The 60,948-nt window shown below is 39.5% G+C and overlaps 1 protein-coding gene and 3 pseudogenes across 1 annotated transcript; 1 reads left to right on the top strand and 3 right to left on the bottom strand.

The window, feature by feature from the left end:
* The first annotated feature begins 1,444 nt into the window (after nt 1-1,444).
* On the top strand, nt 1,445-22,406 carry LOC121803774 (annotated as a pseudogene).
* Nucleotides 22,407-23,472: 1,066 nt separating this feature from the next.
* Nucleotides 23,473-26,920, bottom strand: LOC121802979 (annotated as a pseudogene).
* A 2,789-nt stretch (nt 26,921-29,709) lies between these two features.
* Nucleotides 29,710-31,524, bottom strand: LOC121803258 (cytochrome b561 domain-containing protein At4g18260-like). The gene is made up of 4 exons (XM_042202941.1): nt 31,285-31,524; nt 31,043-31,210; nt 30,391-30,539; nt 29,710-30,206 (listed from the first exon to the last, which is right to left on the bottom strand). The coding sequence occupies exons 1-4, from the start codon at nt 31,393-31,395 to the stop codon at nt 29,804-29,806; spliced, it is 831 nt and encodes a 276-aa protein (XP_042058875.1). The 5' UTR covers nt 31,396-31,524; the 3' UTR covers nt 29,710-29,803.
* A 4,291-nt stretch (nt 31,525-35,815) lies between these two features.
* On the bottom strand, nt 35,816-37,549 carry LOC121802274 (annotated as a pseudogene).
* Between the last annotated feature and the right edge of the window lie 23,399 nt (nt 37,550-60,948).

Raw genomic sequence — 60,948 nt, 5'->3', positions numbered from 1 at the left:
ATTTCTACAAATGAGACTATTTTTTGCTGACATCCCAAAATAGCAACATAAGACAATTTTTCAAGGAAATAGGGAGTATGATTTATTTTAGAAAATTTAAAGAAAAAGGAACAAGCTATAGGAGAATATCACAAAAGATAAAGAATTATAAAAAATATTTTACAACTAAATATAATAATTTAATCATATAGTGTATTAATTAATACTACTATAATGATTAATTCATAATCTAAATCATTTTTCAATAGTGTTAAAAAAAGATAAAAATAAATACACCACTAAGGATAAATTAGTCATGAAATTATATCCTAAAAACAGAGCTAAATTAAAGGATATTATGTGCATATAATATATATAAATTTTTATCTTTTTTAATATTTTATTACTCTCTCCGTCTGGTCATATATGTGACGTTTTGTTAGGGCAGAGGATTTTAGAAATTAATATTAAAGAGTTGAGTGGAGATAGTGTAAAGTATGAAAGCAAAAAAAAGGAGCGTAATGAAGAGAGAATTAAGTAGGTAAGAAAATAAGTAAAAGAAATAAAATAATCCTTATGTTCCACAAAGTTTGTCCCAGTTTGACCTGACATAGGTTTTAAGAAATTGTTTGAATTTTTTTAAATGGAGGTATGTAGTGGAATAAGGGTCCCACATTGAGGAGATTGAGAGATATATTTAATGTCCATTTTTGGTAAGATTCCAAGTGGAACAAACTTCGTTCCTTTAATGTCCATTTTTGGTAAGATTCCAAGTGGAACAAACTTTGTGGAACGGACGAAAATGATAAAATGTGACAAATTTTGTGGGAAGAAATGAATATTACTAGTAAATTTATGCTAAAAGAAAAACGACTAATTTACTATGGAACAGTACATAGAGGATTAGAGGAAAATGGTTCGCTTATAACTGGACGGGGAGTATTTTTTTAGACTAAAGTCTCATTTAGGTCCTTAACATATTGCGATTTTTTGATTTTGGTCCAAAACATTATCTTTTGAATTATTCGGTCCCTCATAAATAAAAACGGGTCACATTTGGTCCATTTTGGACTGTTCCGTCAAAAATTTGACGGAAATTCAAAAATTTGACGGAAACATGCCGGCCTCCGACTCCCGGTGTTCTGCCGCTGCTACTCACCGTCAAGTCGTCGTCTCGCCTCCTTTCCCTCTCCCTCGACCCCTCCATCGAGCACCTCCCCTCGCCCTCGACCTCGCCGTCGTCCAGGCACCCTCCGCTACGGCTGCCTCGCCCCGCCGCAGTTCCACCTCCTCCTCTCAAATCGTGGCTGCAGCAACATCGGAAGGTGTCTACGGGGGATTGATTACTGAGTTGAGCGAGGCGAGGAAGGTGGACGCCGTGGTGGAGGTGGTGAGGGAGATGATGTAAGGAGGGGGTGAGGATGAGGGATGAGACGGTGACGACGGTGGGTGAGGCTGGGGGATGATGGAAGGTGGACACCATGGCGGAGGTGGTGAGGGAGGTTTGGGTTTAGGGTTTCCGTCAAATTTTTGACGGAACCGTCCAAAATGTACCAAATGTGACTCGTTTTTATTTGTGAAGGACCGAATAATTCAAAAGATAATGTTTTAGACCAAAATAAAAAAATCGCAATATGGTAATGACAAAAATGGACCTTTAGTTTTTTTTTACGCAAGTTGATTCAACTTTCCTAAACTATCTATTGATTATGGGCCATAATGAAATTGGTACATAAAATTAAGATTATCAGTTAAAAAGAAATACTAGTAATATTCTTTAGAATACTTTTGGCATATGCTTTACTCACCGAAAATGAGAGTATGCCACGTTGCAAATAAAAATGAATATGCAAATACTATTATTTGAATATAATTTTTCGTTCTCAGAGCATCTCCAGTGGTTCTGGACATGCAATAGCCCTCCCATAGCCTTGCCACTGCCACATCATCAGCACTAAAATCCTCCTGCTACATCATCAGCACTAAAATCCCCCTGCCACATCATCTGGACATGCAATAGCCCTCCCATAGCCTATCCACATCACTAATAACAATTATATAATTTAATTTACAATCGTAGCAACATACGAAATTTAATTTACGAGACAAATACAGGAAAATTGAATAATACTATTAAAATTTTAAAAAGTACAATAATTTTAAAAAAATACATTAATTTTAAAAAAAAGTACAAAAATAAAAAAGTACAATAACAAAATTTACATAAAAAATCACTCCTCGCCGTCGTCCTCGCCTCCGTCGTCGCCCAGCCCTTCGTCTTCGCCGCCGTCGCCACCAACACCGCGGCTACTCCCGCCGGTATCCCTCTGCAACCCCTCTAATTCTTCATGCATGCTCCGGAGCAATACGCGAAGATAAGCCTTCTCCTCGGGGTCCACCGCCGTCCGGAAGTCGGCTAACGTCTTCACCATTTGAGCGCGCGTTTGTTGACGCGCGAAGAATTTGAGCTCCTCGGTGGATCTGCCGAGGGGGGATGCCGACTGGACCTCCTGGGAACTCGGGGTGCCCCCCTCGCATCCCATTGCGCCCGCCTTTGGCCAACTGGGCGAGGTCGGCGACCGAACGAACGAGGGGTCGGGACCTCCTGGGCCGTCTCGGGGAGGTCGTGGGAACCACCGCTGCTGCCGCTATAATCACCAGTATAGTTCAGGTTCAGCTTCTTCGGCCAGCCAGCGTCGACACCTGCCCGGAATTTCTCCGACTCGTTGAGCACAAAGTAGCAGTTCCAGTAGGTGAACTCATAGTACTTCCCGGGATCCGGATAGAGAGAGTACTCGTTAAAACAAGTGGTGCGAATGAAAATGATGTCCAAAGCGCGTATATATAGTGTTTCGAAAAATTAAAAAAAAAATTAAAAATCTGACGCCGGCGTGGGCACGTTGATTTTGACGCTGATTTCGCCGACGCCGGCTGCAATGGTTTGGCGTCAGCACCGGCGTCCGCGAAAAATCGGAGTGCCGGTGCCGACGCTGATGATGTGGCGAATTTTTGATGGGAGTAAATGCAAGTAATAAATGATCACAACACTGAAAATTACGTGGTTCGATTTACTGAGGTAAATCTACGTCCACGGGAAGAAAAGAGGGCAAATTTGTATTGCTTGGTCTCGCTTACAGATTACAATACTGATTTGCTATAAGATTCAGGATCTAGAGAGCTTAACCCCTGTCTATCTGATCTAGGTTCTATTTATACATTGAACTAAGATCGTGGTTTGCAGCACCACTCACTAGATCGTGGATGGTTGATAACTGCTTAACACCACTAAATAGATCGTGGGTGTAATGGAGGTCGTGGAGATCCTGCATGGGTCCACTATCTCCTTGTTCGGTCGAACACTGAGACCGAACTGCTGAACTTTGCCGATTAGCTTTTGCCGATCTGAGAGTAGAGCTTGATTGGTTGGCTTTTACCGAGCTGTAGGCTGCGACCGAACTCTTTGGTTGTGCCGAACCGAACTCTTTGGTCATGCCGAACTGATACTCTTTCTTGGGTTTTGGGCTGATGGGCCGTCACTGTTATTGGGCTCGCAACTAGGGTTTAGTTGTTTAGTTCGTACCTCATCACCACCCCCCCGAAAAGCGAAGTGAATCACTTCGGCATTTTGGATAAATGTAAGGGGGAGGCTGACGTCAGGGGACGTGCCATGTGCGTGTCTGCATTAAATGTGACAGTAAATCCGGCCGTTGAATCCAGAAAAAGTGGGATTTGAAACGGCGCGACGGATTTGAAATGCCTTTGCGAATCCGATAAATATTTCCTTTCTTCATCATTGGAAACACTTTTGCGATTATTTCTTCTGTATTCTCTCCCTTTTTCGAAAAATTTTCTTCCGCTTCTTCAAGACTTTCTTCAGACTTTCGACCATCAGAGAGTAAGAATCATGTCTTCTTCTTCTGAATCTGTTTCTGAATCAGGTAGCGGTAGGAAGGGGGGTAAGGGGTCTTCTGGCCGGAAGAAGTCCGGGGAGAAGACGGTAGAATATTTTCCGAGCATTTTGAGTAAGGATACTGTGATATCCTTACACGGAAAATATTTTCTACCTGGGGGTTTAGTGGTAATTCCCTACGACCTTCATAGGGCTGATTCGCCGCCGGAGGGTTACGCCACCGTTTACGAAGCCTGCTTGGAATGCGGGCTTCGTTTCCCTCTTCCCCCTGCCTTTGTAGAGCTTCTTGATTTTTTTCAACTCCCTTTAGGTCAAGTGACTCCGAATTCTTGGAGGCACTTATCGGCCTTTGCTGCCGAACTACGTAGATTAGGAAAGGATCTGTCTCTGAGGGCAATCCTTAATTTCTTTCAGTTTAAGAGGAAGGGATCCTGGTTTTACTTGATCCCTTTACAGCCCTTTAGAGCCTTTTGTAAAACCAAATGGCCGAAGTGGCAAAATCGTTTCTTTTTTTACAATAGGACAGCGGCTCCGGACTTTTCCTGGAGAGGGCCGAAGTCCGTAATTCCTCATCCTCGGGTAGAACCGTTGGACGAGCTCGAGGGCGAGCTCAATAAGATTCCCATGATTAGGAAACAGTATTCGGAATCTGATCTCGTCAAGGGCGACTTCGTGTTCGATTCCTCGTCTTCGGACGGAGAGACTGAGGGTGAGGATTTCTTTTTTATGCTTTACTGCTTTAACGACGAAGACTAACCTTGTTTTCTTGCTTTTTGGCAGTGAACATGCTAAACAAGCTCGGTCGCAAATCCTCCGAATCTAATGAGCCGGAGAGACAGAAAGCCACCGGCTCGGCGTCTGATGCCGAGAAGAATCCGAAAAGGCAGAAGACCTCTTCTTCGGATCCAAAAAGCCGGAGTCGACTTCGGCAAAGGGGAAGGGGAAGATTCAGAAACCCCCAAGAGCGCCGGAGAAAGACATTGTCTTGGCGGCCCCTTCGGAACATGTCTGTGAGCCTTTTGCATGGCCAACGGACTTTGTAGAGGTGAATTCTCTTCTTGATTTTCTGGCCTTGCTTTTTTCCTATATTTTTTGTGGCCCCTCTGTTGACTTTTTCCTTTTTTCATTTTCAGAGGAACAATATGCTCTCCAAGCTCGTCGCCGTTGAACTCTCCAAAGCGTCCAACGATTATGCTGAGATGCAGAGGAAGTTGAATGCTGCTCGTCACCAGGCCGAACAGGCTCGGGCAGACTTTGAGAAGGCAAGGGCCGCTAGGATCTCGACTCAGGATGAAGCTCAGCGTGCCAAAAACCAGCTCATCATCCAGAGAGAGCAATCTAAACAGAGGGAGGCTGCCGCCGTGGTTGCTCAGGGGGAGGCTCTCCGTGTTTTCGCGGATAAACTCTTTTTAAGCAATCAATTTTCGGCCTTTATCGGTGATCTGCTGAAATTGATGACCGATAACGCTGAGCAGGGACCCGAAGTCGTCCTGCCGCTGTATGGCCGAGAGATTGCAGCTCGTCTCCAGAGTCTGCCGCTCCTTGAGGAGCTTGCTTCTTCCTCGGTCCTGCTCTCTGCTGAAAGAGTCCGTAACTGCCGCGCTGACCGGGACGAGAACATGGAGGCCATCTTTGCCTCCTTGGGACCTGTTTCACCCGCTTCAATCTTTAACGAAGAGGGTGGGCAGAAAAACGAGGCCGGCAAGGAGACCGAGCAGACGGATCAGCAGGCCGGCGACGGGCATGCCGAGCAGGAGGTGCAGCAGATCGGCGATGTGGGCACCGAGCAGGCTGGAGGGAGTAGGGAGGCCGAGGCTGAAGCCGAAGTAGACAAGGAGAAGGAGGCTGAAACCCACAGAGGAGCCGGAGACGAAACTGGCGGAGTATGATTTCGTCTCCCTTCTCTTAGTTTAGTTTCTTTCTCTCCTTGTAAAATGGCCTTGAAGCCCTCCTTATGTAAAAAATTTTTCTTGTGAATGAAAAGATTCTTCTTTCTACACTCGTGTCTTCTTTATAGCTTTTCGTAATCTCTTTTACTCCTGTTGTGGTTTACTGCCTGCTCGGTAAACTGAAATGTCGAACTGACATAGCTGCTTTGTATTCTTAACTCTAAGGAGCTGGAGGTACTTCACTGGAAGCGGCTATACTCTTCGGCTTTAAACGAAGCTGAGAAAAAAGCCATAGATGACCAGGTGAAGTATGACGAACTCTTGGCTCGGTTAGTGGAGCTGGAGTCCAACAATAAGGACTTAAAGTCCATAAAGAAAGATCTGGAGGCCGAGCTGAACACTGTCATCGCTGAGAGGACTGCATATGAGGATTTCATCTGCGGGCGCGGGGGAATGACCATATCTGAAGTTCAGAATCAAGTTGATGAACTGTGGGAGGAGCTTCATGTACTCCGGAAGAACAATGCGCTGGAGAGCTCGGCTTGCCAACAAGTTGTGAAGTCATTGCGGCGCTTGGCTTCTCGGTACGACATCATTCTTTCCCGGCGTCCCTCAATCGAGAGATTCCTTAGGCGTTTCCCGCCAACAGATGCTCACACTCCAACTCAAACCTCTAATCCACTTGCTCAAGATTCTACTCCAAACCAACAACGGACTCAGGATGAACCGGAAACGTCAAGACGAGAACGTACTCCAAGTCAGCAACGGACTCCGGAGCAACCGGAAATGTCAAGACGAGAACGCCCTGAAGTTCGTAGAGGAGTTGTGATTATGAGTGAGCAAGATCAGCGGATGCTTCGTGAAGAGACTCTTCGCCGCCGAGGTGCTAGAACTTCCCGGACTCAGGGAAGGGGCGGTAGGTCGATCAGAGCATCTCGTCGACCTACTTATTCTTCAACTGTTCGGAACACCCGAACTCAGCATCATGAGGATTTTTTGGATAGGTGGCTCAACTTTAGCAACCGTGGACAGTAGAATAGTCCTTTGTAATGGTGTAACGCCTTCTCGTAGGGCAGCGAAATTGTATGCCGAACAAGACTTAATAAATGAAATTTTTTCATTTCGCTTCTATCACTGCGTATTTACAGTTCAACGATTTTTTATTTCATTTATTGTACTCGTCCGCGGTCTTATGAAGAAAACTCTTCTTTGGCCGGACTCGTCCTTAGTCTTATGAAGAAAACTCTTCTTTGACCGGACTCGTCTTCGGTCTTATGAAGAAAACTCTTCTTTGACCGGACTCGTCTTCAGTCTTATGAAGAAAACTCTTCTTTGACCGGACTCGTCTTCGGTCTTATGAAGAAAACTCTTCTTTGACCGGACTCGTCTTCGGTCTTATGAAGTAAATTCTTCTTTGACCGGACTCGTCCTTGGTCTTATGAAGTAAACTCTTCTTTGACCGGACTTAGTTTGTGTCCTTATTTGGCGAGTTTTATCGCTTGGATTGGACTTTCCCTTTGTGTCCTAATTTGGCGAGTTTTATCGCTTGGATTGGACTTTCCTTTTGTGTCCTAATTTGGCGAGTTTTATCGCTCGGATCGGACTTTCCTTTTGTGTCCTAATTTGGCGAGTTTTATCGCTCGGATCGGACTTTCCTTTTGTGTCCTAATTTGGCGAGTTTTATCGCTCGGATTGGACTTTCCCTGGTTGACCGAAGTGGTTTTTGGCTTATTGCAGTCCGTTTCAGACGAACTGCTTGTTTCTTAAGCTGAATTGTGGTCTTGTATCTTCCTTAGAAGCTTGGACTCACAATTGTCTTTAATACATGATCTAAAAAGGGGATCAGCCTTTAAAGATCAATATACCTCAGTAATATTTATAAGAGACAAAACGCACATAGAGACTAAACGCACATAAAGACAAATAAAAAAGACGAAAAAGATTTTAAACTTTTATAAAACGACCAGCATAAAGGACAAATAGAAACATGAAAGCACATATCCCTAGGACCGAACTAGATACAAGACTGACCGGACCTTGTCTCTTACAAATGGAACTTCTTGAGGTTGGAAATATGCCATGTTCGGGGTACTTGTTCTCCTGACATGTGAGTCAATTTATAAGACCATTTTCCCAGGACTTCTGACACCCGATACGGACCTTCCCATGTGGGTTCAAGTTTGCCCAGCTTTTCTGCTCGGCTTACTTCATTGTTTCTCAATACGAGATCTCCCACTTGAAACTGCAGCTTTTTCACCCTTTGGTTATAATACCGGGTTACTTGCTCCTTGTACTTGGCTGCTTTTATGCAGGCCAGTTCTCTTCTTTCTTCGGCAAGATCTAGTTCGGCTCTCAGTCCGTCATCATTCAGTTCTGTTGAGAAATTGAGTGTTCGGGGGCTGGGTATGCCGATCTCAACCGGAATTACGGCTTCAGTGCCGTACACTAGACTGTACGGAGTTTCACCGTTGGAGGTTTTTGGTGTAGTTCGGTAAGACCATAGGACTTGAGGAAGATTTTCTACCCATTGTCCTTTGGCTTGTTCTAACCGAGCTTTTAATCCTTTCACCAAAATACGGTTTGTTACTTCCGTTTGTCCGTTTGCTTGTGGGTGAGAGACCGAAGTGAACCGCTGTTGAATATTCAACTCTTGGCACCAATTCTTGAATGTCTTGTCGGTGAACTGAGTCCCATTATCCGAAATGAGGATATGGGGTATGCCAAATCGGCAAACTATGTTCTTCCAAACAAAATCCAATGCCTTCGAGCTCGTTATCGTAGCTAATGGTTCAGCCTCCACCCACTTTGTGAAGTAGTCCACGGCAACGATCAAGAATTTCATTTGCCGAGGAGCTTGTGGTAGTGGTCCTACTATGTCTATGCCCCATTGCATAAAAGGCCAAGGGCTTTGCATAGCACATAGATCGGTCTGCGGCATCCTTGGGATATTTGCATGGATTTGGCACTTCGTACATTTCTTAACGAGCTGTACTGCTTCTTGTACCAAGGTTGGCCAATAATATCCCCATCTCAGAACTTTTTTAGCTAAAGCTCTAGCTCCGATGTGGCTGCCGCACGATCCTTCATGAACTTCTCTAAGGATGTAGTCCGTCTCTTCTGGTCCTACACATCGCAATAACGGTTGAAGGTAGGACTTTCTATATAGGACTCCTTCATGAAGTTCATACCGAAGTGCTCGGCATGTGATTTTCCGAGCTTCTCTCTTATCCTCGGGCAGTTGTCCTTGATCTAGATACTTTGATATTGGCGTCATCCAGTTCGGCGAGCTGGTTACTGAAAGTACCTCAGCATCATCAATGCTTCTGTGCGGTAATTCCTCCACTTTTGAGCTCGGATATGAGGCTAACTTGCTTAAAGTATCTGCTCGGCCATTTTCCGCTCTGGGAACGCGGATTATCCGAAAATAAGAGAAACTTCGGCTAATGCTTTGCGCTTTGTCCAAGTATTTTTTCATCCTTTCATCTCGGGCTTCACTTGTACCCAACATGTGATTCACTATGACTTGTGAATCACAATGGATTTTGAGAGATTTGATAAATAGACTTTGCGCTAACCGAAGTCCGGCAAGAAGGGCTTCTTATTCGGCTTCGTTATTAGTGGTTGGGAATAAGAACCGAAGTGAATAAGTTACCTCGTGTCCGTCGGGAGCGATAAGTAGAATACCAGCTCCACTTCCCGTCTTATTCGAAGCTCCATCTACGAATCCAATCCAACAGTCCGGCGGCTCTACTTCGGGTTCCTGGGGCTGTGTTGGTTCATCATTGGTAGGGCTTTTCTGTTCGGCAATAATAGGGATTGCTTGATCGAACTTTGCCTCTACCAGAAAATCTGCCAAGGCTTGTCCCTTGATGGCTTTCCGAGGTAGATATTCTATTGAATGTTCTCCCAACTCTATGGCCCACTTGGCAATTCTGCCTGATGCTTCAGGCTTAGTCAAAACTTGCCGAAGTGGAAGATCGGTTAAGACGCATACCTTGTGAGCATAGAAATATGGCCGCAGTCTCCTTGCTGCATTTACTAATGCCAGAGCAATTTTTTCCAGAGGTTGATACCTTGTTTCGGGACCTCTTAATGCTCGGCTTGTAAAGTAGATAGGACGCTGCTTTAGGCCTTCTTCTCGTACAAGTACCGCGCTAATGGTTTGATCTGATGCCGCTAAATATAAGAATATCACTTCGGCATCTGTTGGAGCAGAGAGAATAGGGAGTTCGGCTAAATAACTTTTGAGTTCGTCAAAAGCCTTTTTCTGTTCGGCTCCCCACTCAAACTTTGGTGCCTTCTTCAAAACATTGAAGAACGGCAGTTGCTTTTCGGCTGCTTGGGAAAGGAATCTGTTCAGTGCGGCTAGACATCCAGTTAGCCTTTGCACATCATGTATGGACTTCGGCATTGCCATGTTCTGAACAACTTGAACCTTTAGGGGATTTGCCTTGAGTCCGTCCTTTGAAACCCAACAACCCAGAAACTTTCCCGAATCTACCAAAAAGGTACATTTTTGGGGATTGAGTTTGAGGTTGGCTTTTTTGAGCACGTCGAGAGTTGATTTGAGATTGTCTTCGTAATCCGAAGTGCTTCTACTTTTAACAACTATGTCGTCAACATAGACTTCAACCTCTTTTCCGATCAGGTGCCGAAATAGCTTGTCTACCATCCTTTGATATGTGGCTCCGGCATTCTTTAAACCGAATGGCATCTTTTTATAAGCAAAAATGCCGAAGTCAGTAATGAAAGCCGTTTTTGAAGCATCATTCTCATCCATTAAAACTTGGTGGTATCCTTTATACAAATCGAGAAAACAGAAAATTTCGAAGCCTATCAAAGCTTCTACTTTTTTATCTATGTTCGGAAGGGGGTAGCAATCTTTAGGACAGTGCTTATTTAGATCGGTAAAATCTATGCACATCCGCCATCCTCCTTCTTTTTTCTTGATCATCACAGGATTGGCCACCCAAGAAGGATATTTTACTTCGAATAATACATCCGCTTTCAGTAATTGGCGGACTTCGTCATGGATGACTTGATTTCTTTCTGCCGCAAAGAGTCTTTGCTTCTGTTTTATAGGCCGGACTGAGGGATCAATATTTAACCGATGTGTAATTACCTCGGAAGACACTCCGGTCATGTCCAACGGAGACCACGCAAAGACATCTTTGTACTCTTTGAGGAGCTGGATGGTCTTTTTCCGGAGCAGAGGTGTTCCCGCGAAACCGATCTTGACCGTTCTGGATGGATCATCTTCGTATAACTGAACTGTCATCGAGTTCGGCTCTGGTGTGACTTCGGTCATTTCTCCTGCCTCTGACTCCGGCTGCTGTGATTGCTATGCTTGATGGTGCCGATCTGATTGCTCGGCACTTTTAAGCGCAATCTGCAAACATTCTTTTGCTCTCTTTTGATCACCTCGGATGACTGCAATCCCTCCTTTAGTGGGGATCTTGATTGTGAGGTGATAAGTAGAGCAAATGGCCCGAACTGTGTTGAGCCAGTCTCTTCCCAGGATGATGTTATACGGGGACCGAGCTTTTACCACAAAAAACTCGATCATCGTACTGGAGCTAGTAGGCGCTCTTCCCACCGTAATCGGAAGGCTGATAGTACCTTCAGGGCGGGTGTCTTCCTGGGCGAAACTTTTCAGAGGAAGTGGGGCCGGACTGAGCCGAGCTGGATCCACTTCCAGTTTATCAAAACATTCTTTAAAAAGAATGCTAACCGACGCTCCTGTATCCACAAACACTCTGTGGATCAGTTTGTTTGCCACTCCGGCCTGAATGACAATCGCGTCTTGATGAGGAGAAATGGCCGGGACGGGATCTGCATCTGAAAACGTGATTACTTCCTCCTTCTTCAGCCTTTTATGCATAGGCTCCTCTCGATTGACGCCTCTGCGTTCTGCTTTTAGAGACGACTTAGTCTTCCCGGCTGGGAGAGCGTCAATAGTCTGGATTACTCCGTCATATTGCGGCTCGTCATCGTCTTCGGGATCCTGTTGCCTTTTAGGATCCTGAGGAGCGCAGTTCGCACCTCTCTGTTTCTTATTCTTCTTCGGCAGCTTGCTTTGGTATTTTTTTAACGTCCCTGCTTTCACAAGAACATCAATACCTGCTGCCAAATTTCGGCACTCCTCGGTATCGTGACCGTGGTCTTGATGGTAGGAGCAGTACGTATCCTGACTTCGGCGCGTGGCTGATTTCGTCATCCGCTTTGGTTTTTCGAACATATCAGAATGCAGTTCGAAAATTTCCGCTCTCGACTTGTTCAATGGTACGAACTGAGCGGGCGGTTTCTCAAGATCGAGACGTGGTCCCAATCTGCCTTGTACCGGTGCCCTTTGAATTCTTTCAAAAGGAGTTCGATGAGGAAGCCCCTGATCGCTATGATCGGGCTTCTTTTTGTCTCCTCTGGATGAGCTGTCTAAAGACCGTTTCCGACGGTCCGCCTCATCGGCACGAGAAAACTGGTCCGCAATGTCCCACATCTCTTGAGCTGTTTGCGGACTGCACTCAACGAGCTTTCTGTAGAGAGCTCCGGGCAGAATTCCATTTTGGAATGCCGAAATGACAAGTAGATCATTGAGATCATCTACTTGTAGGCATTCCTTGTGGAATCTCGTCATGAAGTCGCTAATTTTTTCATCGCGACCTTGACGTATAGAAAGCAGCTGAGCCGAAGTGATTCGGGCTTCCGCTTTCTGGAAGAATCTCCTGTGAAAAGCATCCATTAGATCTCTGTAAGATCTAATGCTCCCTTGAGGGAGGCTGTCAAACCACCTTCTTGCGTTCCCGATAAGCAGCTCGGGAAACAGCTTACACATGTGAACCTCATTGAGACCTTGGTTCGCCATATTATACTGATAGCGTCCCAGGAAATCATGAGGATCCACTAACCCGTCATAAGTCATTGACGGAGTTCGGTAATTCTGTGGCAATGGAGTTCTGGTGATATCATCCGAGAATGGAGTCTTCAGCGCTCCATACATAGCGAATCCGACATCTCTCCGGTATGGTGGAGATGGAGTTCTCCTGTGATTTCGGTAACAAGGAGGAGAAGGAACATGTCGGTGGTGAGGATTCTTTCTCCTGGAAGGTGCGACACTACTGCGGTAGTAACTTTCATGTCTGGAGGGGGAGGGAGAATCCGCCGTTTTCTTCTCCGGCTTCTGGCTCTTTTGCAGGAATGTTAAGAACTCATCCTGCTTCTCAGCCAAGAACGACTTGACAGCCTCATTCAAAGCGAGCTGCTGGGGAGGCTCGGTGCGATGACTTTTTGAGTGGTTTGTTCTTTCACCGTGAGAACTGGAGGCAGATTTCTCCCGAGGCTGTTTTCCAGACCTGCGGGCTGGGCTAGCTTCCTCACCTTCATCACGGACGGAAGTACGGGTATTATGTGATCTGGTATGCATTTTTTTTTTTTGGTGGAAAAGGATCAAAAACTCGCTTTTATCACAGTTTTGGTTCTCTGTTTCCCACAGACGGCGCCAGTGATGATGTGGCGAATTTTTGATGGGAGTAAATGCAAGTAATAAATGATCACAACACTGAAAATTACGTGGTTCGATTTACTGAGGTAAATCTACGTCCACGGGAAGAAAAGAGGGCAAATTTGTATTGCTTGGTCTCGCTTACAGATTACAATACTGATTTGCTATAAGATTCAGGATCTAGAGAGCTTAACCCCTGTCTATCTGATCTAGGTTCTATTTATACATTGAACTAAGATCGTGGTTTGCAGCACCACTCACTAGATCGTGGATGGTTGATAACTGCTTAACACCACTAAATAGATCGTGGGTGTAATGGAGGTCGTGGAGATCCTGCATGGGTCCACTATCTCCTTGTTCGGTCGAACACTGAGACCGAACTGCTGAACTTTGCCGATTAGCTTTTGCCGATCTGAGAGTAGAGCTTGATTGGTTGGCTTTTACCGAGCTGTAGGCTGCGACCGAACTCTTTGGTTGTGCCGAACCGAACTCTTTGGTCATGCCGAACTGATACTCTTTCTTGGGTTTGGGCTGATGGGCCGTCACTGTTATTGGGCTCGCAACTAGGGTTTAGTTGTTTAGTTCGTACCCCATCAGACGCCGACATTGGAGATGCTCTCACATCTGAATTTCACCAAATTTAAGACCAATTGGACAATTGCAAATCATTGCGCTTTTAAATCATGGTTTGAAAAGTTACAGGATTGATAAGAAAATATGTAAAATTAGGATTTAAGAAAAATATGGTAAAACCCTAATTCGATGAAACTAATGAATCGGTTGGTGAGTGCTGTAAAATTCATTAAATTTGGGGGGCGAGAAAACAATCAACGTACGGAGATAGTGGGCCAATAGGTTGGTCTGGGTATTCTATGGGCCCATAGTTAATGGGCTTTAATCTCACAACAATAGTTGTCAGTTGAACAAAAATCTAATTTTATGCAAATTACAAATTAGAGAGTAACGTGATTTTCTTACTTATATTCGCATTGCCAATATAAAAAATCCCGATATTTGAGTTTGTTTGAGCAAAGTAAAAAATGTGACATACATACTCAAGAGGTCAATGATATTTAATGAATTCGTAGAAATAAATTAGTTCAAGTAAAATTACACCAGCATGATTGGTTGAGCGTCTTAAATCTTTTAGTGGAAAAGGACATAAAATCAACCTTCTATAAATATGTTGATTGGTCAGTCTTTTACAGGATTTTTTTTATTATAAAATTAAAATGAGTTAAAATTCGAAATGTACGTACAATTAAAATATGGGTTTCGACTTAGATATTGACTGACACTGTGAGAACTTGGCATATCCGGATACAAACTTATATGGAAGAATATATTTTTTTTATTAATTATAGAAAATAATAATTTTAAGTTATTGTTGGTGAATGACATAACATGTCAAATGAATTCATTACTTGATTGCAACTTACTATTTTCTCTAAAGAATGTCCAAATCACGAATGCCCAAATTTGAGAATCGAATTGTGGTATGGGAATTGTAAACCCCAATTCGGCTTTCCATGAATCGGTGGTTTGCGAACTTCATTTTGAATCGAAGTTACATTACTCAAATAGCGAAACACTAAAATTCAGAAGTCAATTATACATATTGAAGGGGGAATGCTAAAACTGATTAAAATGAATGATGGAAGCTAAATTGTTAATTTCAAGTCTATCTTAATTTTAATATATATTTTAAAAATCGGTGTTTTGAATGATGTCCTATGAGAACAATAAATAATTTAGTAAAGTTATGATTTAATTCGCAAAGTTTAAGTAAGCTCATATACTAAAAGTCAACAAAATTATGATTTTAACAATTATTTATGTTAAAGTTGAAAAGAAAAAATGTAAGTAGTTGATGTTATTAGTTGCTATTTTGTGCCTATGCCTATATATAAGTCCTTGCTTTGTACTCTATTTTGCAATTAACTCTTCGTAATGTAGTCAATAAACAAATTACATTTTTCTCTTGATCGCTTTCTCTCCTCCTATGGTCAACGGTTCCATAGCAGTTTTTCTTCCTCAGCATTTACTTCTCCATTTTTCACATGGTATTAGAGCAGACTCAAGTTGTTAATCTCTTATTACCTCACAAGTGTAAGACCAATGTTCATTCCGACCCACATCGATGATGGTTCTCTTATTTCTTATTGTCTCCCATGTGATGCAATTCCGATATTCATCCTGGTCCACACGTGTGTGGGTGTGTTAAAGTTCTAAATTTTATCACACCTCAACTTAGTAATGATTCTATACAATCTATGTAAGAGTGAGTAACCATTTCTCTTGTACGTAGGTCTTACAAGGAGGTAATAAACGCAAGATTAAAAATGTGCTAATGAATTTTTTATATAGGTCATGTCATGAACCGATTTTCAGTACTCCCTCCGTTCCAAAGTAATGGAGGCGTTTCTTTTCGATACGGAGATTAAGAAAAATTGTGTTAGGTGAGTTAAATAAAGGGAGAGTAAAGTGGAAAATGAAAAAGATAGAGAAATGAAGAGAAAATAAAGTAAGAGAGAGTAAAGTAGGTGTGAAAAAATGTGTTGACTTTTACTAAAAAGGTAAATGACCATATTATTATAGAATATACTAAATGATAAAATGACTCTATTACTATAGAAACGGAGCGAGTATTTTAGTGTATATTAGAAAATGTGATTTAAGGAAAAGCATCCAGTAAATTGGAAGACTGCGGCTCTCCTTTTACAAATGTACGAATCTGAGGTGGGTTTTTGCTGTAAAACGCAAAAAGGGTGCAGCAGCATAGACTCATGGTGGGGTAGGTCACACCATAAAAGAGACGGAAAGTGATATATATACATACATACAGTAATATAGAATAACATTTTAAAATTATTTTCTCAATTATATTTAAAAAATTGTTAATTAATAATAATAACAATAGTTATGGAGTGTAAAATACTAAAAAAAATATACTCCATTAAATACCTAGACAACTAATAATACTACAAATTGGTAAAAGAATATAGAAAAGCTTAGAATCATAATCTTGGAAAGTTGTACTCCTTATTTTTCATATATTTGATTACTTTTCAAATTTAATTAAAAACCAAAGCAAACACTAGAGTATAAAAATCAAGAAATCATATTATTCTCCAAACAAAATCCTGACAAACATTTTTTAAAAATATCGTTGAAATCTCTTGAAATGATATTATACTCATTCGTATATGCTTGTGAGGATATTTTTAAAATATAGGTATATGTGGCATTCGAATGGCCAAACGTAGGTGCTAATTTTGTAGTTCACTCTATTATGTAATTGGTGAAGATATAATGACAAAAAGTATAAAAGTTACAATACATTTCATTATATGTCATAATGAGAAATGTACAAAATTGTGATTTAATTAGCTACTACTTTTAAAAGCTATGAGATTGATCAGAAGTCAGTCAAAAGTTTATGATATAAATGACAATTTTCTATTATTTTTTAAATAAGAAAAATAAATTCATCACGAATGCTCTTGCTCATTCTTGCGAAAAGAAATTGTTGTGAATTTTAGAGTAAACATGTGTGTATAAAATACCATATTATACTTTTAAACTACAAGAGAACAATAATCAAAGCAACATTTAGGGTTTAATCCACAGATATAGTGGCTATAAAGAACTATCCATAACATGTTTGGGAGCTGTTTCAACACATGTAGGATGTAGCTAAGCTAAGAAGTAAATACTACTAGTAATTTCTTCTATGCAATTAAAGATGGGAGTATTTGTTTTACGCCATCTTTCTCCGCTGGACACATTAAGAGAATTATACAACTAAAATAAATTGAACATAATCAAAGTCTCTACTCATTCATTTATTGCAATTGCAGTTGCGCAATATACGTTCAGAGTAAATTTTAAATGTAAGCAGCATAAAACATGACTTTATGTATATACCCCTAACAAAAGAGACACCAGATATACTAAATTATAAAAAAGCACAGAAATACCAAAGATTAAAATAAAACCATCGAAATGAATCAATTTGCATAAATGTTTTTTTATTTACTCTGCATTCTAAATAAAAAAGTTTTTTTATATACTATATTCATATAGAATTAATTTAATTTTTTTCAAAAAGGTTTTTATTTATTATATATCCTAACCAAATTGAAAAAAATTATTTTAATAAAATTAAAATATTTATGTGCAAAATAAATTTAATTAAATTCAAAGATAATATAAAGTTGTTGAATTCATATTGTAATTATTTTGACAGTGCATGAAGATTAAAAAAACGAGAAAATGGTTTGAATTTTGTTTATGTATATTTTTGCCGCCTAGTATAAAATTCGGGCTCTGTCCCTGCTAGTGCTTTCATGTCATCCCCACTACTAAATTAAATTTGTAATACAAATAACAAATAGACAATAAATAATCAACGGATTTTTCCCTTAATTTTTCATTCCGTGGAATGATGCCCGTTGGACCTATGCATCCACAAATAATCGAATTTGAAGTCCAAACAAGGTGGGAAAGGAGAGCGCGAAAGAATTAGAAAGACAAAAAAGTGATGGAATGTAGGGTTTGTAATCAGTTATCATGTACCTATGTGTCTACCATTTACCAATCAATTAATTATTTCGAGGAGGGAAACAAATAGTGTTGCTACCAATATTTATTTCAAATAAATTACTCATATTTGGGGTGGACAAGCGTCTTGAAATGTGCAACCTTTTTTCCTCTATAAAAAAGAGTGCAAGGATTCTTTAAAGTTTCAACCTAGTAATCATCAAATTCATCCTAGGTCCCCATTTTTCTAAGTTCTATTTTCAATTTTAATTTACAATTATTCGAGATTCACCCCGTGATCACTAGTATATTAGTTGTAGTAGTAGTATTTTCTTTGTTCCACGTATCTAAAGTCTATTTTACTATCGAACGATTCCTTATAAAGTTGAGATCCCTTGTGATAAATTAAAGGTTTACCGTAGGTAAACAAGAAAAAAATTAAATCATCATGATATTCATGCATGTGGCCACATAAAAAATCTATACCATCGTGAGGTTTACATCTCCTATAATTTCTATTTCACACCATAATAAAAAAAATTGCATATACTGGGTATCTTTACAATTTTATTAAGTGCTCAACATTAATTGGATACTGCTCTTATAAACTTCAATCCTAACTTAAGACATCATGAACCCCCAAACTATAAGGCAAAACCTAATGCAAAGCAACCAAGAAAAAAAAATACAATCGAATTATTTGACTAAATATTAGCAACCACATGGGTCTAATAAACCTTCTCATGATAAAGAGTATAGAAATATTATAACTTTAATGTCTACTTTGAAAACAATTATCGATTTTAAAGTTGAAGCATCTTACGTTGTGGAACAGTGGAAGCTTTAATTAACCTAAGTTCGAATGACGATAATTTTATATGAGAAAACTATAAAAATGATTGCCCCAACTAAATTTGTCTCGTTATAGGTGACACTTCTATAGGAAATCAATTTAACAGCTTAATTATAGAAACACCTTATGTTTTACATAATTGATCACAGCTACGAAGATTAACCTCAATATTATTGCATAAATCACTCTACAATATGATTACACAGCACACGATTTATAATTAAAGAGCGTATCTTTTTTATAAGAGGTAAAGGCTCAAACCATGAAAGATGAGCAAAAGTTCAAAACCAGCAAACCTAATGATGCATTATTTACTAATACTAAAATACTCGTAAGTATATAGGTAGATCTAGTATAGCTAATGGTCAGTACCGGGATATCGAACATATGAAATAAGATTATAATTGACTATCATATAGTAAGCATCAAATACTATCTAAAGGCACGATAATTTGGTTTGGATATATAAACTATACATAAATAATTAAATAAAAATAACATAAAGATAAAAACAAATAATACAAAGTAGGGGGAAAATATAGTTTTAGGATCCAACTACTACCGCCTAGTAATGTTAATCACAGGGGAGTGATCAATTGCTAACTAATCATTTAATTGCTAACTACAACTAATTTAGGACCATGAGATTTTAGAAATCTTGTGGTCTACATTTGCCATGTGTAATTTCGTTTTTTATTTAAGTTCCAACTTGTTGCAGTATTGACATTATGGGGCTAACTTGTTGGTTGACTGAGTGTGGGTTTCGCGTGTGCACCTATAAGGACCACCAGACCACTATCTATGCAAAGAGTTCCCAGAAAACTCAGCTCCTGGCCAACTTCCTCGAACAGTTGATATCATTGTAGAAGACGATTTGGTGGATTCGTGTAAGCCTGGGGATCGAGTGGCAATTGTTGGGATTTACAAGGGGCTCTTCCTGGGAAAAGCAAAGGCAGTGTGAATGGAGTATCAGGTTATTTTATGTCTGCAGCAAAACAGTTTCTAATAATCTGTTTCATCTTTGTAATCAATTTGTTATTTACAATGTTTGTTATTGATAATGCAGGACTGTCCTTATAGCCAACAATGTCTCTCTTCTTAACAAAATGTCGCAGAATTTGCAGTATTCAAGTGATGATATGAGAAATATTAGAAAAGATATCTGAAAGAAATGACACATTGATCTACTTGCTAATTCTCTAGCACCTTCAATATATGGGCATTCATGGATAAAGAAAGCTGTCATTCTGTTGATGCTTGGAGGAAGTGAGAAAAACTTGAAAAATGGAACCCACTTGAGGGGGTAAGGATGCTATTAGCTTTTCCTGTTTTTTTATGCTCAATTCTTTGAACATGGCTTCTTGTTCTTGTTACCTGCTCTAGATTCTTTCGAACTTATATGCTGTTTTCTTATATCTAGTGATATAAATATGATGATGGTTGGAGACCCTTCTGTTGCTAAGTCTCAGTTGTTGAGAGCCATCATGAATATTGCTCCTCTAGCCATATCTACCACCGTCGAGGTTCTTCTGGGGTTGGATTGACAGCTGCGGTTACTTCTGATCAAGAAACTGGTAAATTATGGTCTTGATTGTGGTTTAGTTATTAGATTTATGATTTTACTCATTTGATCATTCTGTAAATTCAGGGGAGCGAAGACTAGAAGCTGGTGCCATGGTTCTTGCTGATAGAGGAGTCGTTTGTATTGATGAATTTGACAAGATGAATGACCAAGATCGTGTAGCTATACATGAAGTGATGGAGCAGCAGACAGTAACAATTGCAAAAGCTGGTATTCATGCATCTTTAAATGCTAGGTGTAGTGTTGTGGCAGCTGCCAATCCAATATACGGAACTGTAAGTCAAAGATTTTGATAGTTCAAGGTTCGCTAATCCCTTTTATGTTATGTTATTAATGACATATTGACTATATGCACAGTATGATCGTTCGCTAACTCCAACAAAAAACATTGGACTTCCGGATTCTCTGCTTTCTCGTTTTGATCTGCTGTTCATTGTTTGGATCAAATGGATCCTGGGATTGATCGCCAGATTCAGAACACGTGCTAGAATGCATCGTTACCGATCAGTAGCTGATGGAGGTCTGTGAAGTCTACTTTTCTATTAAATACAGAGGCCTAATGCTCAATTGAAATATAGATGTATAACTATGAAAACAAGCAGGTACAAGACTAGATGAGAGCTCAAGAAATGAGGTGGAGGATGATCCTGAGGCTGGTTCTACTGTTTTTGTCAAATACAACAGAATGTTACATGGGAGAAAATCTGACAGGAGTCGTAAACGTGATACACTCACCATCAATTTTCTGAAGAAGTATATTTATTATGCCAAATCCAAGACTCAGCCTGAGCTTACTGATGAGGTGAGCTTTCTAGGGAACATATAGATATTTGATAACGATCTATGCCATATCATGAAATTCATCACACCTCGATACTCAATTCCCGTAGCGTTCTGATTTTTCAATCAACAAATGATTCGTTCCTCCAGGCATCTGAACACATAGCAACTACCTATGCGGAGCTCAGAAATGCAAGTTCAAATACAAAGGTTGGTAAATTATTACACTTATCTGATTTAACTTTTGAAATTTAAGATGTGCCTGCAGTCGTCTAAATGAAACATGTGATATATTCTCTAGACGGGAGGGACACTTCCAATCACTGCAAGAACCTTGGAAACAATAATTCGTCTATCAACTGCCCATGCTAAACTGATGCTGCGAAGACAGGTACTACAGTAGAATGCTGTTTCAGTTCATTCTCTATCTCGATACTAGTTAGATGTGATTAGACATTTCTTCACATAATTATCTGCAAATTAGAGAAACCTTTTTGATGATTTTTGCGTTTCTTCACTTTAGAATTGCTATAATGTTTGATCTTGAAATAGGTGCTGAAGTCAGATGCTGAAGCTGCTCTTCAAGTTCTAAATTTTGCCATTTATCATCAAGAGTTGAGTGACATGGAGGCGCGGGAGAATGAAAGGCTGAGAGAAATGGAAAGAGACAGCGCCATGGACACTGAGGCTGTTAATAATGATGGAGCTCGTAGAACTGGAAGGAAAAAGAGCAACAATGCTGGCTCTACTGCCACAACAGAGTATGTGAAATTTTAACTCCCTAGTTGTGCTATCCCACTTTTATTTTTTCTCTAATTAATTTCCATATATTATAATTTCATTAACTGAATTTCTTCTCTATTATTTTGAAGTGATACGGAAGCAATGGATGTCGATCCACCTCCAACAAATGAAGTCAACTTATCATCAGAGAGGTCCGTATCTGATCTATATATTCATTTATAGATCCAAAGATCATTTTAAATAATGTTTCATTTCCTAGTATATGTATTTCTAAAACTTGCTAGACTGATTTGCCCCAAAATATTCTCCCTGCAAGCAGATTGGATGCATTTAGCGCTGCATTGGGGCGTATATAGACACGCCCAACACGTTGAACAAATGTCGATTGCTGATATTGAGGGCGTAGTAAAACACTGGTGCAGGCGCCCCTTACTCTGCAGCAGAGGTCATGGCTCTTTTGGAGGTAACATTTTCGCATTCAGTACAATAAACTTTGATTTGCCATTTCGACTTTGAATGATATAACAGCAAAAAATCAATCCCTTCTGCAGATAATGCACGACAAGGGCAGCTTGATGATCGTCCGGGACACGAACGTTGTTTACTTCATGTGAAAAGATATCATCTCCGACACCCCATCCACCAGCTCAGCTCCGAATATCGCTGTCCAGGGACGATGATGTTGTATTAGTCATGGCTTACCTGAGATGTCACTGGCGTTAATTCAAAACTTCTAATGTTATATTTCATTTCAAAACTTGTATTGGGTGTACTAGAATGCGTAATCCATCACTTTTCACTTGCATTCATAGTTGAATTCTAATGTTATATTTCCAGTTCAAAACTTGTATTGTTGCACTATAAATAATGCGTAATCTATCACTCCTGAAATTCGAGTACTGCCAAACTATTTTTTCTATAAGGTTCAAATTGTTTAAGAATATTATTATAGATAAAAGGAACTCAGAAAAATGTAGCTTTGTCCCACATCGAAACTTGAATAAGAATAAAATGGGCTATAAAAGAGAGAAGCATGAGATGTATGTGTTTGTAGAAAGGAGCGAACAGCCTTCGGTGATCTTATTATAACCCAAATTTTTTTATTTAATTTTCAAACTACCAAATTCCTTCTCGACATCTTATTCTCGTGCCTCTATATTAATCATTACTTTAATCAGATATAATAACTATCAATATCAATTAGTGATAGTTATATAGCGATAAATTAAATAGAAGTAATATATTTTGAAGAAAATAAGAAAAAAATCGATAATATTCCACCAAATTTTGGATTTTCTTTTTACGATCAGAAGAAAACAAAGATGATTCGAGTTTTGAAATTGAAGAAGCCGAATCAATGTTATAAACTTACCTTGATTCACAATCACAAAAAATATTAAAATTAGATTCATCTATTAGGGCAAAGAAACCTAAACAGTACTTATAGGCTATAGCAAAAGAGTGATTTCTTTTTACTCCTTTTTCATCTCTGTGGCTATAATATGAATATAGGATACTTTGATATTGTTGGCAATTGAAACATAAAATGAATGTAAAAATATTCTACATCGGTGTACACAAAGAGCTTAATCCACTATATAAGTCTCATGAGCTTCTCCTCTTATCACCAATTGGTTTTAGGATGGAACGATTTCTATTAGATATATTAACTCATCTTATGTTCCTGAAATCATATCCAATCAAACCATCTCTTTTTCCATTCCAAAATGGTTTTATTCCAACCGAAGGCGAAACAGAGATACATTACACGCTACATCGTTTTTCAGTCCACATAAACATCTCAATGTTTCCAAACTAAAGACGTTTCTTGCTCGTTGCTGTTTCCCAAGCACCTAAAACATGTTCCACAATTTCCTTCACTCCAACACCATGTTTCACCTGCTTATACACAATTTTTTCATCATTATAAATACAACCAATATGTATATCCAAGTCCCAACTCAAATTATAAGTTTGTGTTTACTATAGATAACTTGGATGGATAAAATCATAATAATAGGTGCTGTTCTTAAATTATAGTAACTTTGACCTTATGATGACATTTTACTCGCGTTTACAAATATTACTAATATGCTATGCATGTTTATCTGCTTCGTTCACTTAATAACGCAAGTCAAAATATCGCCAACAGCTAATAAATCCTCATTTTTCTCTCGATGCTAATGATCAAGCATTTGTATTGGGTAAAAGAGACAACCAAACAATGAAGATATGAGTAATAAAGCTCGTCTACAACAAGAACGGCTATGGGAGACGGGATATGAAGAAAACCTGAGCAAAAACAAATGGACCACCATCCCTCATTCGGAGTGAATCACGTTCCATGACTGATAAATCAGCTCCCACTGCAGCTGCAATGTCAGTTTTGTTGATCACCTGCAACAAAACAGTAAATCAACCATAATATAGTCAGACGAGAGAAGCTAGAAGGAGGGAGAAACCTACTAGGAGGTCAGCTTGAGTGATGCCCGGCCCTCCTTTTCGAGGAATTTTATCACCAGCAGATACATCTATTATGTAGATTATTAATCAGCCAGTTCTCGGCTGAAATTGGCTGCCAGATTATCTGAAACAAAACAAAGGAAGCAAAATAAAAAAATCAAAAGCATTTCTCAACAGTATATATCAAGTAGAAACCACTTATGCTCTAATAGATTATAAGAGGAGTATTTAATGGATTTGAACATGAAAATGGAGTCTGGACACAATTTTTACCACCATGCCCTCGTTTATTCACCAGAAGATCAAGAGAATAAAATAGTGCTCATTTGATCAAGAAGGTGGATTATAATATTGGGACGGACAAAAAAGGAACAAAGAACTATAACTTTGGTACTATTGAAGGAGTAATTGCCTCAAAATACATGACCTTTGGATTATTTCTGGTTTGGCACGTAAATTTTTTTTAACTTGTCCTGAAATACATGAACTTCACTATTTAATGTATTTCTCACAAATTAAATCCCAAATCGAAACTTACATGAGAGCCGAAATCAAGATTGTTGTCTGCATTCGGAGTTAGTTAGGAAAATAAAAAAAAAATAAAAATTGCAGTTCATGGCCAATGTATTTTGTAACAAATAATGTTCGTAAATTCTGTGCTAAACCAAAAACAGTCCAAAGTTCGTGTGTTTTGAGACAATTGACCCTATTATGGGAAAAAATTCAGTAAACAATGTGATGATATTGAGTCGAGAATTACCTCCACCAGATTCACAAAGGAGTATATCTGCTTTGTACAAATTGGAGAGCTCCTCAAGAGCCCCAAATTTATGCTGATGTCTTCTCTTATAGCTGCATGGGGCACCCGCCGTTTCTACAGCACGGATCCTTTCCTCGGAAGAGCTCCATGCTTTATCAAGAACTCGCCGTCCTCTTTTGTGAATATATCGTTGGTTACCTGCAAGGATTCACATTACTTCCTATAAAGACTTCCATGAAGAACAGCAATGGCAACAAGCATAAAATCAAGCAGGAGTCAGCCGAGAGTAACGCTGATCTCAACATTTTCTTATGCACATTGGATCATTTCACACACTAACAACATTTGTTCTAGTTATATCAAGCAAACACACATCTTACAAACTGGACCTTTGCGGAAACTAGGTGGAACAATGAAGAATAATCTTTTTATATTTTTTCACTTTTCATGAATAATAGTATACATGATTGAGTTTTATATCCTTATTAAAAATAAAGTTCAATTATAACCGTTCAAGCCTAAGGGTGCAATACAAGTGAGTCAAGCCGCCCAAAAATAATCGAAAATAATCTCAGTTTCCAGCTTGATCTCAAACTCACCATTATCAGGTTCACAGCTTTATCGAGCTTCAATGTATTAATAATTCAAATTTCAAATATATATATATATTGATCCAGATATTGCCTTTTTGTAAGTGCAAAAAGTTCAAATTTTATTACTCCCTCCATCCACCAAGAGTGTGAACAATTGTGACTACTACTCTTGGTGGATGTTGGTAGATAGAGAGTACTTATTAATTTTCTTCGGATTCGGATAATATCCTGTTTAACTGACTGAAAATAGGTATTTAAGTTCAGATTAGTTCAATATTAAGAGGTACTAGTAGTTTATTCGAGCTGAGATGGCTTTGTTTTGAGATCGAGGTTGGCACTATCTGGACTAGTTTCGACTCGATTCAATAACCTCCCTTTCAGTGCTCTATTGAAGGCATTGACACAATGATACCATGACCTTTCAACTGAGGCCTCTCTACTTTGCGCCCAACTCCTTCATTATTTATTTACTTTGTTTTTGGGAGCCATAATTTTCTAAACAACAAAACAGATTCATCAAATAATTCCCTCAAAATAATTCAACTAATCCTGCATACAATAACTTTTGGTGGCAAAAATATATTTCCAATTAACAAAAACTCACCAATTATTCGGAAAAAGGCAGAAATTAAAAACCCCACAAAATTATACTTACAGCTGCAAGACTGTATTCCCTCAGAAATTCACACAAAGCTAACATCAACGCCGTCTTCCTGCATTAGTAAAAAAATTAAAAACAAAAAATAATCTATTATACTATATTTATTTTGAAAAATACTCCTATCTCTCTTTATTTTCTTTAAAAAGGCAACGTTTATCTAAAAGAAAATTACATAAAATAAAAATATAAATAAAAAAAGAAGAGAAAGAAAAAAGAGAGACCCAGTGCCGACGGGGCCGCCAATTCCGACGGTGAAGGCTCTCTCGTTGAAATCGCGATTAAGGAGCGGCGGTGCTCGTCTAGTGAAGTAGCCAGGGGATTCGATTGGGTCGTGCGAGTGCGGCGCCAGTCCATCGTGGCTGTGGTACACCTTCCCATCAGGACCAATCCACGATTCTCTGTTGAAATTGCGCCAACTTAATCAATTCATAGCTTCAAATTGGGGAAAATTGATGAATTAGTTGAAAAACTGAAGTAGAAGCGCATTACTCCTTGTGGTGGTGGTGGTGGTCGTGGTCGTGGTCGTCCTCTCCGTGCATGTGATGATCGGTAGACGCCATTGAAATGTGTGGTGTGGGTGTGAGTGTGCGAGCGCAGTCCGTTACTTGAAGTGATAATTATCAGCACAGGAACAGAAGGAGATAGTGAATTATTTTGCTTTCTTGAAATAAGTGTCAACAAATATTTTTTTTCTTTTTTCATTCTAAATGTTTATATGAGAGATAAATCAGGGGATATGTTTTTAATGATTTAAGGATATTGTTTTCATTCTTAAAATGGATATCCCTATGTGCATATAATGTGATGTATTCACTATTGACAATGAAATAATACTTGAATTTATTAATGATAGAGTCCAGAGCCTTTATCCTAGAGCCAAGGAACTTAGATATTATTGTATGATGTGCCGAGTTCGAGCCCTCATAACATCAATTGTAATTTCCTATACTATAGCTCAATTATAATTTCCTCCTATCTATAGTATAACAGTTTATTTGTAATTTCCCACCTTATATAGGAGTTAATTTAAAAAAAAGAATTTATTAATGATAGAGAATACTACGTGAGTTCTGTAGTCAAATTCAAGTTCCCTAGTCAAATATTATTAATGAAATATAGTAATATTTGATTTTTTTTAAATTTATTCACAAATATAAGCTTCAAGTGGTCTTGTATCTCAAAAAATGTACATATTCTTATCCCTTCAAGATATGGTAAGTTCCTTAAAACTCAATACATAGCTAACAATGTGCTTGATATAGTGTTCATTATATATGTACAATGGTACTATCATACTAGTATTAAATTGCAAAACTTGCAAATCAATTAAGAACCGCAATATTTGCGTAGGATACACTTAAAGCGTCCTCATCCATACTCTTTGGCAAGAGTATGAAAGTGGATCAGGACACACTTTTATTTATTTTTTACTCTCTGCTCTTTCCCAAGAGCATAACACCAATATCCATCCTCTTTCGCAATGACATGCTCAAGGCTCCCACCTTTCTATTATTCAATTTAAATAAAAACATTTCCACAATATTAGAATGCATTAAAAATACCCGGAATACTATTACAAATTACAAAAAAAAATCCATAATTAAAATCCAAAAAATTAAAAAATTACATAATTTAAATCCTAAAAATTAAAAATTACATAATTAAATTCATAAAATTTAAAAAAACCACTACTCGTGGCTGAATTTCCCGCAAATGTGGGTTCTGGTATCGTTCATTATGTGTCTTGTTTCGATCCTCTCGCCCACCGTCGTATGCACACCTCGGCGTGGGGGAGACCCCGCGGTTGAGCTTCTGGCTTCATCATCATCGTAAAAGTTAGCCGCCCTCAGTCCTTCGTCAGCTATAATCATGTTATGCAAGATAATACATGTGTACATGATGTCGACGATATTTTTAACGTACCACAGCCGAGACGAGGCCTTCACAATGTTGAACCGGCCTTGAAGGACCCCAAAAGCTCTTTCGACGTCTTTTCGAGCAGACTCTTAACGCTGCGAATAAAGAATCCGTCTCGGGTCTTGCGGATTGCTGAGCGTCTTCATGAAAGTCGACCACCTTGGGTAGATACCATCGGTGAGATAGTAACCCATGTGGTATGCATTTCCGTTGACGGTGAAGTCGATCACCTGTGCTACACCATTCAAAACATCATTGAATAGTGGTGAAGAATAGAGCGCGTTCAAGTCGTTGTTGGATCCGGCAACACCGAAATATGCATGCCAAATCCATAGGCGGTAGTCGGCGACCGCTTCAAGGATAAGCGTTGGGCCGCCGCCTTTGTGGCCGCTTAAGTGTTTCCTCCTCCAAGCATTCGGACAATTCTTCCACTTCTAATGCATGCAGTCATTGCTGCCAAGCACACCAGGAAAACCGTGGACTATTTCGTGAAGATGAAGCAACCGTTGACAATCTTCGGTGGTGGGTGCCCGAAGGAATTCCTCACCGAAAGCAGAACGAACGCCGCCGCAAAAAATTTTGAGGCATAGGATTCCAGTTGACTCACCCACATGCAAATACTCGTCGAAGAGGTCAGCCGTTTGCCCAGTAGCAAGTTGTCGAAGGGCACAAGTACACTTCTACAATGCCGAGAGGCTTTGCCGACTGGTTGCGTCTCTACGTGACTGAAAGTATTAAACACGGGTGGACAATGTGTTGACAATATGCATAAACAACCGTTTTGACATGCGAAAGCGGTGCCAAAAGTAATCTTCCGGAAACCGCGGCTAGTCGGAAAAATAGTCGGCAACGAGCCTTTCGTGAGCTCCCTCCCGGTTACGAGGGATGTAGCGGCGATTTGATCTAGTTGGTTGAGGAGAAGGGTTGGGGGTAGCGGCGGCGACATAGGCTTCATAGGCGGCACGATATTGTTCATAGTATTCTTGTTCTTCACACTCCGCTTCCGCAATGATATCGATGAAATCCATTTTTGAATTTTTAGAAAGGGTTTGAGTGAGAGAGGAAGATGTAGATGAGTTGTATGAAAAAATATGAACGAGAGATAATTCGATGTGAAAAATGGATGATGAATGTGTGTATTTATAGATGATTTTGGGATTAAAAAAAATTTAAAAAAAACAAAATAATTTCATAAAAACGGTAATAAAACGGCTATATTTTTAGAATCTGAAAATATATTTTTAAATTTTTGGTATTATTTTCGATTTAAAAAAATAGAAAATCCAACAGCTAATCCGTTGGCGAATAGAAACGCGCCACGTAGCCTGCTCAGCGGCACGGACGCCGTCCGTCCCAGAGAGAACCGATGCGGATGCTCTAATTAGTTAATTGCAAAAAATGGTTTTTAATTAACAAAAAAAATTGTACTCCATGATCATCAGTTTTGTACGTGGCTAGTAAATATTTTCCACGTGATAAAGAAATTATACTATTCACGGACAAAAAATTAGGAATCGAACATGTAACAAACCGAAAGCTGGTCCAAAAATCATGTCTATATTAAAAATTGATGGAAATGTTGTGCATTATTTAACAATTAAACCTAAAAACATACTAGAAGGATAGAATAATTCAAGTCAGTTGAAATAGTTTATTAAGCACATTGGTTCTTGAAAAATGAGTGCCCAATGCATTACTCTTCATAGATGGTTCATTGAAGGAATCCTTGACTTGATCATCTTCCACTTGTTGAGATAGTGTTATTGGCAATGGTATATCATTGTTTCCATAACTACCAACAACGCCAGGTGGCATCCCCTGTCTTAAAATGTAATCCCATTTGTCTTGGAAAAGATAGAGAATTACCATGAAAGATAATTGAGCTGTGAAGATTATGGTGTAAAATCTTGTGTTTGTTGAAGTTCTTATGTGGTAGGCTTGTAATCCAGTGTAGATATTCAAGACTCCAACCAAACAAGTTATGGTACCTAGTAACCAATGTAACAAGTACCATGCACTTCTAGCTCTAGTCCCCCTGCACAAAAATTGGAAAAAGAAAAAATTAGCAAAATAAAATGGTTTCTTTTTCTTTTCTTAAGTTAATTGTGATGAGCTACTATATGCAATAATGTGTCATCTTAGTGCTTACAAAAAATACTTCTCCCACAAAATAATTTCAACTGCATTTGAATTAAGGATATAAATATTGTGTTAGTTACCTTTTAGGTCTTTTAAATCCGAGGATAAGTTGCATATAAATAGCAGCATAAAGAGCCAGCCCTAGTCTTTGATGTGTGTTGTTGAATGCATTCTCGAAGTTTCTGATTGATAAAATTGCTCCAACGGTTACAAGCAGAACCGAAAGTACCTGTCAATTATATGATATAACTTTAATTGGCAATTAAAAAGTGAAATTGAAGAGAAAAAAAAATAAGACATTAATTCATATAAGCAACATACAATGATAGGAGTATAAAATAGTAATAGGAGTAGTATTTTAAACTGAAATTGCAAGTAGTATTTGAAATCAAGCTACAATGTCATAAATCGAATCACACAATTTGACCCTCAAAATGCATAAAAAAAGGTAATTATGTGTACCAAAATACTATCTCTAGTGTATCTAATACTCCACTACTCATGGACTTTCAAGACAAAATGGCCATGCTATATAGTATTAAAAGAAAATCATGATTATGCTTTATGAAAATGCAGTAAAACCATAGACTATAAAGTAACACAATGATTTTGATCACAACCATCTAAAAAAACTCATTATACTAGTATATTGATTTCTTTCATTTCTTTGATGCATTTTAGTTTTTCTTCTTTTCCTATCTTCTCAATTTCTTGAAAGTAGAGTGACTATACCTGCAAAAGTGCATGAACATAGAACACTTTTTTGTGCCTAGAAGGTTGAAATTCACTTGTGCAACTGGAAACTCTAATCACCAATATTCCCAAAGGGATCAAGAATCCCATTGATGCCCACAGCAAGATTCCATGAACTACAATATCAAACACCCTCTGAGAATTTTCCTGCACAATACTACATTTTTTTAGAACCAGTCGAGCAACTCGAACCACACCAGAAATTAAATACTCCTACTTACATCGTGTTCGTTGAGGCTGCCGGAATCTTGATTTTTGTATGGTGAAGATTCACATAAATGTGCAAGAAGTAGAAGAGCTATGGCAACACTAAAACTGCTTAAAGGAGACATCTTTTGTTTCCTCCTTCAAGATTTTGAAGGGAGGTTTTGAGGTGTTTGGTGAATTTAATGCTGTCTTTTTGGATGATCTAAGGTTGTGGCAATAGATGGGACTAGATTGATTCTTTTATATTCGTTTTGTAATGGTGAAAATGTTATTTTTCCAAGCTTGCAATGATGGTGTGTGTCTTTGATTATCTCCCTTTATTCATTGAAAATGTTTGTTTTGCTTTTTGACATGGATGCCTTTTTGTAAAGAAGTAATCAAATGGACTATATTTATCTTCATGGTAATGATAGTCTTAATCTTTATTAGAGTGAATTAGGTTTAGACGAGTTAATGTTCTCTGATGAGAAACGTGTGGCATATTGCATTTCGATAAATTTCTGTATTGATCTGTTTTTCATTTATATTTAAGTTATTAAAATATCACCCTAAATCCCCAAGTCTATTTTTTATTCTTATGATCTACTGTCCTAATAATTATGTATCTGAAATCTGCATTGCTTTAATTGAAGCTAGATTTGGACAACAACGAAAACCACGCTCACAAGGAGTATCATCAATGGAATTGCAATTACTAGCTCTTACATGTGGATGGAAAAGATTACTAGTAGAATATGAAGTTTACTTTAATATAAAATGAGAGTAAAATGAGCTAATGAAATTATATATTAATTTTATAATAAAATAGTAGTGAAACACATTTTATGTGGGGTCTATTATAAAAAAATTTAAGATGAAATATTTAATGATGAAAATGTCAAAATGATAATAAATTTAATAATAATAAAGCAAAGGAGAATTCTACATTTTTAAAATATTAATAAATTTCAACGATTATTTAAACTCTATCAATTTTGTCATCAGAGCTTCAATTAGATGACTGAATCCTAGCATGGTGCATTACCAAACAATAACTACTAACTTTACTTAAAACTCGTTACACCCTTCAATTAAATAGGGATAACTGCCTTAAAAGTCATGAACTTTGCCCGAATTCCGGTTTTTCCCACGAGCCATTTTTTTGGCGTATAAAGTCACGAACTTTACTTTTTGTCGCCGATTTCCCATGGTGTGTTTTCCGGCAAACGAGTGAGCTGACGTGTCGCGTTTAATTGACCTGGCGGATCGTGGCAGCTGACATGGAAGCTGATATGGTAATAAAATTAAAAATAAAAACACAAAAAACAATTTAAAATTAATAATTTTAAATCTAAACCTAATATCCCCCCACCCACCCCAACTCACTTTCATTGAGTTTGCTGCGACGCTTCGCCGCTTTCAAACCTACATTGAGTTTGCTGCGACGACGATGAACCAATCGACCAGGAACGTTGAGGCGACGCCATGTAGTATGTGGCCGGGTTTCTTCCCAGACAAGCCGAATCCGAACCCGTAAGTTTGTGTTTACCATTGTTTGGAGTATGTGGCCGGATAAAACTATAAAATTGTTTGGTTGTGTTGATTTTTTCAAAATTGTTTGGAGTATCCTCAAGTTTGGTTGTGTTGATTCTTTCAGTGGACCCTTTCTGCTGCGGATTTACCATGGGGGTAAATTTATACCTGATGGGAGGCTTTGCGAGAAACACGTAGGTGGGGAAATGTGGGAAGGCAGTGGGTTTGATCAAGATAGGTTTGGGTACTTTGACCTAGTGGATGAACTGAATAAACTAGGGTTTCATAGCTGGGATAGACTATGCTTCAAGAGAAAATGGGGAATAGAGTTTCTTAACATAAAGGGTGATGCAGATGTGATGTTAATGTTGAAGTTTCTGACAACAGTTAGGCAACAAATTTGTGATGTGTATGTTGTAGGTGGGAAGGGTGGGCTTGAGAACATTGATGAAGATAAATCAGTGGGTGGGGGAGACAATGTGGGTGAGGAAGCTGCCATGAATAGAGTGGAAGTGTTTGAGTCAGTGAAAATGAGTAAGGTTGAGACTGTGAATAAGAGCATGTCTATCAGAAGGAGTAGAAAAGAAATAACTACAAGGGCTGGCAAGTTAAAGTCTATTTCTACCGAAGATGTTGTGGAGAAGAATGCTGAAAGTAGTGTTAAGAAAAGTTTGTTCCAGTCTTCCAAGAAGTCAGTGGTTGAAAATATGGGTGATTCAGTGGGGAATAGGAATGCAGCAGCTAAGGAGGTGGGAAAGAGTGTGGGTGAAGGTGTGGGAGGTGAGGATAATGATGCTGATGATTTGGGTTATAATGTGGGAACTATAAGTGCATCTGTGGGGATGAGATATAGAACTGAGGAGAGTGTGGGGGATAAGACTGATTACAGTCTGGGAGTGGGTCTGGGAGATGACAGTGAGGATGATGGGAGTTATATGCCATCTTCTGAAGATGAGGAAACTGATGATGACATGGAGGCTGAGGACATGGTATCCGAGGATGAGGAATACACTCAGGGAAGGAAGAAAGTAAAAGAGAACACGGAGAAAGAGTTTGTTGTTACAGATGACATATTTTATGGCACAGTGACTATATTTGGAAGACAAATTTGTTTTAATTGTGATTTTGCAATGTGTTTTGTGAACACCAAACAATGACTGTATCAATTTGTATGGGAGCATGAGACTTTGGAATTGGGTGTTATTGTATGTGTTAAACCGTGTGTTGTGTTCAACCAAACCTATATGTCTGAACCATGTGTGGTGTTGCACCAAAAAAATCCTATGAGGCAGAGTACTATAACTCACACTATGCTGCTTTTGAACTCAAAACTCAATGCATTCATAGAGGAAAATTCACTACATAGGAGTGTATTACATTGGAGTTCAACATGCATAGATCATTACATAGAAGTTATGTTAGCTAAGCTACAACAAGATCCGAAGTTATGTTAGCTAAGCTACAACAAGATCCACAAGACGATACATAACATGCAAATGACAACCTTCAAGTTCCGGTTTTGACGTTGCAACTGTGCGAAAACACCTTGGAGTGCTTCAACTTCAACGGTTTTCGAACGGACGCTCTCGTCGAGTGCATCCTGCTTAGCAACCCTATCTCTCAATGCTCTTTGCACGTTGTCCCTATCAAGCTTCAGTTTTTTGAAAAAAATACTCTTGATTCGGTGACAATGATGGATCAATCCAACGAAAGAATTTACAGTCGTCCTCCTTCCAGACTTGGCAACGATAGAAGCGTCGTCCGGGATTGGCATCCGTATTGGATGTCACCACATCAGCTTCAAGACCGTGATCACAGACCACTGCCTCAAACCTCGGCCACGTTCTGCTCGAATGCTGGGAAGAACTCGACATCCTGCATTTGAACAATCAAAACTCATATTAACAGTCATGAACCCTAAATACCCATTGCCAATTGCACACGGGAAATCGCTAAATTGCAGGATGCCAACTGCACAATTCGGGCACCACAAAATCTCATACTCGAAATTAAACCCTAAATCGCAAACCTAAATTGGAAACCTAAATCGACCCCAAACCCAACGAAATCAATCGCATCTTTAACGAAAAATCGGTAGGATGAATCGCGAATTGAACCCTAAAATGAAGCAATGATCTTACCTTGTTACGGGATTTTCGCTTCCAATGGGGCTGAAAATGAATCGCGACTTGAATCCAAGAATGGAAAATGGTTGGGGGTGGATGAATCGAGCGAGAGAGGAGGAGTGAATAGCGTTTGATTTGGGCGATATAACCTAATTTTGAATGATGATGTATAAAACGACGTCGTTTTATCTATCAGAAACGACCTCGTTTTGAATTTTTCCGATGCCTGACACGTCGGAATTCAGGCATGCCACATAGGATTTTAAATTGCCGGAAATCACAGGGTCGGGTCGGGTTGGGAAATACCAGACAAAAAGTAAAGTTCGTGACTTTATACGCCAAAAAAATGGCTCGTGGGAAAAACCGGAATTCGGGCAAAGTTCATGACTTTTAAGGCAGTTATCCCAATTAAATATTATCCTCCACATCTAGATTATCTTGATGATCATGAAGCAACTTAATTTACTTAAAACTCCATTTTACACCCTTCGCCCAACTCATAAATAGCAATTGTGCTTATTTTGTTTAGAAAAAAAAACTGAATAAAATGAAAAGGTTAGATGTTAAACAGAAAGCTTGTTTCAGAGGTTGGAATATAGTAATTGATAATATAATTTAAAGATAGTGTTTAGATTCAATTATCAAGCCTTTAACTATCTATAACTCAATTGAATTTTCTTTTGTTTGAACCAAAAACATTAAGAACTTATATGGTTTGCTTCACTCGATATGATATGTTGAGTTTATAAAATCATTTTCATGACAAATTAGAAAACCAAGCACGAATATTTCAACATAAGACTACACCTAAAAATCATAAATTCCAGTGTTCAATTTTATTTTCAATCAATCGATCATTCCAAAGACACAGCAGGCATCCAATTTCAAGTATACAATCAAAAGTAAGTACTGCGTAACTATTCTTGAATTCATCAGTATTAGGGCTCGATAATACACAAGAATCATAAGAAGCGGAATTCTGAAATTAACAACATTCAATCCTATAGATAAAAGTCTAATGTTCAGGGAAAACAAGTCCACCAAAACTCAAAACTGATAACTTGCATAAATATGTCAATCTCACCCTCCAACACTCGTCGAAGCTCCTTACACAAATAAGTTCGGCCTGGTTGCCTTGTACGTGGTCTTGAGCTTCCTCGTTGGTGGCCTCACCTTCCTGTACATCAGGGGGAATTTGATCTTAGAGTTGTGAAACTGCTTTGTGCTCTCCCTCTTGCAAAGCTTGGCTGGGACAGTGGCTGTCTTGATGATCTGAATGCAGTGATGGCGGACCCTGTGGCGGGAGGCCATCTCGGTGTACATCTGCTCGACACCACCGTTGAGAGTGGTGTCCCGGTACTCCTTGTACATGTTGTGGTACCCAGTCCTACTTTGGTATCTCAACCAGATCCCGTAGTTCTTGATTGTGGTTGGGTTCTTCTAAAAAATCTATGATGAAAGAAATGGCAAAGGCTGCAAATTCAGTTCAAGGTTTTGAGGTCCAAGATAAACACGAACATGTCCCACGACAAGCACACAGCATAGTGTTCTATACATAATGAATCATAACTAAGGTAAAGGCAATCACATAATATAAGAAAGTCTACTCAAGCAAGGGGGAAATTTATGAATGCTAATTGCATACATTATAGTACTGTTTGATGTTTGATGTAAAACCAACTCAAATTTCTAATCATGTTGTGCATGTTGCGAAATCTGAAGAAGAAAACAAGTTCTCACTAGTATTTTTTTAGCTAAAATGTGCTGAAGCCTAAATGTCCAAACATAAACATATGCATAGTACTGAAAAACAATTCGAAGAAGAAAAACAAATAACCAAACGAACAAAGCACGTTATCACATTCAACTTTCTGCTTAAAAATTAAGCAAGTGACAACTTAATTCAATAAAAACATCTTTTTTCAGATATAATAACCAAAAAGATAGAGGTTTCGAAATAATATACATACCTCATTGATAGCAAGAACCTGACCGTTACTCTTCTTCACCTTCTTAAGCTTCCTCAGAAAGTACCTTCATAGATAAACACACACATTGAATCTAAATTCCAAAACAAATTTCTGAGTAGTATCCTAAAATTTACCAAATCAATATTCTATAATAAAAACCCTAACAATTCAGATTATTCACCACAAAAAAATCATTTATCTCATTTTCCAAATAATCAACTAACAATTCATTTCTTCAATAACAAAGACGAACGAATATAGGTCACCTAGCTCCACACACAGAAAAATTATGAAACCGAAGCTCAAAATTACCAGAATTTGGACTTGGCGCGGACCTCGTTTGTCGCCCATAGCTTCATTCGGTAGATCTTGGGGTGCTCATCCGTCTCCGTCGGCAGAGCTCTTCCGACCACCTGGTACTGGTGGAACTGCAAAAACCGCAACTCACAAAATCAAATCAGCACTCATCATTTCAACAAACAAATCGAAAACAAAAACAACTGCATCAGCGATCAAATTCAGATAGAGCGAGAGCATACTTTGTATGTCACCATTTTTCCAGGTAGTTCAAATTTTCTCTCTCCTCAAGCCAGCGGGCGGGGGGCAGTATCTAGGGTTATACGGTTTGAGATGGTAAAGAAGAGATTACAACCCTAACTTCATTTGGGCCTGTCGTCAATTATGGGCTTCATTTCTTTTCGGATTTGGGCTCTTATTGATTATGTTTTCATTTCATACCTCAGTTTTCAACTTTTCCATTATTAAGTCCGAAATGTGCTACTAATATTATTACGCTACATATGTTGTCAACTCATATTAAAAAATTTGGTCTGTCCTTTAATTTGTGATAATTTTCTCATCGTTTGACATGTTAATTAAAATATCTCGCACGTAAGATCGATCCCACTCTTCTAAGTACCTACGAATCAGTACGGGGAATAGTCACTAAGTGTGTCGGTAGATAGATGATACCTTTGGTCACAATTTAAGTAACTACTACTATTTATCATTTTTTAGGAATAAAATAAAATATCATATAAAAGCAACACTAATTTCTTGAAGCTTAGTCCCATTTAATTTGCAGCAGCATGTATTCTTGTATCATGGTTTTTTCTTCTTTTGCTACTTGCTAGTAAGAGATGGTACGATTTTAATTTTAATTGACCTATTATGCATCGTAACAATGATGACAATTGGGATGGGTTAACGAGATCAATTAACTCAATCTAACTATTTTTTTCGGTGTTATTATTGTAGTAGTTACTTTATTTTCTTTCTATTTTAACACATTAACAACATATCTTATACATTCATGTCATTCAAGACACGTAACATGCTCATTGAGACGAAGGAATATCAATTATTATAAAATAATGAAAAAATACAGTTACTTTTTTTTTCTATTGATTCATTAAGATTTTCCATCTTGTTACCTTTGAGTACGAATTTTGTTATCTTGGTAATTAAGATTGTGGATTTCGCTAGACTGAAGTACCAATTAAACAAGCAATGAACAAAACAAATTACTTTTTTTTTTATATTGGTTTATTATGTTTTTTCATCTCGTAAACTTTGATTCTTTGAGACCATAATTTATTTTTGGTAAGACGATGGATTCCGTTAAAATTTATGTAAGCTTTTGCAAAGAATCTTGAGTGTGCGTGTGTGAGTATGTGTGTTTGATCGAGAGAGATGGTTGAAGAATTCTTGAGTGGGTGCTTTATTCAAGCTCTCGGAAGAAGACTAATTGAATCAACTAACTACTTTTACAACAACTTTAACAAACTATTTAAAGCTTCTAATATCCAACGGTCGAATCTAATCGAACGGCTGTGATTTAATCTTGCACGATGAACATGATCCAGCGGTTGCTGAACCATTTCATCTTGATCAAGTACCAAACAATTCCAGCTTGATCAAGTAACAAATAATTCGATGCAATTGATTTATCAAACCATTCCACAATTTATGTTAGTTTTTAATTGTAGATTCGAAAACTTGGATAACGATTTTTTTCTCTTTTTTTTTTTGCTAATATGACGAATTCCGCTAAATTGCACTATCAATTAAACAAATAATGATCAACACATGTTAATTTTCACTCTATTGATTCATTGTGCTTTTTCATTTTATAAACTTTGAGACAGACTTTTTTGGGCAAGATGATGGATATCATCTAATTTATCAATTATAATGATGATGACGATGATGAGAGTTATATTGATTATTTCTTTTAGTAGGACTTGGAATAGGAATATGTATAAGTATTGATTGATCATAGTTGACACTTCATAGTGGTAATAACTTTGAATATATTTGACTACAATAACTTTGAATAAATTTGACTATTTAGCTTTTTCACAACCATGTATTCACTATGCATATATCACTATATAATTGTCAATATTTCGAATTGCTTTCATCAATCATATCATATGATCCCATAAATTAATAAAATACTCAGGTTAAGATTAAGAAGATGTTGGTGGAAAAATGAATATTGAATTTCCCTTTGAAATATCTAGTCTCCATTTTTCGTTATTGGTCAAGCATAATAAAATGGAATATAAATAGCAAATAGATTAGAAAATTAAGTTCAAAGTTGGAATTTGACTTGAACGAAACTTAAAGCATTCAAATTTTTGCGCCATCGTTAAATACCTCTTTATGTCTGGACTATTATCATCTCTAATCATGATAGTACAATTTAATTATTCAACATATATGTTTAATCAAATCAAAATATATAATTTTTTGAGTTTTCTAAACTATGCTACAACTATATTTTATTCCAGCAATGTTTCTAAAGAATATGTACATTTCGTCGTTCTCATTTGGCATATTCGTGTTTAAAGCAAATGCAATTTGTTTTCTCTCTTACTATAATTTTATTGATTAGCCAATACAAAGTCATTGTCCGTGTCCAACAACAAAGCTGATATTTCTTGGGAAGGAAACAAATTGGTTGTGCACAAATAAATTTTACAACTAAAAAATTCATTGCATTTTCAGACATATGCAGAAAAAGTGAAATTTTGCAATTCGGCCACCGTCGTGTAGCCAATATGCAATAATCTTTATTTTCCCAAATCATCACAAACCAGAAAAAGGGACTGTTTTTAGCAACTGAGATATGAATTATATTTAAATTAATTTTATTTATTTAGATCACACTTGTATATATTGATTTGTCATAATGTTGGTCCAATTGAAATTCGACGTATCTAATTGGTTTACTTAACTTGATAACTAGAGTTGGGGCCAAGCTACTTTGTAGCCATCTTAAAGTACTACTAGTACTATTATTTTTTCAAACCCAGCTAGATAGGGTATAAGTGAGGGGAGTAAATTAATCAGTTACTACAAATGTGGAGTAGTATATTTGAGCTCAACCAAAGTTTTAAAATCCAACTAATTCAAATTAAGCAACTTATTAATCAAGTTGTGCTCAAAAGACTTGCTTTAACAATAGAGATTATTAATTTGACTCCAAGTAAGGTTTCGATCTTAATCAAAATGATTCGAATCATGCATCGAAAGTTGTGATAAATTAGGAACTATGAGCTGGTCAATTTCTATAATTGTATAGTATGATCATAGATTTTTAAATTTAGATATGGGTGAATCTAAGAAAAAAGTCAATCAAACTTATCACTAACTTATTTTATCAAAGCGGCATGTTACAGTCTACTTTCGTCATACTGGTTGAAGAACGAGCCAAGAGTTCGTCATTCTTCACCTGGTCAGCTATGGCTCTTTTCTCTCAGCTTCGTCTAACGCCGAAAGTACAAGCCGCTTCCAGTGAAGTACCTCCAGGCTCCTCTAAGCTCCTTAAGAAGTTCGATAAGAGCAGCTATGTCAGTTCGGCATTTCATATTACTGAGCAGGGTAGTAAACCACAACAGGAGTAAACGAGAGTACGAAAGGCTATACGAAGACACAAGAGCAGAAAGAAGAATTTTTTCATTCATAAGAAAAATTTTTTCTACAACAAGGGCTTCAAGGCCGTTTTACAAGAAGGAAGAACTAAACTAAGAGAAGGGAGACGAAATCATACTCCGCCAGCTTCGTCTCCTTCTCGCCTTCTCGGTGAGTTCAGCTTCCTTCTCCTTGTCTGCTTCAGCTTCAGCCTCGGCCTCCCTGCTCTCCCAGCCTGCTCGCGCCACCGTAGTCGATCTGCTGCGCCTCCTGCTCGGCCTGCTCATCGCCGGTCTGCCGCTCATGCTGCTCGGTCTCACCCTCTCCATGGAAATTGGAGCGGTGTGAAACTGACCCTATGGAGGCAAAGATAGCCTCCATGTCTCATCGCGGTCAGCTCGGCAACTACGAACTTGGTCTGCAGAAAGCAGGACCGAGGACGAAGCAAGCTCCTCAAGCACCGGCAGACTCTGAAGCCGAGCTGCTATCTCTCGGCCGTACAGCGGCAGGATGACTTCGGGACCCTGCTCGGCATTATCGGTCATCAGTTTCAGCAGATCACCGACAAAGGCCGAAAATTGATTGCTCAGAAAGAGTTTCTCCGCGAAAGCACGGAGAACCTCCCCTTGGGCACCACGGCGGCCGCATCCCTCCGTTTCGTCTGCTCTCGCTGGATGACGAGCTGGTTTTTGGCAAACTGAGCTTCATCCTGGGCCGAAATCCTAGCAGCTCTGGCTTTCTCAAAGTTTGCCTCAGCCTGCTCGGCCCGGTGACAAGCAGCCGCCACTTCCTCTGCATCTCAGCATAGTCGTTGGACGCTTTGGAGAGTTCGACGGCAACGAGCTTGGAGAGCATATCGTTCCTCTGAAAATGGAAAAAGCAAAAAGTCAACAGAGGGGCTACAAAAAATACAGAGAAAAAGCAAGGCCAGAAAATCAAGAAGAAAGTTCACCTCGCGAAGTCCGTGGGCCATGCAAAGGCTCACAGATATTTTCCGAAGGAGGCGCCAAGACCACGTCTTTCTCTGGCGCTCTCGGGGGCTTCTGGGTCTTCCCCTTCCCCTTTGCCGAAGTGGACTCCGGCTTTTTTGGATCCGAAGAAGAGGTCTTTTGCCTCTTCGGATTCTTCTCGTCAGGCGCCGAGCTGCTGGTTTTCCGGCCTCTCCGGTTCCTTAATTCGGAGGATTTGCGACCGAGCTTGTTTAGCATGTTCACTGCCGAAAAGCAAGGAAACAAGGTTAGTTTTCGCCGCTAAAGCATAAAGCATAAAAAAGAAATCCTCACCCTCAGTTTCTTCGTCCGAAGACGAGATATTGAACACGAGGTCGCCCTTGACGAGCTCAGTTTCCGAGTACTGTTTCCTAATCATAGGAATCTTATTGAGCTCGCCCTCGAGCTCGGCCAACGGTTCTAACCGAGGATGAGGAATCACGGACTTCGGCCCTCTCCAGGGAAAGCCCGGAGCCGCTGTCCTATTATAAAAAAAGAAGCGGTTTGCCATTTCGGCCATTTGGTTTTGCAGAAGGCCCTAAAAGGCTGTAAAGGGATCAAGTAAAACCAGATCCTTTTCTCTTAAACTGGAAAAAATTAAGGATTGCCCTCAGAGACAGATCCTTGTCTAGCCTACGCAGTTCGGCAGCAAAGGCCGATAAGTGCCTCCAAGAGTTCGGAGTCACCTGACCTAAAGGGAGTTGAAAAAAATCTAGCAGCTCTACAAAGGCAGGGGGAAGAGGGAACGAAGCCCGCATTCCAAGCCGGCTTCATAAACGGTGGCGTAACCCTCCGGCGGCGAGTCCCCTATGAAGGTCGTCGGGAATCGCAACCTTCCCCCCAGGAAAAAAATATTTTTCGTGTAAGGATATCACAGTATCCTTACTCAAGATGCTGTGAAAATACTCTACGGTCTTCTCCCCGGATTCCTTCCGGCTAGAAGACCCCTTATCCCCTTTCCTACCGCTACCTGACTCAGAAGAAGAAGAAGAAGACATGTTCTTACTCTTTGAAAGTCTGAAGAAATTCTGAAGAAATTCTTCGAAAGCGGAAGGAAATTTTTACGCAAAAGAGAGAGATTGCAGAAGAAGCAATAGCAAAAGTGTTCAACTGATGAAGAAAGGACGTATTTATCAGATTCGGAGAAGATTTCAAAATCATCGCACCGTTTCGAATCCCACCTTTTCAGGATTCAACGGCCGGATTTTACTTGTCGCATTTAATGTAGTCACGCAAGGCACGTCCCCTGACGTCAGCCTCCCCCGTACCTTTATCCAGATGCCGAAGTGACTCGCTTCGCCGAAGTGATTCACTTCGCTTTTCGGGGGGTAGTGATGGGGTACGTACTAAACAAGCCCAATAGCAGTGACGGCCCATCAGCCCAAAGCCCAAGGAAGAGTATCAGTTCGGCATTACCAAAGAGTTCGGCCCCAGCCTACAGCTCGGTAAAAGCCAACCAATCAGTTCGCATTACCAAAGAGTTCGGCTCCAGCCTACACCTCAGTAAAAGCCGACCAATCAAGCTCTACTCTCAGATCGGCAAAGCTGCTCGGCAATAGTTCAGCAGTTCGGTCTCAGTATTCGACCGAACTGGGAGATAGTGGACCCATGCAGAACCTCCACGACCTCCACTACTACACGATCTATTTCGTGGTGGACCCATGCAGGATCTCATGACCTCCACGACATCCACGACATACTTAGTGGTGATGTAAGCCACGACCTAGTTAGTGGTGATGTAAGCCACGACCTAGTTAGTGGTGATGCAAGCCACGATCTTAGTTCAATGTATAAATAGAACTTAGATCAGAAGGAAAAAGGAGCTCTCTAGACATAAAAGATCATATAGCAAGTCTGTATTGTAAGCTGTAGAAAACAGATCAAGCAATACAACTCTGCCCTCTTTTCTTCCCGTGGACGTAGATTTACCTCAGTAAATCGAACCACGTAAATCTCTGTGTCGTGATCTGTATTTTCCTGCATTCATCACCATCAAAAATTCGCCCAACCATCATGGTGCAATCATAATGCCAAGAAAAAATGAACAGAAGCAGGAGGATTTACTTGCAACGATGTTCTGTTTTAAGGGTGTAGAATGCCAAAGGTTATGTTTTCAGTTGCATAGCCAAATCAGGTACACGTCTAAATTACCCTAAAAAGAGGGGCCATTAAAAAGTGGTTGAATAGTTTAAGGCTTTCTAGATCTTTGCTTCAAGTGATATTATCTGCCAAGTATGCAAGTCAGATAAGAAATGTTTGTGACTTTGTGTAGGGGTCACACATTAACAGGGACTGGCTTTGGTGGTGATAAAACCATAAAAATCCAAGAACTTCAATCAACTACTGAAACAATTATTTACAGAGACGTCCTCAATCTACATGAATCTATGATTATTTTAGGGATTCAAAAACTAATAAAAAAGTGAGCTTGCATTTTGCAGTAATGAGGAGAAGGAGATACAAACCCTCTAGCACAACCATCTTGATCTTTTGGAACAGAAACTTTTGAAACCTCACCACAAGAACTGAAATGCTCTTCCAGAGATTTCATGATCTGAAGCCATCAACTTGTTAAATTAATTAAAAAGATTTGAAAAGGCACAGGGGAGATAAACACACGGTGAAAAGAACATGTAATATGATGGTTTGGCGAATTTTTGATGGTGATGAATGCAGGAAATACAGATCACGACACAGAGATTTACGTGGTTCGATTTACTGAGGTAAATCTACGTCCACGGAAGAAAAGAGGGCAGAGTTGTATTGCTTGATCTGTTTTCTACAGCTTACAATACAGACTTGCTATTTGATATTTGATCTCTAGAGAACTTGACCCCTGTCTATCTGATCTAAGTTCTATTTATACATTGAACTAAGATCGTGGCTTGCATCACCACTATGATGGTTGTGGATGTCGTGGAGGTCATGGAGATCCTGCATGGGTCCACTATCTCTTTGTTTGGTCCACTATCCTGCATGAGATCCTGCATGAGTCCACTATCTCTCTGTTTGGTCCACTATCCTGGCATGAGTGACTATCTCCCAGTTCGGTCGAATACTGAGACCGAACTGCTGAACTATTGCCGAGCAGCTTTTGCCGATCTGAGAGTAGAGCTTGATTGGTCGGCTTTTACCGAGCTGTGGCTGGGGCCGAACTCTTTGGTAATGCCGAACTGATACTCTTCCTTGGGCTTTGGGCTTGTTTAGTACGTACCCCATCACTACTCCCCCCGAAAAGCGAAGTGAATCACTTCGGCGAAGCGAGTCACTTCGGCATTCTGATAAATGAAATTTTTATTTCGCTTCTAACACTGCGTATTTACAGCTCGGCGAAAAATTTCATCGTGCTCGTCCTCGGTCTTATGAAGTAAACTTCTTTGACCGGACTCGTCCTTGGTCTTATGAAGTAAACTTCTTTGACCGGACTTGTCTTTGGTCTTATGAAGTAAATTTCTTAGACCGGACTAAGCTTGTGTCCTAATTCGGCGAGTTTTATCGCGTGGATCGGACTTTCCCTTGTCCTAATTCGGCGAGTTTTATCGCGTGGATCGGACTTTCCCTTGTCCTAATTCGGCGAGTTTTATCGCGTGGATCGGACTTTCCCTTTGTTGCAGTTCGTTTCAGACGAACTGCTTGTTTCTTAAGCTGAATTGTGGTCTTGTATCCTCCTTAGAAGCTTGGACTCACAATCGTTGGCTTATATATGTTCTAAGAAGGGGATCAGCCTTCGAAGAACAGATACCTCAGTAACATTTGTAAGAGACGACACGCACATAGACAGACAAACGCACATAGACAAACCAAACGCACATAGACAAAAAAAGACGAACAAGCACAAAGAAAGCACATACCTCTAGGACCGAACTAGACACAAGACTGACTGACCGGACTGTCTCTTACAAATGGAACTTCTTGAGGTTGGAAATGTGCCATGTTCGGGGTACTTGTTCTCCTGACATGTGAGTCAATTTGTAAGACCCTTTGCCGAGGACTTCTGACACCCGATATGGACCTTCCCATGTGGTTCGAGTTTGCCCATTTTCTTTCTGCTCGGCTTACTTCGTTGTTTCTCAAGACGAGATCTCCCACTTGAAATTGCAGCTTTTTCACCCTTTGGTTATAATACCGGGCTACTTGCTCCTTGTACTTGGCTGCTTTTATGCAGGCCAATTCTCTTCTTTCTTCGCCGCCAGATCTAGTTCGGCTCTCAGTCCGTCATCATTCATTTCTGAGGAGAAATTTAGAGTTCGGGGACTGGGTACGCCGATCTCAACTGGAATCACGGCTTCAGTGCCGTACACCAGACTGTACGGAGTTTCACCGTTGGAGGCTTTGGGTGTAGTTCGGTAGGACCATAGGACTTGAGGGAGATTTTCTACCATTGTCCTTTGGCTTGTTCTAACCGAGCTTTTAACCCTTTCACCAAGATACGGTTTTGTTACCTCCGTTTGTCCGTTTGCTTGTGGGTGGGAGACCGAAGTGAACCGCTGTTGAATATTCAGCTCTTGGCACCAATTCTTGAATGTCTTGTCGGTGAACTGAGTCCCATTATCCGAAATGAGGATGTGGGGTATGCCAAATCGGCACACTATGTTCTTCCAGACGAAATCCAATGCCTTCGAGCTCGTTATCGTAGCTAATGGTTCAGCCTCTACCCACTTTGTAAAGTAGTCCACGGCAACGATAAGGAATTTCATTTGCCGAGGAGCTTGAGGAAGTGGTCCCACTATGTCTATGCCCCATTGCATGAAAGGCCAAGGGCTTAGCATAGTGTATAGATCGGTCTGCGGCATCTTTGGGATATTTGCATGGATTTGGCACTTCGTGCATGTCTTGACGAGCTGCACTGCGTCTTGTACCAAAGTTGGCCAATAATACCCCCATCTCAGAACTTTTTTAGCTAAAGCTCTAGCTCCGATGTGGCTACCGCAAGATCCTTCATGAACTTCTCTAAGGATGTAGTCCGTCTCTTCTGCCCTACACATCGCAATAACGGCTGAAGGTAGGACTTTCTGTATAGGACTCCTCCATGAAGTTCGTACCGAAGGGCTCGGCATGTGATTTTCCGAGCTTCTCTCTTATCCTCGGACAGTTGTCCTTGATCTAGATACTGTAAGATCGGCGTCATCCAGTTCGGCGAGCTGGCTACTGAATGTACCACCTCAGCTTCATCAATGCTTCTGTGCATCAATTCCTCCACCTTTGAACTTGGATATGAGGCTAACTTACTTAAAATATCTGCTCGGCTGTTTTCCGCTCTGGGAATGCGGATTATCCGAAAATAAGAGAAACTTCGGCTAATGCTTTGCGCTTTGTCCCAATATTTCCTCATCCTCTCATCACGGGCTTCACTTGTACCCAACATGTGATTCACTACGACTTGTGAATCACAATGGATTTTGAGAGACTTGATAAATAGACTTTGCGCTAGCTTGAGTCCGGCAAGGAGAGCTTCGTATTCGGCTTCATTATTAGTAGTTGGGAATAAGAACCGAAGTGAGTAAGTTACCTCGTGTCCGTCGGGAGCGATAAGTAAAATACCAGCTCCACTTCCCGTTTTATTCGAAGCTCCATCTACGAATCCGCTCCAGCAGTCCGGTGGCTCTACTTCGGATTCCAGGGGCTGTGCTAGTTCGGCATTGGTAGAATTTTTCTGTTCGGCAATGACAGGGATTGCTTGATCGAACTTTGCTTCTGCAAGAAAATCTGCCAAGGCTTGTCCCTTGATGGCTTTCCGAGGTAGGTATTCGATTGAGTGTTCTCCCAACTCTATGGCCCATTTGGCGATTCTGCCTGATGCTTCTGGCTTGTCAAAACTTGCCGAAGTGGAAGATCGGTTAAGACGCATACCTTGTGAGCATAGAAATATGGCCGCAGTCTCCTTGCTGCATTTACTAACGCCAGAGCAATTTTTTCCAGAGGTTGATACCTTGTTTCTGGACCTCTTAATGCTCGGCTTGTAAAGTAGATGGGAAGCTGCTTTAGGCCTTCTTCTCGTACAAGCACCGCGCTAATGGTCTGATCCGATGCCGCTAAGTATAAGAATATCACTTCAGGCATCTGTTGGAGCAGAGAGAATAGGAAGCTCGGCTAAATAACTTTTGAGCTCGTCAAAAGCCTTTTTCTGCTCGACTCCCCACTCAAACTTTGGTGCCTTCTTTAACACTTTGAAGAATGGCATTTGCTTTTCGGCTGCTTGGGAAAGGAATCTATTCAGTGCGGCTAGACATCCAGTTAGCCTTTGCACATCATGTATGGACTTCGGCATTGCCATGTTCTGAACAACTTGAACTTTAGCGGATTTGCCTTGAGTCCTTCCTTTGAAACCCAACACCCTAGAAACTTTCCCGAATCTACCAAAAAGGTACATTTTTGGGGATTGAGTTTGAGGTTGGCTTTTTCGGAGCACGTCGAGAGTGGACTTGAGATTGTCTTCGTACTCCGAAGTGCTTCTGCTTTTAACGACTATGTCGTCAACATACACTTCAACCTCCTTTCCGATCAAATGCCGAAAAAGCTTATCTACCATCCTTTGATATGTGGCTCCGGCATTCTTTAAACCGAACGGCATCTTTTTATAAGCAAAGATGCCGAAGTCAGTAATGAAAGCCGTTTTTGAAGCATCATTCTCATCCATTAAAACTTGTGGTAGCCTTTGTATAAATCAAGAAAACAGAAAATTTCGAAGCCGATCAAAGCTTCTACTTTTTTATCTATGTTCGGAAGGGGATAGCAATCTTTAGGACAGTGCTTGTTTAGATCGGTAAAATCTATGCACATCCGCCATCCTCCTTCTTTTTTCTTGATCATCACAGGATTGGCCACCCAAGAAGGATATTTACTTCGAATAATACATCCGCTTTCAGTAATGGCGGACTTCGTCATGGATGACTTGATTTCTTTCTGCCGCAAAGAGTCTTGTGCTTCTGTTTTATAGCCCGGACTGAGGGATCAATATTATAAACCGATGATGTGTAATTACCTCGGAAGACACTCGGTCTTGTCGCAACGGAGACCACGCAAAGACATCTTTGTACTCTTTGAGGAGCTGGATGTTTTTTCCGGAGCAGAGGTGTGTTCCCGCGAAACGATCTTGCCGTTCTGGATGGATCATCTTCGTATAACTGAACTGTCATCGAGTTCGGCTCTGGTGTGACTTCCGTCATTTCTCCTGCCTCTGACTCCGGCTCTGCTGTGATTGCTATGCCTTGATGGGCCGATCTGATTGCTCGGCACTTTTAAGCGCAATCTGCAACATTCTTTTGCTCTCTTTTTTCACCTCGGATGACCTCGGATGACTGCAATCCCTCCTTTAGTGGGGATCTTGATTGTGAGGTGATAAGTAGAGCAAATGGCCCGAACTGTGTTGAGCCAGTCTCTTCCCAGGATGACGTTGTACGGGGACCGAGCTTTCACCACGAAAAACTCGATCATCGTACTGGAGCTAGTAGGCGCTCTTCCCACCGTAATCGGAAGGCTGATAATACCTTCAGGGCGGGTGTCTTCCTGGGCGAAACTTTTCAGAGGAAGTGGGGCCGGACTGAGCCGAGCTGGATCCACTTCCATTTTATCAAAACATTCTTTAAAAAGAATGCTACCGACGCTCCTGTATCCACAAACACTCTGTGGATCAGTTTGTTTGCCACTCCGGCCTGAATGACAATCGCGTCTTGATGAGGAGAAATGGCCGGGACGGGATCTGCATCTGAAAACGGATTACTTCCTCCTTCTTCACGCCTTTTATGCATAGGCTCCCTCTCGATTGACGCCTCTGCGTTCTGCTTTAGAAGACGACTTAGTCTTCCCGGCTGGGAGAGCGTCAATAGTCTGGATTTACTCCGTCATATTGCGGCTCGTCATCGTCTTCGGGATCCTGTTGCCTTTTAGGATCCTGAGCGAGCGCAGTTCGCACCTCTCTGTTTCTTATTCTTCTTCGGCAGCTTGCTTTGGTATTTTTTTAACGTCCCTGCTTTCACAAGAACATCAATACCTGCTGCCAAATTTCGGCACTCCTCGGTATCGTGACCGTGGTCTTGATGGTAGGAGCAGTAACGTATCCTGACTTCGGCCGTGGCTGATTTCGTCATCCGCTTTGGTTTTTCGAACATATCAGAATGCAGTTCGAAATTTCCGCTCTCGACTTGTTCAATGGTACGAACTGACGTCGGGCGGTTTCTCAAGATCGAGACGTGGTCCCAATCTGCCTTTGTACCGGTGCCCTTTGAATTCTTTCAAAAGGAGTTCGATGAGGAAGCCCCTGATCGCTATGATCGGGCTTCTTTTTGTCTCCTCCTCTGGATGAGCTGTCTAAAGGCACCGTTCCGACGGTCCGCCTCATCGGCACGAGAAAACTCGGTCCGCAATGTCCCACATACTCTTGAGCTGTTTGCGGACTGCACTCAACGAGCTTTCCTGTAGAGAGCTCCTCGGGCAGAATTCCATGTTGGAATGCCGAAATGACAAGTAGAATCATTGAGATCATCTACTTGTAGGCATTCCTTTGTGGAATCTCGTCATGAAGTCGCTAATCTTTTCATCGCGACCTTGACGTATAGAAAGCAGCTGAGCCGAAGTGATTCGGGCTTCCGCTTTCGGAAGAATCTCCTGTGTGAAAAAGCATCCATTAGATCTCTGTAAGATCTAATGCTCCCTTGAGGGAGGCTGTCAACCACCTTCTTGCGTTCCCGATAAGCAAGCTCGGGAACAGCTTACACATGTGACCTCATTGAGACCTTGGTTCGCCATATTATACTGATAGCGCCCAGGAAATCATGAGGATCCACTAACCCGTCATAAGTCATTGACGGAGTTCGGTAATTCTGTGGCAATGGAGTTCTGGGTGATATCATCCGAGAAGGAGTCTTCAGCGCTCCATACATAGCGAATCCGACATCTCTCCGGTATGGTGGAGATGGAGTTCTCCTGTGATTTCGGTAACAAGGAGGAGAAGGAAACATGTCGGTGGTGAGGATTCTTTCTCCTGGAAGGTGCGACACTACTGCGGTAGTAACTTTCATGTCTGGAGGGGGAGGGAGAATCCGCCGTTTTCTTCTCCGGCTTCTGGCTCTTTTGCAGGAATGTTAAGAAACTCATCCTGCTTCTCAGCCAAGAACGACTTGACAGCCTCATTCAAAGCGAGCTGCTGGGGAGGCTCGGTGCGATGACTTTTTGAGTGGTTTGTTCTTTCACACCGTGAGAACTGGAGGCAGATTTCTCCCGAGGCTGGTTTCCAGACCTGCGGGCTGGGCTAGCTTCCTCACCTTCATCACGACGGAAGTACGGGTATTATGTGATCTGGTATGCATTTTTTTTTTTGGTGGAAAAGGATCAAAAACTCGCTTTTATCACAGTTTTGGTTCTCTGTTTCCCACAGACGGCGCCAGTGATGATGTGCGAATTTTTGATGGTAGTAAATGCAAGTAATAAATGATCACAACACTGAAAATTACGTGGTTCGATTTACTGAGGTAATCTACGTCCACGGGAAGAAAAGAGGGCAAATTTGTATTGCTTGGTCTCGCTTACAGATTACAATACTGATTTGCTATAAGATTCAGGATCTAGAGAGCTTAACCCCTGTCTATCTGATCTAGGTTCTATTTATACATTGAACTAAGATCGTGGTTTGCAGCACCACTCACTAGATCGTGGATGGTTGATAACTGCTTAACACCACTAAATAGATCGTGGGTGTAATGGAGGTCGTGGAGATCCTGCATGGGTCCACTATCTCCTTGTTCGGTCGAACACTGAGACCGAACTGCTGAACTTTGCCGATTAGCTTTTGCCGATCTGAGAGTAGAGCTTGATTGGTTGGCTTTTACCGAGCTGTAGGCTGCGACCGAACTCTTTGGTTGTGCCGAACCGAACTCTTTGGTCATGCCGAACTGATACTCTTTCTTGGGTTTTGGGCTGATGGGCCGTCACTGTTATTGGGCTCGCAACTAGGGTTTAGTTGTTTAGTTCGTACCCCATCAGACGCCGACATTGGAGATGCTCTCACATCTGAATTTCACCAAATTTAAGACCAATTGGACAATTGCAAATCATTGCGCTTTTAAATCATGGTTTGAAAAGTTACAGGATTGATAAGAAAATATGTAAAATTAGGATTTAAGAAAAATATGGTAAAACCCTAATTCGATGAAACTAATGAATCGGTTGGTGAGTGCTGTAAAATTCATTAAATTTGGGGGGCGAGAAAACAATCAACGTACGGAGATAGTGGGCCAATAGGTTGGTCTGGGTATTCTATGGGCCCATAGTTAATGGGCTTTAATCTCACAACAATAGTTGTCAGTTGAACAAAAAATCTAATTTTATGCAAATTACAAATTAGAGAGTAACGTGATTTTCTTACTTATATTCGCATTGCCAATATAAAAAATCCCGATATTTGAGTTTGTTTGAGCAAAGTAAAAAATGTGACATACATACTCAAGAGGTCAATGATATTTAATGAATTCGTAGAAATAAATTAGTTCAAGTAAAATTACACCAGCATGATTGGTTGAGCGTCTTAAATCTTTTAGTGGAAAAGGACATAAAATCAACCTTCTATAAATATGTTGATTGGTCAGTCTTTTACAGGATTTTTTTATTATAAAATTAAAATGAGTTAAAATTCGAAATGTACGTACAATTAAAATATGGGTTTCGACTTAGATATTGACTGACACTGTGAGAACTTGGCATATCCGGATACAAACTTATATGGAAGAATATATTTTTTTTATTAATTATTAGAAAATAATAATTTTAAGTTATTGTTGGTGAATGACATAACATGTCAAATGAATTCATTACTTGATTGCAACTTACTATTTTCTCTAAAGAATGTCCAAATCACGAATGCCCAAATTTGAGAATCGAATTGTGGTATGGGAATTGTAAACCCCAATTCGGCTTTCCATGAATCGGTGGTTTGCGAACTTCATTTTTGAATCGAAGTTACATTACTCAAATAGCGAAACACTAAAATTCAGAAGTCAATTATACATATTGAAGGGGGAATGCTAAAACTGATTAAAATGAATGATGGAAGCTAAATTGTTAATTTCAAGTCTATCTTAATTTTAATATATATTTTAAAAATCGGTGTTTTGAATGATGTCCTATGAGAACAATAAATAATTTAGTAAAGTTATGATTTAATTCGCAAAGTTTAAGTAAGCTCATATACTAAAAGTCAACAAAATTATGATTTTAACAATTATTTATGTTAAAGTTGAAAAGAAAAAATGTAAGTAGTTGATGTTATTAGTTGCTATTTTGTGCCTATGCCTATATATAAGTCCTTGCTTTGTACTCTATTTTGCAATTAACTCTTCGTAATGTAGTCAATAAACAAATTACATTTTTCTCTTGATCGCTTTCTCTCCTCCTATGGTCAACGGTTCCATAGCAGTTTTTCTTCCTCAGCATTTACTTCTCCATTTTTCACATGGTATTAGAGCAGACTCAAGTTGTTAATCTCTTATTTACCTCACAAGTGTAAGACCAATGTTCATTCCGACCCACATCGATGATGGTTCTCTTATTTCTTATTGTCTCCCATGTGATGCAATTCCGATATTCATCCTGGTCCACACGTGTGTGGGTGTGTTAAAGTTCTAAATTTTATCACACCTCAACTTAGTAATGATTCTATACAATCTATGTAAGAGTGAGTAACCATTTCTCTTGTACGTAGGTCTTACAAGGAGGTAATAAACGCAAGATTAAAAATGTGCTAATGAATTTTTTATATAGGTCATGTCATGAACCGATTTTCAGTACTCCCTCCGTTCCAAAGTAATGGAGGCGTTTCTTTTCGATACGGAGATTAAGAAAAATTGTGTTAGGTGAGTTAAATAAAGGGAGAGTAAAGTGGAAAATGAAAAAGATAGAGAAATGAAGAGAAAATAAAGTAAGAGAGAGTAAAGTAGGTGTGAAAAAATGTGTTGACTTTTACTAAAAAGGTAAATGACCATATTATTATAGAATATACTAAAATGATAAAATGACTCTATTACTATAGAAACGGAGCGAGTATTTTAGTGTATATTAGAAAATGTGATTTAAGGAAAAGCATCCAGTAAATTGGAAGACTGCGGCTCTCCTTTTACAAATGTACGAATCTGAGGTGGGTTTTTGCTGTAAAACGCAAAAAGGGTGCAGCAGCATAGACTCATGGTGGGGTAGGTCACACCATAAAAGAGACGGAAAGTGATATATATACATACATACAGTAATATAGAATAACATTTTAAAATTATTTTCTCAATTATATTTAAAAAATTGTTAATTAATAATAATAACAATAGTTATGGAGTGTAAAATACTAAAAAAAATATACTCCATTAAATACCTAGACAACTAATAATACTACAAATTGGTAAAAGAATATAGAAAAGCTTAGAATCATAATCTTGGAAAGTTGTACTCCTTATTTTTCATATATTTGATTACTTTTCAAATTTAATTAAAACCAAAGCAAACACTAGAGTATAAAAATCAAGAAATCATATTATTCTCCAAACAAAATCCTGACAAACATTTTTTAAAAATATCGTTGAAATCTCTTGAAATGATATTATACTCATTCGTATATGCTTGTGAGGATATTTTTAAAATATAGGTATATGTGGCATTCGAATGGCCAAACGTAGGTGCTAATTTTGTAGTTCACTCTATTATGTAATTGGTGAAGATATAATGACAAAAAGTATAAAAGTTACAATACATTTCATTATATGTCATAATTGAGAAATGTACAAAATTGTGATTTAATTAGCTACTACTTTTAAAAGCTATGAGATTGATCAGAAGTCAGTCAAAAGTTTATGATATAAATGACAATTTTCTATTATTTTTTAAATAAGAAAAATAAATTCATCACGAATGCTCTTGCTCATTCTTGCGAAAAGAAATTGTTGTGAATTTTAGAGTAAACATGTGTGTATAAAATACCATATTATACTTTTAAACTACAAGAGAACAATAATCAAAGCAACATTTAGGGTTTAATCCACAGATATAGTGGCTATAAAGAACTATCCATAACATGTTTGGGAGCTGTTTCAACACATGTAGGATGTAGCTAAGCTAAGAAGTAAATACTACTAGTAATTTCTTCTATGCAATTAAAGATGGGAGTATTTGTTTTACGCCATCTTTCTCCGCTGGACACATTAAGAGAATTATACAACTAAAATAAATTGAACATAAATCAAAGTCTCTACTCATTCATTTATTGCAATTGCAGTTGCGCAATATACGTTAAGAGTAAATTTTAAATGTAAGCAGCATAAAACATGACTTTATGTATATACCCCTAACAAAAGAGACACCAGATATACTAAATTATAAAAAGCACAGAAATACCAAAGATTAAAATAAAACCATCGAAATGAATCAATTTGCATAAAATGTTTTTTTATTTACTCTGCATTCTAAATAAAAAAGTTTTTTTATATACTATATTCATATAGAATTAATTTAATTTTTTTCAAAAAGGTTTTTATTTATTATATATCCTAACCAAATTGAAAAAAATTATTTTAATAAAATTAAAATATTTATGTGCAAAATAAATTTAATTAAATTCAAAGATAATATAAAGTTGTTGAATTCATATTGTAATTATTTTGACAGTGCATGAAGATTAAAAAACGAGAAAATGGTTTGAATTTGTTTATGTATATTTTTGCCGCCTAGTATAAAATTCGGGCTCTGTCCCTGCTAGTGCTTTCATGTCATCCCCACTACTAAATTAAATTTGTAATACAAATAACAAATAGACAATAAAATAATCAACGGATTTTTCCCTTAATTTTTCATTCCGTGGAATGATGCCCGTTGGACCTATGCATCCACAAATAATCGAATTTGAAGTCCAAACAAGGTGGGAAAGGAGAGCGCGAAAGAATTAGAAAGACAAAAAAGTGATGGAATGTAGGGTTTGTAATCAGTTATCATGTACCTATGTGTCTACCATTTACCAATCAATTAATTATTTCGAGGAGGGAAACAAATAGTGTTGCTACCAATATTTATTTCAAATAAATTACTCATATTTGGGGTGGACAAGCGTCTTGAAATGTGCAACCTTTTTTCCTCTATAAAAAAGAGTGCAAGGATTCTTTAAAGTTTCAACCTAGTAATCATCAAATTCATCCTAGGTCCCCATTTTTCTAAGTTCTATTTTCAATTTTAATTTACAATTATTCGAGATTCACCCCGTGATCACTAGTATATTAGTTGTAGTAGTAGTATTTTCTTTGTTCCACGTATCTAAAGTCTATTTTACTATCGAACGATTCCTTATAAAGTTGAGATCCCTTGTGATAAATTAAAGGTTTACCGTAGGTAAACAAGAAAAAAATTAAATCATCATGATATTCATGCATGTGGCCACATAAAAAATCTATACCATCGTGAGGTTTACATCTCCTATAATTTCTATTTCACACCATAATAAAAAAAATTGCATATACTGGGTATCTTTACAATTTTATTAAGTGCTCAACATTAATTGGATACTGCTCTTATAAACTTCAATCCTAACTTAAGACATCATGAACCCCCAAACTATAAGGCAAAACCTAATGCAAAGCAACCAAGAAAAAAAATACAATCGAATTATTTGACTAAATATTAGCAACCACATGGGTCATAATAAACCTTCTCATGATAAAGAGTATAGAAATATTATAACTTTAATGTCTACTTTGAAAACAATTATCGATTTAAAAGTTGAAGCATCTTACGTTGTGGAACAGTGGAAGCTTTAATTAACCTAAAGTTCGAATGACGATAATTTTATTATGAGAAAACTATAAAAATGATTGCCCCAACTAAATTTGTCTCGTTATAGGTGACACTTCTATAGGAAATCAATTTAACAGCTTAATTATAGAAACACCTTATGTTTTACATAATTGATCACAGCTACGAAGATTAACCTCAATATTATTGCATAAATCACTCTACAATATGATTACACAGCACACGATTTATAATTAAAAGAGCGTATCTTTTTTTATAAGAGGTAAAGGCTCAAACCATGAAAGATGAGCAAAAGTTCAAAACCAGCAAACCTAATGATGCATTATTTACTAATACTAAAAATACTCGTAAGTATATAGGTAGATCTAGTATAGCTAATGGTCAGTACCGGGATATCGAACATATGAAATAAGATTATAATTGACTATCATATAGTAAGCATCAAATACTATCTAAAGGCACGAGAATTTTGGTTTGGATATATAAACTATACATAAATAATTAAATAAATAACATAAAGCATAAAAACAAATAATACAAAGTAGGGGGAAAATATAGTTTTAGGATCCAACTACTACCGCCTAGTAATGCTTAATTTCACAGGGGAGTGATCAATTGCTAACTAATCATTTAATTGCTAACTACAACTAATTTAGGACCATGAGATTTTAGAAATCTTGTGGTCTACAATTTGCCATGTGTAATTTCGTTTTTTATTTTTTAATATTAAAAAGATAATAGCAACTATCAAATTTAGGGTTTAGAAATACAATGTCAATACAGTGTATGAAATACATCAACACAAAGACATGATAATGTTAATACAATTTCATATTAACATTGTACAAACATTGTATTGATATATTATGTGTCGCGTATTGATATAAAGCTGTTAACAAAATTTTTCAATCATTTTTCAACAAATACGTCAAAATACCAAAATGTATAACGTATGCAATTTAAGAACATGCTTTGCATGATTGACATGTAAAACAAGTCAAATGTTACCTGATGGGGTGCGTACTAAACAAGCCCAACAGCAATGACGGCCCATCAGCCCAAAGCCCAAGGAAGAGTATGAGTTCGGCTTTACCAAAGAGTTCGGCCTCAGCCTACAGCTCGGTAAAAGCCAACCAATCAAGCTCTGCTCTCAGGTCGGCATCAAGCTCTACTCTCAGGTCGGCATTACCAAAGAGTTCGGCCTCAGCCTACAGCTCGGTAAAAGCCAACCAATCAAGCTCTGCTCTCAGGTCGGCATCAAGCTCTACTCTCAGATCGGCAACCAAAGCAGTTCGGTCTCAGTATTCGACCGAACAAGGAGTTAGTGGACCCATACAGGATTTCCACAACTTCCAACACACCCACTACCACGTGGTGTCAACTCAGGCCACGATCGTAGGCCATGACCTACGCTACATGCAGGACCTCCATGACCTCCACGACATCCACAACCATCATTAGTGGTGATGCAAGCCACGATCTTAGTTCAATGTATAAATAGAACTTAGATCAGATAGAAAAAGGGAGCTCTCTAGAGATAAAACATCATATAGCAAGTCTGTGTTGTAAGCTGTAATCCCAGATCAAGCAATACAATCTTGCCCTCCCTTCTTCCCGTGGACGTAGATTTACTTCAGTAAATCGAACCACGTAAATCTCTGTGTCGTGATCTGTATTCTCTACCAGCATTTACTAACATCAGAAATTCGCGGATCCATCACTGAGTCAAAGCTTCTAAAGAGGATACAAGACCACAATTCAGCTTAAACAAGCAGTTCGTCTGAAACGAACTGCAATAAGCCAACGATTGTGAGTCCAAGCTTCTAAGGAGGATACAAGACCACAATTCAGCTTAACAAGCAGTCCGTCTGAAACGAACTGCAATAAGCCAACGATTGTGAGTCCAAGCTTCTAAGGAGGATACAAGACCACAATTCAGCTTAACAAGCACTTCGTCTGAAACGAACTGCAATAAGCCAACGATTGTGAGTCCAAGCTTCTCAGGAAGATACAAGACCACAATTCGGCTTAAGAAATAAGCACTTCGTCTGAAACGAACTGCAATAAGGGAAAGTCCGATCCACGCGATAAACCTCGCCGAATTAGGACGACCAAGTTCGGTCAAAGAAGTTTACCTCATAAGACCGAGGACGACCATGTCTAGTCAAAGAGGTTTACTGCATAAGACCACTTCGGTTAACTGGGAAAGTCCGATCCACGCGATAAAACTCGCCGAATTAGGACAAGGGAAAGTTCGATCCCGGCGACGAAAATCGCCAAATTAGAACACAAAGACGAGTCCGGTCAAAGATGTTTATTTCATCAGACCAAAGACAAGTCCGGTCAAAGATGTTTATTTCATCAGACTAAAGACGAGTCCGGTCAAAGATGTTTATTTCATCAGACCAAAGACGAGTCCGGTCAAAGATGTTTATTTCATCAGACCAAGGACCAAGTCCGGTCAAAGAAGTTTACTTCATAAGACCAAGGACCAAGTCCGGTCAAAGAAGTTTACTTCATAAGACCTAGGACAAGTACGATGAAATTTTTTTTCGCTAAGCTGTAAATACAGTGTTAGAAGCGAAAACAAAATTTCATTTTTTCAAATCTTGTTCGGCATACAACTCCGCTACCCTACAAAATGGCGTTACGCTATTACAAAGGACTATTCTACTGTCCGGGGTTGCTAAAGTTGAGCCACCTATTCACAAAATCCTCGTGAAGCTGAGTTCGGGCGTTCCAGGCAGCCGCAGAATAAGCAGGTCGACGAGATGCTCTAATCGACCTGCCACCTCTTCTCTGAGCCCGGGAAGCCCTAGCACCTCGGCGGCGAAGAGTCTCTTCACGAAGCATTTGCCGATCTTGCTCACTCATAACCACAGCTCCTCTGCGAACTTCAGTCCGTCCTCGACTTGACGTCTCCGGTTGTCCCTGAGTTCGTTGCTGACTTGGAGTAGGGTTTTGAGCAAGTGAATCAGAGGTTTGAGCTGGAGTACTAGCATCTGTTGGCGGGAAATGCCTGAGGAATCTCTCAATTGAGGGACGCCGGGAAAGAACTATGTCGTACCGAGAAGCCTAGCGCCGCAATGATTTCACGACTTGTTGGCAAGCCGAGCTCTCCAGCGCATTGTTCCTCCGGAGTACATGATATTCCTCCCACAGTTCGTCAACTCGACTCTGAACATCTGATATGGTCATTCCCCCGCGCACACGGATGTAATCCTCGTACGCAGTCCTCTCAGCAATGGTCGTATTCAGCTCGGCCTCCAGATCATTCTTATCGGACTCTAAGTCCTTATTATCGGCCTCCAGCTTCACTACACGAGCCAGAAGCTCGTCATTCTTCGTCTGATCGGCTATAGCTCTTTTCTCAGCTTCGTCTAAAGCCGAAGAGTACAGCCGTTTCCAGTGAAGTATCTCCATCTCCTTGAGTACAAAGCAGCTATGTCAGTTCGGCAGCTGTACCGAGCAGATAGTAAAATACAACAGGAATAAAGGCGAGTACGAAAAGCTATACGAAGACAAGTGTAGAGAATTTTTCATTCACAAGGAAAATTTTTTTACACTAGGAGGGCTTCAAGGCCATTTTGCAAGGAAGAAACTAGACTAAGAGAAGGGAGACGAAATCATACTCCGCCAGCTTCGTCTCCGGATCCTCGGTCTGGTTCAGCTTCTTTCTCCTGAGCTACCTCAGCCTCGGCCTCGCATCCTGCCGGCCTCGCCTCCGCCTCCTGATCGGCTTCCTTCTCCGGATACCCGGCCCGCTCGACTTCGGCCTCCAGCTCCAGCGGCTCGGCCTCACCCTCTCCGTTGTAAGTCGAAGCGGGTGAAACGGGTCCCACGGAGGCAAAGATAGCCTCCAGGTTCTCGTCCCGATCAGCTCGACAACTCCGGACTCGGTCTGCAGAAAGCAGGACCGAGGATGAAGCGAGCTCCTCAAGGAGCGGCAGATTCTGAAGCCGAGCTGCTATCTCTCGGCTGTACAGAGGCAGCACGACGTCGGCCCCCTGCTCGCCCTTATCGGTAATTAGCCTTACCAGACTACCGACAAAGGCCGAGAACTGGCTGCTCAAAAAGAGTTTCTCCGTGTAAACACGGAGAGCCTCCCCCTGGGCAGCCACGGCGGCAGCCTCCTTCTGAGCCTCCCGGTGCTTCGTCTGCTCTTGCAGGATGATGAGCTGGTTTTTGGCTGACCGGGCTTCATCCTGAGCCGAGATCCTAGCAGCTCGGGCCCTCTCAAATTTGGCCTCAGCCTGTTCGGCCAGACTACGAGCAAGATGCAACTTCTTCTGCATCTCCTCGTAGTCGTGGGATGCTTTGGAGAGCTCCACGGAGACGAGCTTGGCTCTCTGAAGATGAACAAGGAAAAAACTCAACAGAATGGCCATCAAAAA

The sequence above is a fragment of the Salvia splendens genome, chromosome 5 (genome assembly GCF_004379255.2).
Source record: "Salvia splendens isolate huo1 chromosome 5, SspV2, whole genome shotgun sequence".
Taxonomy (NCBI): domain Eukaryota; kingdom Viridiplantae; phylum Streptophyta; class Magnoliopsida; order Lamiales; family Lamiaceae; genus Salvia; species Salvia splendens.
This window is presented reverse-complemented; position numbering and strand designations above follow the sequence as displayed.

What these genes read in the sequence shown, in the direction of transcription:
- LOC121803258 (XM_042202941.1), bottom strand. Translation starts at nt 31,395, where the DNA reads ATGTCTCCTTTAAGCAGTTTTAGTGTTGCCATAGCTCTTCTACTTCTT. An exon ending in GCAGCCTCAACGAACACGAT is followed by an intron (nt 31,211 to 31,284) that starts GTAAGTAGGAGT and finishes AGTATTGTGCAG; the next exon opens with GAAAATTCTCAGAGGGTGTT. An exon ending in ATGTTCATGCACTTTTGCAG is followed by an intron (nt 30,540 to 31,042) that starts GTATAGTCACTC and finishes TATAATTGACAG; the next exon opens with GTACTTTCGGTTCTGCTTGT.